The sequence below is a fragment of the Andrographis paniculata genome, unplaced genomic scaffold, assembly GCF_009805555.1.
Source record: "Andrographis paniculata isolate CXL003 unplaced genomic scaffold, ASM980555v1 Contig12END, whole genome shotgun sequence".
Lineage (NCBI taxonomy): Eukaryota > Viridiplantae > Streptophyta > Magnoliopsida > Lamiales > Acanthaceae > Andrographis > Andrographis paniculata.
Window position 1 is genome coordinate 5,748,041 of NW_026137402.1, and position 64,359 is coordinate 5,812,399.

Sequence of the window (64,359 nt, forward strand, 5' to 3'; positions counted from 1 at the left end):
GGATTCTTGCCGAGGATGTAATTCATCTACAATCATTTAACACAAAGTGAGCGCGACAATCGCCAATATGATCGAGCAATAATTTCAGGGAAAACGGTACCTGAGTCTGCGCAAATTCTCTGAGGACATCGTATGAGTAGAAATGAGGCCCGCAGTACCAGCCGGGAGTGTTGGAAGTTTTCATATAATCGCTGAATACGGTGGCCAAGAAAGCTGCGTTGACGACGTACTGAAGAGGTTGCGGGTCTCCGTGGTTTAATTGGATCATTCCTCCTGTTCATGTTCAATAATTGAAAACTAAATAACACATACACTCCGGAAACGCACGTTGTATAACAACAAACAACATACTCCTTCTGTCCCAAATCAAAAGAGCCCTTCGAGGTTTGGGTAATCATATGATTACTTTTTCTAAAATATGAATGAGATAGTTTAAAATGGAATAGACGAAAATGGTAAAAATGATGCTTTGAATTGAGACGGAGAGATGATGATATATATTTATGTTAGCACAATACAAATGCAGCATATGAACCTGAAAATAGAAAGATCAATTATTACCTTTAGTTCGATTGAACGTTGTGTAATACGGCAAAAACGAGCACATAAAAATGCCGGTTTGGTTATGAAATGCGCTCAAAATTTCTTCGTAAGGATAGCCCGGGCTCAGAAACAATCTCATTCGACTCAAAAGCACCTAACAAAATAGAATCAACAATAACTCATTAGCTCGAGCATTTAAGCAATGCGTGAAATACGCGTAATCTAATATCAGACATACTTGCGCTCCAGCTAGTTTATTGTCCCAACTTAGGACGCCGTAATAAGGGCCTCCCCAAAAGGCGCCGGCGTGGCGAGCAAGGCCAGGAGTAGTAGCCAGCTGGAGATACGACGAATTCCCGGTAGCGTAATAAAGCCACGCTGCGCCCCAAATAAACTCGTCCCAATATCCAGTGGAGTTGTAAAAAGTGGCGGCCTCTTTACCGACGCTATACCTACCACGCTGATCCCTCGAAAACTTAAAGAGTGTCCTAGCGCCGTGCACAAGCTTCTGCGAGTACGCTTTATTGTCCTTGAAAACAATCGACGCAGACGCCAACGCCGCAGCCATTTCTGCAGCAAGATCCGAACAGCTGTGGCATTCGTCGACAGGCCTGTCGTAATTAATGTCCTCCGGCCGCATCCAACACGTGTGATCGTTAGGATCGTCGGTTCCTCCTGACGAATCCCCTTTTCCGACCTTCCGACAACAAATTATTTAGACATCATTCGATCAATCACTGAAATCATTACACAATTCAATCGACATTCTACATTTTACAGATTCAATCCATTGCAATTGTACCTGCATGACGACTCGATCGATCTCGTCGGCAGTGTGGTTGAATGTCTTGAGGAAGTAATCCGTTCCCCATTTGATAATGTCCTTAACGTGGGCGAGCTCCCCCGACGCCTCGTACTTGGCACTGTACTCGATCACGCTCCAGCTCAGCATTGTCATGGCGAATGATTGAGGGAAATTGAACTTGATCGCGTCGCCGGCGTCGTAATAGCCGCCGGCGAGATCCTTGAATATCGTCGACGAATCTGACTTCCCGTCGTTCAGGCAAGAATTACCCCTCCACGATACATTGTTGTGCTTTGGCAGCTTCCCAGCTACGAATTTAATCGACAATAATTAATACATCCACAGATCTGATCTGCCTATTAATTATTCAGATCCAAATATATATGGAAAGACTTACAGCGCTGAGCATTGAAGAACATTAGGGCTTTGTTGAGGGCGAGGGTGTAATTATCCGGCGGCGGGGGGCGGTGGTGGTGGCGGGGGACTGTTTTGACAATCAAAGTGATGAATCCGGCCAAAAGTCCGGCGGCCAGAATAGTTCCGACGGTCCAGACGAAGATCTTCCGGCTGACAATGATGCAGCCCAGATCCACATACTTCTTCTTCTTCTGCTCGCCGGGGCCCAGAAGCCAGCTCTGCTGGGTCTCGTCCAGCGGCCGCGACAGCGCCGCCCGGTCGTAGTCCTGCAAGTTCCGGCTCCGGTCGTCGTCCGTGGCGGAGTCCGCCGCAATCTCCAGCGGCCCTCCCCATGGATCCCGCCCGTACATGCTCATCTCTTCCCTAAATTAAATTTTCACCTAAAACTAAAAACCCTAAAAAATTAACAGGTGAAATCCAACAAGCTGCGATTTTTGATCCGAAATTGAAGAGGGAAATCAGTTCTTGGAAGAGTAAAGGTAGAGTGAGAGGAAATGGGTGCTCCTGATTTTTTTAATTTTGGGGGTGTGAAAATAGGACTTTGGTCGACTTTTGTGGGAGAGACGAATCCAGCGATGGATGTATAATATTGAGTTAATAAAAATAAAAATAAAAATAAAAGAAATTATTAGTGTTATTAGCTGGGTTGGGAAGTTGCTGTATCTGTACGTATGCGTGTATGTATATGTGACTTCTTGCAAAGAATCGATTTTTATTTTTTATTAGTAGGGTCTTTGATTAGGTGGGTGATTAGTACTCTCTTATCATATTATCTTGCACTTGCCTGTCAGTCTGTAATAATTGTAAAAACGGGTGGATGAAAATGACGTGTCCACTAACAGACAATGACAGCCTGTCCCATTCTTACTGGTTCTCTACATTTTTTCATTGTCTTTTAAAGCTACGGCTTTGTGTTTGCCCCTTTCTTTTTTTTCTTTCTTTTTTTTTTTAACTAAAAAATTATAAATATTTTTATTTTGAAATATCTAATTATAAAGTAATAATTTTATTAAATATTTTATTTTTTTTATAAATGTATTTACTTTATATCATATTAGTACTTTTATATCAAAAAATAATGACAAAATTGTTATTAAATTATTTTTATTTATTCACTATAATTAAAATATTATTAATTTTTAAATTCTGTGGTAAAAATAAATGTATATTTTTTATTTGGACGGATGAGTACTATTATTTATATAAAATAGAGTAGTATTTTTTTCAATATACTTATAAGTATATATATTTTTTATTATTTTTGTAAAAAATATTTATTTTTATTATATTAAAATAATTATACTAAGATTTATTTATTTTTATTGTAAAATATTATAATTTTTAAATGTATAATAAACTTCTCCAAGTGACTAATTTGAATGAAGATTGAGAGAATAATATTTATATGTTTATATCTCATTCAACAATTAATTTTTTAATATATTTTAAAATTCTAGAACTCTTTCACCATTAGCTTTTCGTACTTTGAAATTTATATTACTTCATTAAAGTTGCTAGTATTGTACTCTCGTAAGTCATAAGATTAATCACTGTGCTTTTAGTAATAATAGTAATAATAATAATAATAATTATTATAATAAAGTAGGAATTCGAAGTGTAGCATCATGGGCTTGCTTAAACTTTTTTCTTTCTTGAGTTAGATTCTCTATTTAGTATTTTTATTTTTATTTTTATTTTTATTTAATATTACTGACAGTATAATATATAGCTTTGCTTAATTGGCACTACAAATGTTCCCACCGCACCAAACGGATAGAATGCTCGTCCTGTTTGCTTTGTATTTATGTATATTTTTATTAAATAAATAATATTTTTTATTAAAAAAAATGTAATAAGTATATAAAGTTAATAATATTGGTTTGTTCACATTTTTTTTTTTAATAAATGTCAATATATAATAGTATAAAAATATAATCAAAACATTTTTGATTTATTTATTATTGTTGTAGCGTCTCAAGTCTCATTCTTAGAAATAAATAAATAAATGAATATATACATATATATATATATATTAATGTGTCATTCGAAGAATTTACGTGTCAACTGAAGAATAGGATACAAAACATTCATGGTGTCTTTTTGCTAAGTGAGATAGAATATTTTCCTATGACTTATTTATGACGTATGATTATTTGTATTTGCTTTCAGTGTACCCAAAAATAAGTAATGAATCCTATAATATAAACTATGTGATTTAAAAATAATAATAATACATTATATATAAATTTAATAGTGTAAAAATTAAATCAAACATGTATTTGTATTTTAAATTCATAACAATGTATGGATCATATATAGTAAATAAATCCATAATGCGTTCATTATATATAGAGATTGTGTGCATACTAATTTATTATGATCATCTAATTTGAATCATACAAAAATAATATCAGAAATTTATTACAAACAAAATTGTAATTCTAAAGATAAAGCAGATCAATCAAATACTATATTTCATGCATAGTTCATCTAATATTAAATAAAACTATACTTTTCATTCGATTAAAACATTTTATTATTAGTATTTCTAATTTAAGATATTTCAAAATTCTACAATTTTATGTATTTGCTTCAATTATTATTATTATTATTTATCATTTTAAATATAATCCATAAATCATTGCAAACAAAAGGTAATCAACCCATTGATTATTAATGAAGAAGATTACTGTTAGGATATGGCTTACTTAAATATTTGCAGAATTTCAATAATATCAAATAAAAAAATGATAAAAAATTTAAGCAATACAATAATATATATATATAATTATTTTTACTATAATAAAAAAAATGATACTTTCAAATATAGACAAAAACAATTAAAAATAATATGTTGAATATATATTTTAATAATATAAAAATTTGCCATCGTTATTTTTCAATTGCATTATGAATAAACATATGGTCGAAGCTAATACCTACAAATTAGCCCCACTGCAAGTCACGCTAACATTTATATATTTTGATTTTATAATTAGATTAAACACCGACAGTGATTGCAGATAGTTACTTTAATAAATAAAGGCACAGAAGTTCCAAAAATATTAATAAAATTTGACTTTAGCTGTCGATCGGCAATAGTGAGGACAGGAAGGTGAGGAGACTAACTCTTTTATTTAGTACCCACCTGTCATATTCTAGCCTTTTATGCATAGGCCCGTCGGGTCGGCCCACTAATATTATTTGAGAATGTTTTTAGGAAACAATTTGATGTATGTTAGAATTTGTGGTGGTGAATTAATGATCATAAAGTGGTGGTTCAAAATCCTTGTTAAAAAAATATTATTTAAGATATTTTGTATTTTTTATTTGTATAAAATTTGCGCAATTTAGGTTTCTATTTAGAATCAAACATCAGTTTTGAACAAGAATGGTGTTTTATACAAACTTTACATTATTAACATAAAGGAGTTTCTCATAATAAATAAGTGTTTTGTACATTTTTAGTAAAAACACAAGGGGATGTTATATAATTTACCAAAAAAACAAACTTATCAATTTATAATAGGAAAGATTATCTTGTTTATCATATAATTTTCCTACTTCACATTCACTCTACATTTAAGAGAATGAATACGGCTATGTTGTCTTATCTCCGAAGAATGATGCTTTTTTCAAGAGGAGGATGTCCGCCCACGACAAAGTTCGATTGTATTTACACCATCATCTGTCGGCCGGACAGCCAAACCGTTGTCCGGAGTTGTTGGTTCCGTGATTGATGCATGGGTCGATCGGGATCTCGTGGCTTTAACCCAATCTAAGATGAGGCCTTGCGAAAACTCGTCGAACAGAGTTTGCTTGAACATGCTTCCCATCTGCATCAAATCATCCGTGCAAAAAGTGATTATAATTATTAATATTATTCTAATGAATTATATAATTATAAAATTTATTAATACAAATATTAATAACTTCTAATATTACTTTATTAATCCATATAATTTATTAATACAATTTTTTTTTTTTAATCTAATCTCTTACTTGTGTTACTAAAGCGTACAATGGTAGGGTACTATAGCTGCAAAGTACTTGCACGATGACCCTGCAATCAATAAGACCGTTATGACATAAACACGGTCGTATTCATCTCGAATCATTCAATAATGGTTGAAGATTTACCCGACTACAAGTCTTGGAATAAGAAAATGCAAGCCCTCCATGATGCATGAGTTGAAGCCATAAGTGCTCTAGACATTGGAAACATGGGAGCTCGTCAAGACTCGACTTGACTAAACCAAACATATTGTAGATTATATGTGTATATAATGATGCATATTTCTACTAGTTTAAACTTTTATTCACCTTGTACGTGAGGTTAATGATGCATATTTCTACTAGATTAAACTTTACTCACCCAAATCCAGAAGAAGAAGGCGATCTCGAACGAGTTTTGGAACAGAATAAAATGGATTAAGTACAAGATGAGAGCCGGTCGACTGAACCAAAATCGTTCATTGGACAAGGTAATCGGTGGCGTTCCTTCAGCGTCATTGTCTCTTTTCTCGGCATCTAGCGCGAGTTCGGTGATTATGTGCTCCAATTTCGTTCCAACAATTAGTAGCAGCTGAAAATAGTCCAACACAAACTAGTTAAAATCGTTCCATGATTCTTTCTTTCGATTCTTTTGACAACTCTATATCGATACATTGGTCCCGACTTACTACTAGAGGCAAAAATGATAGCCAGAAGTACGCGTGCCACCCTGAAACATGTAAGCGCCAATGATTTAGCATTCAATTAATAACGGGCATTTGTAGTTGAAATAGTAAAAGTTAAGAATTGCACCAGCTATGTTTAACAGCAAAAACATCACGACAAACAACCATAAGTACCAGCTGCAGAAAGGCGATCGATGAATTTAGTAAAAATTTTCATTCGAATGCTACAAATTAAAGTGTATCGATTCACCTAATTCCGATTATTTTCTTGAAGTCTTGCTCCAATGTTCTTCGCATGTATTTGTGGAAATCAAAATCCCGATTTCCTGGACAGTGTTCCTGCATTAGGACAAGATCAGTAAAATTTCAAGTTCTTGACCAATGATACAAATCCTCGAAAGGAGAAACATTACTTGAATGAATGCAGCACGAAGCGCCGTGTAGTCTGCTCTAGTCACCGAACCATAAAACTGCTTAAAGAACGCCACCTATATGAAGTTTATCGAATATTTTGATTTATTCATCCGGCTATGAATAAAATGGTTAAACCTCCAAAGTTGTAAGGGTCTTACCGTCCAACTGACAACTGAAAATCTTCTCCAGTAGTTGCCCGTTCGCGACATGAAGTTTAGAAGGTCGATATGAGGAACAAAGGCTGTTTAAAAAGATGAGAAGGATCATTCAATGAAATTATATGTTCGAATAGCATAAATTAAGCTTGTCTACCCCTATGGTGTCTTGATGCTTCATTTCTAATCGAGCGCTCCCAATGAGCCCATCGACCAATCTGTTAATAAATAAAGACTGGGTTAAAGTTGTCCTAATGTTATCCATCATTGCACCGGCTCCATTAGAAGTACCTTGAATCCTCCAAGAACCATAGTCGAGGCGCAAAAGATCACGTACACGACAGCCAGAACAAATATGAATATATGCAACTGATGCAACGCTTCGAGCGATAGAAACTGAGTGTATCCCTGTCAAAAGATACGAAAACAAAGTTCCCTCCGGAAGCCTTGACTTAAAAAGTTGTCATTTTATTTATTTGGTGTATTGCGAAAATGCATACCGAAGCACACTTATTCGAATCTGCTGCCTCAGCTAGAAGCCTTCTTTGATGCTTGGGAGTTGAATGCTCGGGATTTTCCAACTTGCACGGGAGCATGATGTTCACCATATTTTCTGGGATGCAAAAGCTACTTATCAAACCTTGAAAGACCGTCAAGAGAAGGGAGATAAATCCCAAAAGCATCAGCTCTGCGTAAATTCACAAAAAAATATGATTAGTACGTGCAAGAATATTGATCCTTTTGGATGCAAACCTACATTATCTTCGGAGACATCCATCGACGAACCTTCCTTTACTTTCTGTAGCGCCTCGAACAATGCTCGCTCCTTTTTCTTGAACAACTACGCACGTATAATACATATGAAAATGTAAGATTGTTCTTATTAAATAAACATCCTATCTAGAAGTTTAAAGCTTAGAGGAATATGGTCATTTATTGCATATTATGTACTCAACCTACCACTTTCTCATGGAAAAGAATTATTACATACAAATTTTGTACCATAGATGATGATGAATGAAGGGTACTGCAACTCGAATATAGGACATTCCGACTCTCATTACATGTTAAATAATCATCTTCTTTTAGCGAGCTAGCAGAGGACTAGTGGTATTTAGCCCCCAACTAGCTAATTTTAATTTTTTGTTTATAGGTATTTTTTTGTGTTATAAATATAATTTTTAAAATTTGAACAATGAGTTTAAAATTTTAAGTAATGAGTTGTTTTTAATAATTTAATACTCCCTATCTCTGCTAACTTAGTTATTCTTCCTTTATAAATTACAAAGGAAATGTAACTAAGTTTGACGGACGGAGGGAGCAAAAAATATTAATATGAACATTTAGCTTAATTATTAAAATATACTTATTCTTAAATCTATAAAATCGAAATTTGTTATGTTTGTAAATTTTTATAATTTTAATCATATTATGCAATTTTAAAAATTATTATATATTTCTTCCATTCGCGCTAATTATGTCATTTTGTTTGGGTATAAATATTAAAAAAATAATAATATTTTAATATAAAATGAGGTATGTAAAAAGTAAAATTGTGGTATTTTATAAAATTTATTAAAAAGTTGACAAAAAAGTAATGTGATAAGTAGAAAAAAATAACAATAAATTAATTATTATTTGTTAAAATAAAAATAATAAAATTATGAGTGAGTAAACTTACTACTATAAATGAATTATGCATAATTATAATGGATATTTAAGAATAAATATCCCCACCTACTATAATTTTTGATTCTTAATTTATTATATATTATATAGTTAATCAATAATTCTCGTTTAAATCTATTTTGTTCATTTATTATTATTATTATTATTTTATTTTTAATATATATACATATATTTACAATATACTATTTTTTCTTATAAAATATTCCGTAAACATGAACTTTATAACATGATGAGTATTAGTTAGTACCTTTCCGAGGCGGTGAAGTGCACGCTCGGCCAAGACCGAGATGAATACAATGACAAAGCAGACAACAGCCACAACCCATGTCGGCGTGTACTCGAACGAGCGCTCCGACTTACCCCCCGCCATGCTCGATGATGACAAATACGAGGAATGGCTCGGGATTGGGATTGGGAGACACTTATAATGTATGAATTGGGACACATTTGTGGTACGATCGATGGAAGGAATGTAAAGGAAAGAATGTTTATGGAGTGAAGAAACGAATGGTAGTAAATGATCCAAGTAAAGAACATTAACACAAATGCTTTATAGCTTCTACAACAACGACAATAATTAATAAATGTGTTTTATTTATTAATCCCTTCTTACCTTTTCATGACATGTCTTTCCATTAGGGTTTTTGCGGTTTCGAGCCTTGTCTTGCTTTATTTTATGTCCATTTTAAACCATTAACATATATTTTTATTTTATGTTTTTGGTTGATGAGTTTTTTTTAACGTTAAGTACGAAGAATTGTTTCATTAATTAATATAAAAAATAATATTTTATATTGAATTGTTAAATATTTTATAAATGAATAAGATATTATATCATATATATTGTGTTAATGTCCTTTGTATTTTATTTATAGCATTAATGAAGAATTGTGTCATATGACCAAATTTATTAAGTATGAATTTATACTTTTATAATTTTGCATTTTTAGTAAAATATTATATTAATTAGATAATTATTTCAATTCAAAATTAACAAAATCAAACTACACAACTATAAGTTTATTGAATTTGAATTTCTTTTTATTTTATGAATTAGTATGTTTATTTTGTGAAATAATTTATTTTAATTTTTTTTATATGAAGTATAAGAAATTGTGTAGTTAATATAAAATAATAATGTATGTAATGTCTTAATTTTTTTTTGAAAAAAAATGTTAGAGCAAAACAAAAAAAAACACATTAAATAAATTTTAATATTATTGTTTTATAATATAAAATAATACTTTATATTTATTAATAAAAAATTAACATTTAATATAATATAATTTTATTTTTTATTTTCTCGATATAATTTTATAGTTTATGTAATAAAATACATCAGACTAAATATTAAATAAATAATTTACGATATTCTAAAAATATAAAAAATACTATATATGCAAAATAATACTTTCTCCGTCACTTTTGAAATAAATATTTGATGTTTGGTAGTAAATTAAAAAATAATAATATTTTGATATTTTGGCCATTTTATTTTTTTTACAAAGTAATTGTATGTTTGTAATTTAAGTAAAAATTAAGGATATTTTAGTATTAATGTATACTTTTTTTTTAATAAAAAATAAATATTTTGAAATGATACGTACGAAAATGGTAAAAATAGTATTTTGAATTAAAAATAAAAATTAAAAATTAAGAATGTTTTTTTTTTTCGGTGGATTCAAAATCACAATTCTCAAAAATAAATTTCTACAAAACATATTAATATATTATACGTTTTTATTGTTTTTATATTATTTATATAATTTTAGCAATTTTGACTGAAAAAACAAACCTTTATGATTTTATAATAAAAATATTTAAAATTATAAATATTAAATAAACATACAAGATCATAAAATATTTAAAATTATAAATATTAAATAAACATATTTAATTATTTTAAGGGTGTGTTTGTTTGGGAGTTTGGATTTTATGTTGGGATTTGAATAGTAAAAAATTTGAATTTTAATAATTGTATGATGTAATATAAATATGTGTTGATGTGATGTTTTGAATGTAAAATTGATTTTTAGTATAATATAAAAAATAAAAAATAAAAAATAGGTGTTTAATTTAATATTTTTAGGGAAAAAATAAAATGAATAGTATATTTAAAATTCAATCCCAAAACAAACACACCCTAATAATACTTAACATTCTCAGTAACTAATAATAAAATTTCAAAAAATTCTAAACCCTTCTTTTTAATATAAAATTTAAATTTTTAAATAAATTTTATTTTATTGAAAATATATTAAAAAAAATAAATTATTGAGAATTATTTAAGAACTCACACAAACAAAATATACCTTGATGTGTTACTAATAGGGTATGATGAGATAATTGATTGACTATAATTTATAAATTATTTATAGTGTATTATAAAGTACTATATATAATTGTTTACTTATCGAATTTCATTCTCATTCAAATAATCATTGAAGACAAACCATATATAAATAAAATTGTGCCGTAAACAGTTACCTATTTTGTGTTACATAACATATATACTGCAAATGTATTATAGTAATTATGGGGTGTTATTTCTATTATTTAATATTTACAATTTTGTAACACTGATCCAAATATTTGATCAAAATAAATAAGTAAAACCGAAATATAGAAAAATTACCAATAAAAAATACCCTCTGATCCCTTTTAATTTATGAGATTCCTATAATTTGTCTGAAGGGGAAAAAGTAAAGTGGAGAATATTGTCCATTCTAAGAATCTAATTACAATTCAGTGTATATACAGTATTATTATACTTATTTAAAGTATTTAAAGTTGATGTGTGCAATATAATAATTCTATATTGATATTGGTTATAATCTTATAATTGATAACTAGAAATCACATGTATTTTATGTTCATATCATATGCGATATTTGATTGATTTTGATTAGATTCTTCCTAATTTCGGTGCGTATTGTTTATTTCCGACATGCATAAAATAAAAGACAATTTTGGTGAATTTAGAGAAAAATAAAAGAAAAAAAATCAGCATTGGACAAAATCAAGTTAGTCATGAACATGACTAACTATACCCTCATGATATTGGAATTTAATTAAAGGCCCAAAAGCACAATTACAAAATAATTAGGGCAAAAATTAAATAAAAATGGAGGATCACACGTAGTAAATGAGAGAACGGCCAAAGCAGATACGCACATGAGGAGAAGAACGGCCAGAGCATATGCGCACAAGAGGAGGGGAACGACCAGAGCAGATACGACAAGAGCAGAAAACTCACAGACTCATAGATAGCGCATGAGCAAATTGACAGAGAAGATTTCCCCTCCACTATGACTTTATCTTTCTCTTTTGTTCTTTGTTCTTTGATCATGGAGTAGATATTTTTCTGGTTTGAGGGATGATAATGTTTTGGTGTTTTTGTTTTGGAGATTCTTAATTTTCTTTATAAAAGTTCTTTTAAATTATCAATATTTGTCTAATTCTGATAATAACGTTTGTAATTGTTAGATTGGTTGAATATTTTAGTACCGATATTTGAATTAGTCTGATAATCTAAAGTCAATTCAGGTGGGATATCCGTAATTATATTCGCACTTTAATAGGTGACAACCAGGTGGAATAGTTTTTTCTCTGAGATTAGACGATCAAATCTAATTGTTCATCTTAGGTAGTAATTGTTTTGAATTAGATTTTTCTAAATTAGAATGCAATTAGACAATATTTCTTATGGGCACACATAGTTTTATTTGCTTAATTAGGGGTAGTTAACGGTCGTACCTTAATTACTTACAATGTAAGGAAAAATTAGCTGTCAGAGCTTGTTGATAACTATAACTAATTTATTGATACCTTAATAAAAACTAACTTTATTGAATCAATGATAAAACACAATAAGTGTCATAACTGCATCATTCCTTGAACCATACATCCCTTAATAGGTAATTCTCCCTTAATTTAATTGCTTTCTTGTTTTATTTTCATTTGATAATAAAAGAAAATTTCCCCCAATTATTTACTGCATTAGAACACAAAAGAGTGAATCACACAATCTCTGTGGAGACAATCCTCTACCCTTATTACATTAAGTTGTGATCACAGAATATGTGAAATATTTGATTGATTGCACGATAGGTCAATTTTTGGCGTCGTTGCCGGGGATTGTCGCTTTGTTTTACTCTTTTGTGTTATTTTTATTTATTCTCATGTTTATGCCCCGTTCTTTTTGTACAGGTGAACTGATATTTAATCTTGAGATCGAGAAGGTTGAGCGAAAGCTGCGAAAGGAAGCCAAATAACGAAAAGTTGCACAAGTTGCAAAGCTGACAGAATCTTTAATCATTATTGTCGATTTAAATATTAAAATCAAATTTTGTCAATTATTGTTAGGGAAATTATTGCATGTGTATTTAATAGATGCTATTTGTTAAGTTGCTTCATTTTTGTATAATAGTACATAAGTTAAGATATTAACTATTTTTAATAAATGCTACTAATATTTAGAATAAAATATTAGACATAGTAAATGTAATTCTAAAATTAAGTCAAATTCAATGAATATGTTAATTAGTAGTGACTAATATGCTTGTTTTAATCTCTTATATATGTAATTTTTGTTTAGAATAAAATATTAGACATATTAGTAAATGTAATTTTATAATGGAAGAGAATTGGGTGCTGATTCTTAAAAAAAATCAGCACCTATGCTGATAGTGTAAATACTAAATGTGATTACATATAATTACATTAATTATATAATTTAATAAAATAAATTTGTATAATTAATTTTTACACTATCAACATGGGTGCTGATTTTTTAGAATCAACACCCAATTCCTTCCTTAATTAGGTCAAATTCAATGAATATGTTAATTAGTAGTGACTAATATGTTTGTTTTAATCTCTTATATGTAATTTTTAGTTTAGATCAAGTCTAATGAATGAATTGAATATTGTTATGCCAATAAAAATTAGAGTTTGTTATTTATTATTTTTTTTTATCAAATTGTTATTTATTTTAAATATTATATTAAAGAAATATTTTATTTAAAAAATAAATATATAAAAAGGCAGGAATTAAAGGTTTTGTTTCTAGAATAGTAATATACAATTTTAATATATAGTATAATATTCAAAATGATATAATTTTTTTAAAAAAATATTGAGAATAAATATTATTTCTTTGGATGTTTGAGAAACTGTAGATATGAAAATTTATGATAAATATAATTAATAATTAATTAATAATATATTAAAAAAATAATTAACATTAAAATAACTAATTAATTTAATTAAAATAAAAAAATTAAATTTAAAAATTTAAAATAAAATTAAAATATATAATTATATAAAAAAAAAAATGAGACGACGAGAATACAAAATTACAAAAAAGTTAAAAAAAAAGCATACATCATCGTTATAATAACTCAATTTTAATTAATCGTTTTGTTATTTTTAAATAAATAATAAATAAAAAAGGTAGGACAGCAGAGCAGGAGGGAAATGATTAGGCGAGAAGAAGCTGCCATTATTAGTTTTGATCTTCCTCTTCGTTTCTTCATCGCCGCGCACGCTTTCGCCTCTGCGGTTGCGGCGTCCGACAGATCTACTCGTTCCTTGTTTGCACTTGATCAATAATTTCTTGTTGTCTTCCCTGATTAACTGCCGAAGCCCTCACTCGATTTCATCGGTAAGGCGGAACCCTTTTTTTATTTTTTTCATTTTTCGTGTCCATTTCGGGTTTTGTGGATTCAAACGGCGATATTGCGTGGATACGCGTCCAGTTAGTTTCTCGATTTTTTTTTTTTTGTTTTGGTTTCGGGATTAGGGATTTTGCGCTAGCTTTAACTTCATTTTTTTTTTCTCGTTTTGCTGAACAGATTGCGATCCGTGATTATTAGGTGTGCTGTCTTTGGGTTATTGCCGAGGAGAATTTTGTTTTTGCGTAGGGGGTTAGGATTTTACGAGTTTCTGATGCATTTGGGGAAGGAGGTTTGGTAAATGCCTGGTGGCTGAGTTTAATGTAATCTAGCCGAGGGCGAATAAGTTTATCTTGGTATTTTAGGTTTGTGTATTGTTTATTTGGAGTTTTTGAAGGATTTGGTTATTCCTTGGATGGTTTTTTCTTCCTTAGGATGGTTATTTCTAATTTGGTGTTATGTGTTTCTTGTCAATTTCTGTAGGTATTACTGGGTTCTTAGGGTTAGGGCAAGACAAGACTCTTCTTGTGGTTTGCAGCCTGGACTCTTGGCCACATGGGGCCATTGTTTTACATATTGATAGCATTGCCTTGCACGGCCGGGGCAATGACTTTGGCTATTTCACACATTCACAAGCATTTATTGAATTATACTGAGCCAACATATCAGAGATACATTGTCAGGATTATCTTTATGGTTCCCGTGAGTAGTTCATATCTTAGTCTTATTAATTTGTGCAATAATGTTTTTTGAAATTGAAGGATGTGCTGCTCGCTATTAAAACTCTTCCGTGATTCTACAACTCACTAAATTGATTATTGGCAGAATATGACCTAGATCAAATGCATGTGAAATTTCTTTGTTTTAAACTTTATCCATTATTGAACTCCAGATATGTCAGTCTCTGTTTATCATATAACCAGCAGGAATATATGTTATGTGCTCTTTAATTGAAGAAGTTTGTATAGATGTCTGCTTTTTGGGGTATTCCATTAGAATGGGGGTGCATGTTTTGCTTATCATTTTTTCTGCCTTAACCACTTCTCTGGTGGTATGTTCTAAGTCCTATTGTTACAAATATTCGTTGATTTTTGGTGTCCTAATTTATTTTAAATCCTTTTGTTAAAAAAATATAGGGATTAGAATTCTGGCTTCATTTGGCGACTGGTTTGAAACTAGAGTAAGGAACACGATCAAGTGGCTAGCAATATCATTGAATATGAATTGGGAGTAGAGGTTTGAATTTGATGCTGGCTACTGTTCTTGGTGCTTTCAACCTCTCTGACTTGTTAGAGTATAGTTAAAAAGGCAGAGAGAAGCTATAGGTCCTTACACCATTGGGAATTATATTCCTAGGAGTGAATTTGAGACAGTTCATCTGAACAGGATGATTGACTTATGTTTGTAGAACAACAGGACAGGACACAGAATGTTGCTTGATCAAGGATAAGCTAGAGAACATCTTTTTGAAGAAATTCATAAAACTCTGTTGGCTAATAGGATAAAAATAGAAGGTACAAAAAAAAAGTAAAAATCTGCATCTTTATATAGCGAGATCTACAACATAGAAAGAATATTGTGGACGTCTTTAAGGATGCAGATGTAAACTTGTTAATTGGCTTGTTAGCATTTACACTTTTGAGGTTTATTTGAGATTTTGTGTTATAATGATCTACTGAAGAACTCATTCTGATTATCTTGAAATTGTTTTCCCAACAGGTTTATGCATTGATGTCATTCCTAGCCCTTGTCCTAAATAAAAAAGCTATTTACTTCAATTCAGTAAGAGAAGTGTAAGTAATGCTATGCTTTCATTCTTTTGTTTTGTGATTTTAGAACTCATTGCTGCTTATTTGTCTTTTTATAATGTTATTATCATATCTTCCGTTTAATTTTGCGATCGATTTAATATTTATACCTAGATGGCCATGTTTCACATTTATGACCCAAAATAGTACATTTGTTTTGTTGGCAGAAATCTGACTGAGTTATGATGCTATGTTATTTGTTGTGCAATCGTGAGCTAGGGCTAATTAATGTACAATTGTAGCATTATATTAGTTTGGGTGGTTAAAAAGGTTCACACCAAGCATGGCCTTTATCAGCATCAGCAATGAACTGTAATTTGATGAAAAACGAGAATTGCTTTCTTTAATGCCGTCCATAAATGATACTAAGTGCACTATGCTTTCTATCCTCAAATACCTGGTGAATTGTTCCTCACTCATGAGTGGCATTCTACGAGTTCAGGAAACAAATACCCTTCATACAAGGCTATAGTTAGCAATCGATTCTTCTTTAACTACAGAGCATGCAATCTAAAATTCCATCTAAGTTTGTGGATTAATTTTTTATTTATACATGTTTTTGTTAATTATTTTATTTTATCATCTATTTTAAAAGCTTCTGGTCGTTGCTGTTCTTGTTCTTGGTGTTCATATTTTACCGGTAAATGTATAATGGAAACCAGGATGTATCGTGGTTGGTGTAAATCCTTCAATAATTTGTTTCTTTGTGGTGATGCTTCCGAATTTCTCTCCTTGCTTTGAGGTAGATATATGTGACTATGTGTTACATGTATGGATGTGATGTGATGTTATTGTCTTAGCTGTCAATGCTCTACTTGTCCTGAAAATCCTAAGCAATTGTGGTCCATCTCAGTTGCTTCATGAATTTCCTAACTTCAAATTTTGTCTTTGCAGGTATGAAGCTTGGGTCATTTATAATTTCCTCTCCCTGTGCTTAGCATGGGTAGGTGGACCAGGCGCTGTTGTGTTGAGTCTTACTGGAAAAGTTCTGAAGCCAAATTGGTGTTTGATGACATGCTGTTTTCCCCCTATTCCCTTGGATGGGTAACTCACATTAATTGGACTAATTGCATATGCTTACGATTTTCTCTTATACTGAAAGATTTAGTTTAATATGTATTTTGTACAATGGTTACCCTTTGATGTTTTTATAAGCATACCAAACTAAATAAATAATAAATAAAGATTCATTGTTGGATATGAGATTTCCTATTTAACTATTATTAAGAAATGTCTTTACATGAGTTGGTGCATCAATTCTCTCTCACTCTTACCTACTCAAATGAGTAAGTATGGATTAAATAATTGCCCAAGCCCCAAGGATGACTGCAATTGTAGGCATGGTCTAAAAGCGTTTAGAATGTGTTGGATAATAGACTTGAATGTGACTCCTACTAAAGTGGACTTCTTGTTGTTCTCTCATACAGGCGCTTCATACGAAGGTGCAAGCAAGGGTGTTTGCAGTTTGTCATCCTCAAACCCATTTTAGTTGCTGTGACTTTTATACTATATGCAAAGGGGAAATATCATGATGGGAATTTCAGCCCAAGTCAATCCTATCTCTACCTTACCATTATCTATACAGTCTCATACTCAGTGGCACTTTATGCTTTGGCATTATTTTACATGGCTTGCAGAGATTTGCTTCAGCCATTCAATCCAGTGCCCAAGTTCATCATAATCAAATCTGTGGTATTTCTTACTTACTGGCAGGTACGATCTTGGGTGGCATGAATGACATAAGTATTTCTTTTGATATGAAATTAAATTGTCATTGCTAAAATGTTCAAGCCAATTTCTGCTGCTAACAATTGAACATAATCTCCTTATCTGCCTTATGAGCTTACCAGACCTTACAGCCTTTATTAAGTTGAATAGATTTAGTGTAGACTGTAGTAGGTTCTTGAGGTTTATTTTTGATTGAGAAAGATTTTGTTTGCTGATGATATAGTGCTATGTCTGGCATGCGCTTCTCTATGTCATCTGGTATCATGGCACAAGTCTTTAGGGAAATTATATTGGAGATTATATTGCAAAACCATTCAGAATCTAGCTTCTGAACTGACTGCTGGTTCAGTTTGAGTCTTCGTATTTTATCATCCCAACTTATTGAAAGTTTGTCCCCTCCTGAACCTATTGAACTGTACTACAACATTAGAGGCATTTTTAGAAGAAAATGATCTTCTGAATTGTATATGCTGTTGCCTCATATCAGGATTCAGCATTTTATTGTTCATTATTAACACCACCACTTTCCTCTCGAGCTTTCACCTTGACTTTGTAGCTAGCATCAGTTAGGATATTTATTTTCTCATCAGCGTTAAGTTTGATATCTGGATTGGGCTTGATGGCTAAACTTACATGAGAGATTTTATGACTTAAGTTTCAAGAACATCACTTGCAGGGAGTACTGGTTTTCCTTGCTGCAAAGTCTGGACTAATAAAAGATACAGAAGAAGCTGCTGAATTTCAGAATTTTATAGTTTGTGTTGAGATGCTTGTTGCTGCTGTCGGTCATCTTTATGCGTTTCCATACAAAGAGTATGCGGGCGCAAACATTGGTCCAAATCGTGGTCTTGCTGCAAGTCTTGCACATGCATTAAAATTAAATGACTTCTATCATGATACTGTACACCAGGTAAAGATTGTTATTTGAGGAACTGAAGTATTCTAGGGTGCCATTTTCTTCTATTCTGAATGAAGTCTTTGCTGATGTCTACATTATTCCCTTACTGATGCAAGTATGTATTTCATGATCTTTATGTTTATATTTGCACAGTTTGCACCTACCTATCATGATTATGTACTCTACAACCATGACGGTGATGAAGGAGCTAGAAAGTACAGGGCTCGTACTTTTGTTCCAACTGGACCAGAAATGGATACAGTCAGAAGAAACAAGCCCATATTTGGGAGCAAGTCATCGGATGACATAGCACTGTCTGCAGCTAGCAGTGCTCGAAATAGTAGTGGGACATCAAGCAATGTGAAATCTGAGACACAAGATTCTTCATTGCTCAGGGGTGTGTCTAACCCTGTCTCAGTGCCGTATGATTTTAACCTCATTGATATAGATATTTCCGATCACCCGAAAGTGCCACCTGCAACTGGGATAAGATGACATGTTTGTATGAAGTTGTAGAGAATCTGGTACTGTTTGTAGTCATCTTGATATTAGAGTTGTAAGATTTTTGTGAGGCTAGAAGTTGTATAGATAAGCTTGTCTTTGGCATCCATGAAAATTCACTTCCCACAGGAACTGTATTCACTTAATGTCTTTACGTGCTAGTTGTATTACTGGCACAGACTTTATTCTTGACTTGCCACTATATTGAAAATCGACAGTGTTATTGTACATGAAATCAGTTTCAGAGATTTGATTCTCAACACTAATCAGGTCTGACTTGTTCTCTATAGCAAATGCCTTAAATCTTCTCTGCCATTTTGTAATTGCTTTCTTCAGGTTTTAACCCATCTTGCTCTGGGTCAGAGATTTTCTGCGAACTCGAAGATCAATTTGTATGAGGGGAGGATATGGATTCAACTGTTTGCGGAAATATACTGCACACACTGTCAGGTATTTTCAATCCTATATGCATATGAACATTCCAAATTGCCAATCTTCAACTGTGAAGCAAAATGTGAAAAATGTGATGAGTGTTGAGAATATTATTTTAGATTACTGGTCTTAGTTTGGTGGTATTTTGAAGCTTGCTTGTAGACTAAACTGATGATAGAAATTGAAAGAAAGCTTCCATTGAGGTGTTCCCAATGTTGGTTGTATCTATGTGTTGTTCTTGATTCAGATTCTTGGGTGTAGAATCTGTCTTGGAAATCATTGGCAGACTTATTTTTGAAGTTTTTATTATTGTGTGTTTTCCAAGGAGGATTGGGATGCTTGTGCTTGAAGGTGTAGTTTTATTATTATTATTATGCATTGATGAAAAGTGGTTGAATCTTGTACACTTTATATTGGTGTTGGTGTGGGTGGTAAGAAAGTACAACGTTGACTGCCCTATGTATAATCAATCACAAGTGCAAGAAATGAATTTGAGCCAGACTTTTTGTTAAATTTTACCCTCTTTCAAAGCCCCTTCACTTCCCTCCAGTCAATTCTGATGGCTTTAGGATCACGTCTCTATTGATCTACCATAATCCCTTTTTTTTAGTTTTGATTATTTGATTTTGAGCTAGCTGGCAGTAATGACCATATCAATCGATAGATTGATTAATCCATCATTATATCCATTTGAATTAAATTTATATCATTTTCGATTTTTTTTTAAAATCATAATTACGATGTCACTGAGACTATTTTCAGAATATATATATAAAATGAATATAGATTTCTTCAGTATTCTGTTTCCGAACTCCAAACTTGAATTCCACTCAAAAAGTATAAATACGTCACCTAAGAGCCACGTGTGCGGCGGCTAATATGAGCCGCCGATCAGCCTGAGCTTGAGCCGGCTCTTTTCTATATATATATATATATATATGTCTCTGCTACCTTCACTTCAAAATCAAATCCTTTCATTCTCTCCGCTGTATCTTCTCTCCGAAAGGTAGGGGGATGGGGGTTGGGGTGAGGATGGAGCCTATATACATGTTCAGAGGCGAAATCGAGATGGAGAAGGAGAGGAGGCAGGTGTTCCTGAGGAGTTACCAGTTCTCGAGGAAGGTGAGCGTCTCCGATCGAATCAGGAGATCGTTGTTTCGAGCGAAGAGAGTGATGTGGGGAAGGCTGAGGAAGACCGTCGTATGGTTCAACTTCATCAGGCTCAGAAGGAGGAAGCTCGCCTTCTTCCATAACTGCGGCGGTTACTATTATTCTAAAGGACTGCTTTCTACTTCTCAATCTTCTTCTAATTGCTTCTGTTAGAATTATAACCCTCGCTTCTTCTTCTTCTTCTTCTTCTTCTTCTTCTTCAATAATTGATTGATGTTTGTAGGATTTGGATTTCCATTGTGGATGTGGTTTCCTTTACTTTGCGAGTTGAATTAACGATCACTACCACTTCCGTACAGAGAAGGAATGATGCTTAACCTATCACTAGCTAATTATTTTGACTGCTGTATATCTTAATGAGTCTGATGATAGTATGTTCTATATGAAAATATACGGTATTCGCACACCTATTGATTAATTTTCACTTGCAGCCTCCATATTTGTATGTTCTGTGTTCATTTTGTAATCGCTGTTCAATGAACAATTAATTTATTTTTAAATTATATTATATAAAATATTTACGTTTATTTAAAATATCATATGTAATAACTATTTTGTTTTATTTTTTAATTCAGATCATCAAAATTTTCTGAACGATATATATATATTTTCAAATTTTCATTTCAAGTACTAAATTCAAAGTATAATTTCATTACAGAGTTTCAATAGATCGAGAACACCTAAATAAGAAATTATAAATTATTTATTTATTTAATATTTATAATTTTCTGTGAAAATCTAAAACAATAAAATTACCAACAAAAATCCTCAAGTGTCTTTGCACACAATAGTTCTCACTAAAATACTAGTTTATCTCAAAATGTTGTGTCAAATAATTATTTAACACAAAAATCAAATCATACAAACACTAATGTGAATTATGAAGAGTTTATATATATATTACTATGATTACTTATATCAATAAAATCTCATAATACTTTCATTAATAACAATTTGAAATTAAGCATAGTTATTTATTTTTAAATAATTTTAAGATGGACGAGTAGTTTTCCAAAGTACGTGTGACTAAAAATAAAATAGAGGATAAATTATAAGCATCATTACACATTAATTGTGACTAACAACCAACATTATAATTTAAATGTATATATGAATGATGAATCAGAATGAAACTAATATAGATATATATATATATATATATAGATGTGAATATTGTTAGATATCAAACACTTGTCATTCATAGGAAATAACTTCCAAGTAAAAGCAAAGGCATTTATATCAATTTTGAAGTTATGATTGAAACTGGTATACTAGTTCTTGTAATTTGTATTGACCTATTATTTGTATCAGTACCAACACATACATAAATTTATATATTTTTTCATGTTTGATTTCAAAATAAAATATATAGATATATATTTTTATATAAAATATTACATCACATATCAAAGTACTATTTAAATAAAATTTTAAATAAACATTTCATTTCAAATTAATTTCAAAATTAAATCGCTTCTCAATGTTTAACCCTCCCCAATTCTTACTTTCTTCCATTTTCCGTCTACTCTTAGACCTAATCTTTCTCTAGCAAGGTCGCGGCTTTGATGGAACATTTTGGCCGGTGAGCTAGAACCGTCGATTCTCCTAATGAAATTCCCCTTTTTACCCCTTCTCTTTATTGATTCGGCCTATATCCGTTTTCAAGCAACTCTGTCATGGTGATTTTTGCAGAGTACTCGACTCTCTATTTTCAAGCAATGAAGACATTTTGTTTGAGCTCCGGGCTGTCGATGACGAGGTTCAAAAAATATTTGGCTCTTGTTATAGATTAGTGTGTTTAGAAATAATTTTTTTCTTTGGGAATATATATCTACAATGGATCTCCTCACATAGGTCTTTGTCTGAATCTATATTTTATTTTATGGTGTTAGCGTGTTTACATAATATGCAATAAATTCTTTTCTCATTAAGTATATACTTCGGAGGAAAAATTGCAATAAATGTCTTATACTTATGGTCTGTTATCATTTTTTACTTTTAATATATATTCCTCATGTGTTACTTTTTTGCAATTTTCATCCTCTGATCGCGCGTCAAGTAATACCTGCATCACGTGACAGTGTTCTTCTTGTATCCGTACGAGTGAAGTTGTACTACAAATGATGAAAGCACAGAAAAGTAATACAATTAAAAGATAGCAGTGACAATTGACCACGATAATTTATTATAAATTTTCCGTATACGATATATTTGTTTTTATATTATGTAATTTCTATTTTGGTAAAGCAAAATTTTAGAGGGCTTTCTTTTTTTAATTTTTAATTCTTTATTTTTTAGCCTCAAACACAAATTAGGAATCTCTTTATGTATTATATGTCTATGCAACTATATGTTAGTTAATTTTGCAAACCTTACAGGTCCAAGAAATCTACTTTGATTGTATAAGCAAGCAATTCACAATTTTAATTTATTATTATTATTTTGTTGGATCTTCAACCCTTCGTATGGATTAATAAATTTTTATTTGTGATTTGAAATTCCTTGTATCACTATTGTGCCAACACAGATCTCAATAAAATATATATATATATATATATATATTATAGCATTGAAGCAACACATACCTAAATACAAACATAACTTGGCACATAGTGTGTTGATTGAAGTAATAATTTAATTGAGGCATTATGTTATTTTATTCATTAAATATATTATTCACAAGTTAGTTAAAGGTGTTGATTGAAAAATACCTTATCATTGAAAACGAATTTAATTAATTAATTAATTAATTTGATTCTCTGATTAATATATAGTACTAGTGTAGCTTCTTCTTATCGATCGAATGAAGGCAAAAAGTCACTAAATTTTATATAATATCCAAATTCCTACCATAGATGCTTTAATTAATTTGTACTCTACTTATATGACAAACGAAATTATATTTATATATATAGTACAATATTTCATAATTGCTATAAACTAATTAAACAAAATTTATTATTGAAGCATGTCCTTATATCATGACTTGTTTAAATTTCATTCTTTTACTTAAAAAATAGATTTATTTATATATGATAATGCAATTTTTGGGCATGGAAAACATGAAAACATTTATGTAAAAATTAATTAGATCAAACATGAAAACATTCAACAAAATTTTTGAATAGCAATTTTCGAGCGTATAAATTGATCATTCATTGTATATGTATATATGATTGGAATTAACCAACACCATACTAATAACGTATGAAACATAGACGAGCAACGCATGAATTATAATATGCGAATTGACAATATATAACACTAATCCATGCAATACGTACTACTAGTAATTTTAGTACAAAATATATATTAATTATTACAATCTACGCAACACTTGCTATAATTGAAGGGTCCCTTTCTTTGGATCAATTTTTTTAAATTTTACTATTTGTATTATATGTTTTCTGAAAAAAAATATATATTTATTTTTTTTCACAAAACACCCCATCAAATATTATTTTAATATCAAATGCAAACCAATTTTTTCCAAACTCAATAAAAAAAAAAAACACACCCGAAGTCATGTGCTTGTCGTCTATATTTTCAAGTGTTGATTCAAATCCTAATCAACACCGGAACCATTTCTTATATATATATATATATGCATTCGATCCATCGAGTAGAACTTAATTTTACACAATACTTTTTTTCATTTTTTAATTCAATTTCTTCTCTATAGAAATATTAAATTTCCTATAAAAATATATGATTCTTAATAAAATATTACATCTACTTATACAAAATCAAACACCACTCATATTTACATCTACTTTGAAGAAATTTGGTTAAAAAAACAAAGCAAAACCAATATTTAAATTAAATTTAAAATTCAAACATTGAGGAATCAAATCATAGATAAATGTAACATAAAGACAAATTTGACTAATTATCTGTCAAATTTGGGTATCAAATCAGTCATTCCACATGTAATGGTTGGACTCACACAACTCCTAATTTGCCCAAACTAAACCTAACAATACAAATCACCATAAACCAATTATATATGTTATTAACAAAATCTAAAAATGTCATAATTTTATTTTATTTTTTTTAATCTAAAAATAATTTGAATCTATAATTTTAGAGTTACGACTCGATCCACATAAAAGTCTTGGGAATTGATAGAGTGGTTAGTACACTGCTAATCAGTACATTATCATACAATTTCTGGGATTCTTTTGTATGAACTTTTCATAAAAATTATTCTTTCTTGTTATCCTAACATGGTTTTTGTTTATATTTATTTTTGAGACACAGTTCAACAAAGAGTGAAGTGCAATGTATTTGGAGGTTAATTAGTTATATGTGATGGTATTGGTAGGCATGTGTAGAAGGAATCTCCACCTGCCAAATCATCTGTCTATCTATCTATATATCTACATAAAATATATTCCGACACCTTTCCCTTAACCGCAAATTAACACGCCACGCCGTCAAACTCCTCCTCATCCTCATCAGCCATGTGCTTGCTTATATATAAATAAATATATATTAGGGTTGGATCATAATTGTGACTTCATAAGTTCAAACTCTGACTCTTCTAGCCAGTTTTTGTCTGTCACATATGATTTATCCAATTAAAATGACTTGTTTTGTTGAATTTAATTGATAGACTATTAGAAAGTTTACCTAAAACGTACTCGAAGAATAATGATTATGTATATATAATGGTAGTGGACTTGTGACTATATATATATATATATCATGCTTTATGTTTCTTTCTTCCTTTTATATGTACATTGAGTTGGGTATCATATTACAAGCAATATATATATATATATATAGATATAGATATATATTCTCGATCTGAAGTAAAGTAATTAACATCATACATGCAGGCGTTGGAGATGGAATCATTTGCAGAGTCAGCAATACAATTACAGTTATTCTGTGGTTTCACTACTGCAACATCATACACGAGGCTCGACAATAAGCAGGTGGCCGGCAGACGACGCCGCCGACGATGCCTGTGGCCGCCGAGGAGATCATCGCGTGGCCGTGGCGTGAAGCTGTGGCGGCGGAGGTTCTGCAACTGGAAGCCATTCTGGATGGTGTCGAGAAAGCTGAAAAGACTTGTGAAGAAGATGAAGATGAAGATGATGATAACGGAGGGTTGCGCAGTAGTTTCTTGCACCCAATGGGGTCTTCCTCTCGTCGTCCTCCCGCCATGATTTCTTTACAGAGAACAAACAGACGTTCTAATTGAATATGTATGGCATGGCATCATCAATCTGTACACACATATTAATACTTGTTTCTTTTTCTCTTTTTCCACAAAACCTTCCCAACCCTCACTACCTCTACCTATAAGAGTGATGTTGATGATAGGTAGAGGTATAGCTAGGATATGTTTTAGATGAATTACACTGCCATTATTTATTATAGGATATGTTTGGTATGAAAATTAAAAATAAAAATAAAAAAAATTCTTTTTTCGTTGTTCATTTGAACCAGAAAATTGAAATTTGAAAATTAATCATTTTTTATTCGATATTTTATTTATTTATTTATTTTTTTTCATTCGATATTTTTAGTATTCTTAATGTGTAGAAAAATAAAGATAAGTAAAAGTTGAGAACTTATATGTTTATTTATTTTAACTTTTTTACTATTTAATTGTTATAATTTTATTTAATAATGATAAAAAAAATTATTATGTGCTAAAACAATGATAATAAAATTATAAATAGTTTTTATTATTATTAATAATAAACTATGATACAACAACAAAAAAAAATATTAACATAATACATATATTTTTTTTATTGACAAAGGGGGTTTGTTTAATTGAGTTTTGAAATTGATTTAAAATGGTATATTAATTTCAATTTTATTAAATAATATTTTATAAAAAAATAATATGTTTTCATTAAAATAGTATAAAGTAAGCAATATTGATTTGTGTTTTAAATTGTAATCAAACAAACTAAAAAAAAATATTCTCACAATTCTAATTAAAAGTTTTTTTTTTTTTACTATTTTTGTCTCCATCAAAAGTGTTTATTTTTATAAAAAATAATCATATTTAAGTACCAAAATACTATTTTAATTTTTACTTAAATTACACATATACAATTATTTTATACATAAAAAATATCAAAATTTCTTACGTATTTTTATTACCCAATAAAATATTACTACCTCCGTCCACACAGAAAATAAACACATGCTTTTCGGCCATTGTACTTACCGAATAATATTCTTATATGCATATAATTTATTTCACAAATATTATTGTAGTTATATTATAAGAGACTAATAGATCTATTTTTGTCCTATTTTTTTTATTTATATTATATTTTGATATAATAATTAATATTAAAAATCAACACAAAATAACCACTGTAGGTAGTATTACGTTTTAATTTACCATAAACCAAAAGATCTTTCCAATTGACATTGAGGGAGTATATTACTCTATATAATTTTTAAATTATAAATAATACAATATTCTATTATTTTTATATATTTGTTTTACAATAATAATCTATATTAATATTTTAAACATTAGATATATACTTATTACTTTCCCATAGTTAAAAAGATAACTTCATTTTTTCATATATCATAAAAATTAAATTCCTTTTTTGTAAAAAACTATATTATGTTTTATTTTTTGCTATAAAAGTATTATCTTAATCTAAAGTAAATATATCATTTTTACTATTTTATTATTCTATTTCAAAATATATTCTTTCTAATAAAAAATAATATATTAAACATCAATATATTTTAAATTTAATCATATATTTTTTTTTACATATCAAAATCATCCGTCATGCAAAATTACATTTCACTTTAAAGTTTATGATAAAATTAAATGAGCCTCATGTTTAAAAAAAAAAAAAAAAAAAAAAAAAGTATGTAATAAAAATAATTATTATTCTCTTGAAAAAGAAATGAATATATATAGATGTTGGAGAGAGAATATAATAAGAAATGCTTTTTATTACTGAATAGGTATTGGAAAATAACGAGTAAAGTGAAAAGAAAAGTAAAAACTATCTACACACGCATTGGGGAAGTTTACCGAAAGCTGAAGCGGAAGGGCAGCTCAACCTCCACCAGTCGGCCATGGAATTGATGTATCCGGCTGATTCTCCGCCGCTCCCAGCCATCGCCGCCGCAAAGATCGCCGGCGTTTCTCTCCTCACCAACTCATCACAGCCTTCTGGCTCTCCGCCCACTCTTGCCCTCGCGAGCGGGTGATTTCTCGTATTATTCTTGATTTCTAGTGGAGTTATATATTTTTATTTACTTTGGCACCAGTTCCTTTCATTAGGATTGTTTTTATTTCATTATTGGTCTTTTTGAATCTGGTGCGCAAATTATTAAGTTGTTTGATATGGCAGTTCACCCTCAACTAAGCAAAATAGGTTTGATTTTGAGCGTTTTCGTGAATTTATCTGGAAAAATTATTGTAGCGGCGAGCTAGTTTCGTAATCGGCATTAACAGGGCATTTACCTGTTTTAGATTATAACTAGAACTGTTAGCTTGCTTTGGACATTGGATCAATATATAGGCTGTCTTGGGGATATTGCAAAGGTTACACATCCTTGCAGATACTTTGTGGATGAAATGGAGCACTGCTCTTCTTCAGTTTCTGTTACAATTTTGGTTTTATGTGATATTCTAATTGCAGTAGAAAGTTAATGAATGTATATGTGTTTATGCTATTTTAGGGAGAAGCTGCAGGGATCCTATGTGATTCTGAGATATATTGGTAGGGTTTCAAACCTGCCTGGTTTCTACGGACAGGATGCATATCAGTCAAGCCAGGTGACTTTTTTATGATGTTTTGTTTGTGAACTTTGTTATAACTGAGGCCTATGTATGAATAATACATTCTTCTTTTTTTGTAAGCTCACCTAGTCTATGTTGACATTGTTCTTGATATCCTTTCGGATTTTTTTCTTTTCTCTCCCCTAGATTGATGAATGGCTTGAATATGCACCTGTATTTGGGTCTGGGTCTGAATTTGAGGGAGCATGCAGTTTTGTTGATGGATATTTACTGCAACGTACCTTTCTAGTTGGCAATGCCCTGTCTATTGCTGATGTAGCAATCTGGACCGCACTTGCTGGTAAAGTTTCTGAAAACATACATCTTTGAGATTATAATATATTATGGATTTAATATGAGGTACATTTCTATGGGGCTGTAATTTGGTATTTTGTTTCTCATTTAATCTAAATGTTTTATTTCTCAAATTGTTTGTCTATTTGATCATTCTGTTATGTTGCTGTTATGTGGTTTCTGATGAACACTGTTCCCCTCGTGTACCTTCTGTTTTCCCTCTAGGAGCTGGTTTGAGATGGGAAAGTTTAAGAAAATCCAAAAAGTACCAAAATTTAGTTCGATGGTTCAACTCTGTATCTGTTGAACATGATCCTGTGTTGAGTGATTTTTCTGCTACATTTCTTGGAAAAAGAGGCTCTACAAAAGCTGTCGTATCTAAGTCAAAAGAACCTCAATCTTCAAGTTCGTGGTCAGCTTCATTGGAGAATGATGCTCATGCATCTGACGCAGCTGGAAGCCGAGGAATTCAGGTGGATCTCCCCAATGCTGAGGTTGGAAAAGTGAAGTTGCGATTTGCACCCGAACCTAGCGGCTTCCTTCATATTGGGCATTCAAAAGCTGCGCTGCTGAACCAGTACTTTGCAGACCGGTATAAAGGGGAGCTGATTGTACGATTTGACGACACAAATCCAGACAAGGAAAGTAATGAGTTTGTGGACAACCTTCTAAAAGACATCGAAACCCTGGGGATCAAATATAGTACTGTAACATATACATCAGACTACTTTCCTCAGACCATGGAAATGGCAGAGAAGTTGATTAAGGAGGGCAAGGCCTATGTCGATGATACTCCACGTGAGAAAATGCAACAGGAAAGGATGGAAGGTATAGATTCACGGTGCAGGAATAACAGCGTAGAAGAAAATCTAAAATTGTGGAAGGAAATGATTGCCGGTTCCGAGAGGGGTTTGATGTGCTGTCTCCGTGGAAAATTGGATATGAAGGACCCAAACAAATCACTAAGGGATCCAGTGTATTACCGTTGCAATTTAACTCCTCACCATAGAATAGGAGCTAAATACAAGTTGTACCCAACGTATGATTTTTGTTGCCCGTTTGTCGATTCTTTGGAAGGTATTACACATGCACTGAGATCCAGTGAGTACCATGATCGCAATGACCAATATTACAGAATTCAGAGTGATATGGGGTTGAGAAAGGTCTATATATATGAGTTTAGTCGGCTGAACATGGTCTATACACTTCTGAGTAAGCGGAAACTGCTTTGGTTTGTTCAAAATGGGAAGGTTGATGGTTGGGATGATCCTCGCTTTCCAACTGTTCAAGGAATCGTGCGCCGTGGTTTAAAGATTGAAGCGCTTATACAGTTTATTTTGGAACAAGTAAGTTCATTCATTCAGTACGGTGTTTTGACCTTTATCGTCTAGTATTTTACATTTACATTTTTTGCATATTATTTAGGTTTAATTTAGCTATTTTTCATGCAATGGACTTAATGATTTAAATAGGGTGCTTCGAAGAACCTCAACCTCATGGAGTGGGACAAACTCTGGGCTATCAATAAGAAAATCATTGATCCTGTGTGCCCGAGGCACATGGCTGTCATTGAAGAGCGTCGTGTGCAGCTAATTCTCACTGATGGTCCCAAAGACCCCTTCGTGCGCATCTTACCTAAACACAAGAAATACCCCGGTGCTGGGGAGAAGCCAGTAACGTATTCAAACAGATTATGGATAGATTTTGCTGATGCCCAAGTGATCTCAATCGACGAGGAAGTAACTCTGAAGGATTGGGGCAATGCAATTGTGAAGGAAATCAAGAAGGATGGCAATGGAGTTGTTTCTCAACTGGTTGGGGTTTTGAATCTCGATGGGAATGTTAAGACGACTAAGTTGAAGCTCACCTGGCTGGCGGATACCAACGAGCTTATCAATCTGACCCTGGTGGACTTCGATTATCTTATCACAAAGAAGAAGGTCCCATTTTTGCTTGATCTCTTTATAACACTATAATAATCTTCTGTCATTAGTTCGCGATCTTATCCTAATTGTTTCAATTGGACAGCTCGAGGAAGATGAAGATTTCATCGATGTAGTGAATCCTCGAACCAAAATAGAGACATCAGCGCTTGGGGAATCTGATATGCGCAACGTGAAGCGTGGCGACGTAATCCAGCTGGAGAGGAAAGGGTATTACAGGTGCGATGTTCCTTTTGTTCGACCGTCGAAGCCGTTAGTTCTTTTTGCAATTCCAGATGGAAAGCAGCAAACGGTAGCCAAGTAAGAACACACCTATCCTACCCTTACTCAAAAATGTTTCTGGTGATTTAAATGCAAAGATAGTTTTTTTAATTTAAATGACAACACGGTTTTCTGCCCGTTTTCATAACACAAACCTTTCAATGAAATTCAAATTCAAATTCAATTTTTTGGCGCGAATCTGGACTTGATGTCCATCACCTGTCCGGGGCTGATGTGGAACGCCGCCGCCAGCACATCGTCGGGAAGCGGCGGTGCCGCCCCGAACAGCGCGGTGGGTATTGACTGAGTCCCCGGCAGCTGGCTGTTGAAGGCGGAGATCACCGCTGCCGGCGAGTCCCCGCGGTTGATCTGAAAATGGATGAGGGCTTTGGGGAAGACGAACACCTCGCCCTGCTTGATGCTCCTCAGCACGGCGGCATTGGCTGTCGTGATAAACCCCACGTCAAGCGCCCCCTCCAGGACGAAGATCACCTCGGTGGCGCGTGGGTGTGTGTGCGGCGGGTTGACGCCTCCGGGGGCGAAGTCGATACGGGCCAGAGAGACGCCGAGGGTGTTGAGGCCCGGAAACTTCTGGACATTGGCGCCGGTGACAAGCGACCCGACGGAGTTGTTGGTCGGGCCGGCCGTCGATATTCCGGCGAAGAAGAAGTCGTCGGCCGTTACGTTTGACTTGCAGGGATACCCGTTGACCGTTATCGCTGTTTCATTGTTAATTAGTAATTAGCAAATAATCCCTACACAGTATATATATAAATAAATATATATATATATATATATTCCTTCAATATAGTTTTTTTGAACACGCATTTTTTATAGATATTATTCCTTTTGTAGTCGAAAAATAGACTCACATTTTTAGCATAAATTGTAATATGATACATATTTTTTTATCTTCGGAAACGACTTATTCTATATCTTTGTAAAAACATCAAACTAGAAAAAAAAATTACTTTTTATTTAAAATAGCCCATTTTGTAAGAAAAGAATAAAATTCACTAGGTTAAGGTGTGTTAGTTTGTTTTCAACTCTGATTTTACATTATTTAAATATATATTTTCTAATTTATAACTATTTTTTTTACATAATCATAAATTATTATTTATATATGGTTAAATAAACCATACATACCAGAAGAGAAATCAGCAACACAGATATCTTGCAGCGGATCAGGATCGTTGGCAGAGACGTGAATAATTATTACAGCTATCATCGTCATCGTCATCATTATCTTTATCGAAGAAGCAGCTGGAGCAGCCATGGTTAAGTTAAGGTACGCGGTGATGGTGAAGAAGAGGAAGAAGATATATAATAGTGGAAAACTGTATATCTAAATGGATACACATAAAATTAACAAAATTGTGACTTATATTTATATTCATGACTAGCTGCTTGTTGGGACAATATATTATTAATTAATCAAAAGTTGCATCACGAAACATGCCACTCCTAAATGAAGAACAATAGTATTATTCATTACAAGAGTTGCTTTCGTTAATTAATTAATTAATTAATATGCCCATGCCCGAAGAATGCAGACTTGAATTTAAATACTAAATACTAAATACTAATGCTTTAAATTAAAAAGTAGTTAATATAATATTTTAGAAAGTACAATTTATTTTTAATTATAATATAAAAATAAAATATAAATATTTAATTTAATATTACAAATAAAATAAAATAAAATAACAAATATTAAACTATAAAGTGGAAAACCAACTAGGCATTATACATGCCTTAATTGCAAATTTCATTGTAGTTATATGACTTATAGTTATATAAGATTTATACACTATAATATGTATATCGATGAATTATTAAATACAAATATTTAAATTTGTGAATAAACATACGTGTGCAATATTTTTAATCCAATCTAGTTTGATGAAAAGCTATCAAAATATGGCCGTAGGACTACTACAATACTAATAGCTAAAAATTTATATCCACTGAAGAACTAAACAATTTATTATAAATTTTCAAATAATTAATTTAACTTATCTATATCTTAATTCATATTTAAAACTATAATTGAGTAATTATAGCAAGCAACCCAATATCAAAATTAAAATCGAATAACTTATATATTTTTTTGTGTTTCTATCTTCTATTTCATTTGTTAGTTTGATTGTATATACATATATATATATAGGTTTATATATATATATATATATTATAGTTCATAATGGAAGGTTAAATACTACAGATATTCATACAACTTATCCCCAAAATTTGCAGACATGCCATGGCAGGAAGACAATCCTGAATTTAGATTACAAACCCATCCTTAATTACTACAAATATATTCACAGAAACAAAATCGAATCTTCATCAGCTACTGAAAATTTTCTGACCTTCTTACCCCATCGTCTTCTTCAACCTCCACTCCTCTGATCAGATACAGATCATGCTTTCCGACTAACTGTTAAAATCGAAGCTTATGAAACATTACACAACAGTAAGTAATAAAATTTACATCGATTATTAGGAAATACCTAAATTAGCTTCTAATTAGGTCATAAAACGGCGTCGTCTTCCTCAAATCTGATGCTCAGATCATCAATCTTGCTAAATTCGCCCACCAAAAATCCATTCTTGTCGATAACCTGGACTCCATTCAAGAACCCAAAGTTGGAATCTTGCTCGGCTTCCGGGGCCAATTTCTTTCCCCCGTCGGCTTCGGAGGGGGGAAATGGTAATTTCAGACTTCCGTCGTCGTCATCGATGCCGGAAATCGAAGAACTTCCGGCGGAGAAACTTTTTCCGCTGGATTTCCTCATCTTCTTCAATCTCTCGTCGATTTCACTCTGCTTCGAGAGATAGACCATGGAAGCTTCCTCGGCGGTATCGAAAGTCCCTAGCCAAATTCGTTTCTTCTTAAATGGATCCCTAGTTTCGGCGGTGAATTTTCCCGATTTCCGGCGACGGACTCCGGGAAGCTTCTTCATTCTGATGGGTGGTTGACGGTGGCGACGATCAGTTTGGAGAGCAACTTCGTGGACTGTCTTTGTCTTCTTTTTCTTCATCGTCTTGTTGTTGTGGGGGTGTGGATGATCGGCGTTTTCGTCGTCGTCGGCGGAGGAGCCGTCGGTAGCGTCGGGGTCGTAGTAAGAGATTCTGACCAGTTTGGCCGCCGTCGAGACTTTTCCAACTTTGCCCATGTTTGTTTCTTTTAAGTGCCCTGTTTTGTGCGTTATTTAATGCGTTTTGTTTAGGGTTTGGTTTTTTTAGGCAAAGCCAAAAGGGTTGGGATTATCGGTTTAAATTTATCCGGTTTAATCGATTCACCCAATTAAAATTAAACGCATATGCATTTATTTGTTTACATTTTTTTATTTTGTTAAAAATCAAAATCTAATTAATTTATCAAATATTTGCACAATAGTCCCTATAATTTTCCTTTCAATTCTTCCGTTTATTTTTGTGTTCTACAAATTGATTGTACTCTTAAACCCCAATCCTTCTCTATTCTGCGTTCTCTAAATCGACTTCACCTTCCGACCTAGTTCTTCCGCCGCCAAGAGAACTACAATAGGTGTTTTTTTATTTTATTTTTTATATTTTGTTTTTCTTTTTCACTTTTCTCATTTTTTTCCCACTCTTCCCACTCTAGGGGTTTTTTTTATTTTTTATTATAGTGTATCTATACACCTTAACACAACACAATTATTTAATTTAATTTGCATACAATCTCTTCAGATGAGAGAGAAAAATAATCATAATAATTTTTAAAAATTGTGAAATATTTTATAAGTGTTCGATGAATATGCGCATAGGATTTGAAAAACACGGCTTGGGATCATCGGTTCAAATTTACCCAGTTTTCTTGGCGGCGGAAGGATTGGGTCGGAAGGTGAAGTCGATTTGGAGAACGCATAATAGAGAAGGATTGGAGTTTGGGGGTAAAATCGATTTGCAGAATACACAAAAATGAATGAAAGAATTAAGAGAGAAATAATAGAGACTATTGTGCAAATATTTGGTAAATTAATTAGATTTTGATTTTTAACAAAATAAAAAAATATAAACAAATAAATGCACACCCTTTTAATTTTGATTGGATGAACCAATTAAACTGAATAAATTTAGACCGATGATCTCAACCCAAGCCAAAAGAGTATCCATCACTCATAAATTATTATTTATATATATATCATATTTCGTCTAAATTTATATATATATATTTTTAGGTTTGAAAAAAATTTATCTTGTTTTTTTTATAATAAAATAATTATAATATTTTATTATTAGTATTATTATTGTTGTTGTTGTACTTTCTATATCTTCAAATGTTTATCGACGATGTAATATAAATAAAATTTTTATGTGATAGTTTTAATATAAAATTGAATTTAGTATAATAAAGAATATATAAAATAGATATTTGATTTAATATGTTTTAGGTAAAAAAATTGATAAATAGTACTCCCTTGGTTCCTCATAGATGATTTTTTTTTTTTATTTTTTGTCATTTTTCACAAAAATGACTTTTTTTAAAAAAATAAATTTATCAATTTTAAATACATTTAAAAAATATAAATTAATTTAATTTAATTTCTAATTTTTTTTAATCTCTCATCAGTTAACAAATATTTTTATTTATCTTTAAATCTTTCAATTTTTTTAAAAACTAATTTATAATAACGATAAATAAATAAATATATTCTTTATATTTAATTATATTATATAAAATTTAATTATCTATAAAATGATATTTATATTTTATATATTTTATTGATATATAATGTTAAAAATATTATATATATTTTAATCTTTTAACCATTGAATAACTATGTAAATAATTAATTTATAGTACCAAACAAAATGCATTATTTGCATGGACGGAGAGAGTATAAATTTTGTAAAATTTGACAAACAAACACAATGTCTATATTAATATTTGTTGTCTTCGTGCTTTATATTAGGGGATGCTATTTCCTCTAATCAACTTACAGTAATTATAAGATTTAATAAAAATAATTCACCTTTTGGTAGCGACCTGTCGGTGGTATAGATTTGTGATCGTAAAATTATGGATTTAAATTTTCGACACTTAAGATTACTTGCCACATGAAATTATATATTATTTATGTGGACCTAAGTTGTCATATTTATTGTAAATTAATAATAAAAATAATATATATAATATTTTTAAAAAATTTATATGAAAATAAATCAAAATAAATAAAATATAAACAATTTATATACAACACAAAGTAATATCCAACATTTGTAAGTGGATGATAGTTCCGAGGAGTTTTGCAGCTAAGGTTACTTCCACTTAAGGTGATTTTGATATATAATATATTTTAAAAAATATTTTATTTTATTTTATTAATAATAATATTATTAGTGTACGTGATTTCAAATGTATCTCACCATCTTTCTTTTGGATTTTTTATTTTTTTTAAATATGCATCCCAAATATATTAGCTTTGTTTAGAAGGAAGGTTTCCGAGGATTTTGAAATTTTAAATGTTAGTAAAAAGAAAATAAATAAATAAATATACAAGAGACCATGCGAGTGTAGTAGTGGATGGCTAACAGGGGACTTGAGCTCTGACACAAGATTTTGATGATAGAATTCCAGTGTAGAGTAATCGGAGTTCTAATTTGGTGGAAGAGAATTTGGCAGACAAATGCAGAATCGGAGAGAAACGTAAGAGTTCAATAGGCTGTTGGTGAGGGAGGGAACGGCGAAATAGCCATTGGTGATGATCTGTGCGTGGATTCTGTACAGGGAGACGACGTCGTTGCAGCGTTGCCTGAGCATCAAGGAAAGTGTGCGAGCGGAGTAAGGCATGGCGGACACAAGTTCGACAATGAGGCTCCTAAGGTTGAGACGAATTGAAAAGATAGGCCGGCCATGGAAGCCTCCTCGGCAATATTAGAATTGAAAGTCCCCGGAACCCTAATTTCTGCAACGAACGCCGGCCAGCGTCTTACTTTCACAGCGGAGATGGCTTCGAAGAGGCTATTGAATTAAAAAAGTAAAATAATATTATTGATATAATATTTTAAGTAAAAAATATATTTTAATTATAAATTTGTCCCATCCCTTCCCTCTCCCTGAGTCAGAGTTGTTAATTTGCCCCATTTCAGCAAACAGCAGTTAGATGGAGGTCCGGGACCTCCGGGAGTGCCACTCCTGCAAATCGCTCCACTCCATTATCCTTCACAACGTCCCTCACCGAGGCTCTTTCGTCTTCCTCTGCACCGCCTGCGTCCTCCGCCACCACACCGGCAGTTTCTGCCCTCTTTGCTTCGACTTTTACGACGACACTTCCGACCTCTCCAATGAGTCCCGCGTCATGTGCCTCCGCTGCCCTGCCATAGTCCACCTCACTTGCCTCCCTTCTGCCCGCTCCTCCTCCACCTTCCGCTTCATCTGCCCCCAGTGCTCCGATCCTTCTTTCAAGTTCTTCGATTTTAGGCCTGATTCTCCCAGCTCTAAAGACACCGCCGGCAATTCATTCGCTAGGGATTTGCCGAGGCAATTGCTCTGCGCCGCCAAGATCTCCTCTGCGTGCACGCGCCGGATGGCGTCCGTTGCTAGAACCAATTCGGAGAGAAGAGTTCGAGAAGCTGTGGTGGCGAGGAAACGTGCCAAGGAAGCGGTTGAAAGGGTGACTTATTTGATGGTCAATCGACATAGAGAGGATGCCTAGGAAAAAGTGGATAAGGAATCATCTGGCAAGCCACCAATTCTTGCTTACGGATGAGGTAACAGTTTTGTGAAATTCACCTGTTCATGCTTTGCTCTAAGTTCAATCCTTCGCATTAATATTCGATTTGCTCTAATTTATGATCTTCAGTTTGTTATCGTGCCCGAAATCTATGCATTGCAGCTGTTAATATGTATTCTAAAGCTATGCTGATTGCTGCAAGATTAATTAGGTTGAGGTTGCTATTGGTTGAATTGGTGTTTCTATGATTAGCTGTTATGCTAAGAATTTAGGGGATGATTTAGATAAACTCAATCTGAAAATCTTCCTGGAGCCAAAATTCAATCCAATAAAGGTAAAGAATAGCACAATAGCAAAATTCAATCCAATAAAGGTAAAGAATAGCACAATAGAAATGCAAGTATGTTTTCTTATATCCAAATCTGCAGCGGGTATTGAAGGGCTTGTTCTTCAAGATAGGCTGCCTTTGGATGATTCTTGGACGCTCTTTGCCTTTGCCTTGTAAACTGCCTCCAGATGATTCTTAAGCATTTGCTTTGACTTTCCGAATCAGAATTAGCTAGTATATGTGTGTGTCTAATTTTATTTCACGGTCTCTTATTATTGATAAACTCTCCAAGAGATTTGCTACCTTCTTATTGCTTGTACTTAGGTATTTCGCTAATTTGAGGTTCAAATAGATGGAAGAGGACCTTTACCTTCTCATGATTTCTCATGGCTTCCTTTACTTTCTAGATTATTACTTCTTTTACAACATCAAGCTCTCTGCTTTCTCACTAATGCTAGCAGTGTTGTCATCTTGCTAAGAAGAGCAGCAAGTCTTCTTTCTTAGAAGAGCTTTCTCACTGAAAATCACTCTTCACATGGTGACCTTTTTGCCACTCTAACATTTTAAAAATTCAATGCAGAATGTGAAGAGTTGTAGATCTAATGGCAGGCTGTGGGCACAACTTTTGTCCACAATCTTTGCTTTTCCCAGACTTGCATTTCATGACATACACCTAGATCTCTCCAAGAGTCTTGCATAGATATATATGGCAGCATTTTATGCTTTGTCATCTAATTTGTGGTTGCCATACTTCAACTCGTGCTTGGTCTTAAGCCTCTTAACCTTTCTGTCCGTTTGGTTATCTTCAAGTGTTTTTCACTGCTTAAAAAGGTCGACCTTTGCTTTTATAGCTCCAAAACTACAACCTTTCTAATACCGTCAACCAGAGTGATCATGTAGCGTTTTCTTATGCATGTGTCAACCATGAAGAGTGCATCTGCTTTTTCCTGCCATATACACAATGTTTGCAAAATTTGAGTTTGCCAACTCCTTGCTTTATCAGCAGGCTTTGTTTATGCACAAACCTACATAACTAAGGGATGCTTATGTAGCTCTGCATTTTACATGGCGTGGTGGAGTCTTTCAAAATGTATAAATTCTCTCCTTGATTTGCTTTTAGCAGTGCCCTTAGAACTCTACCGTGTAGCATAATATTTATATCGTATTGATTCTAAAGCCCGTAAAGAAATCATGCTTTCGTTCATAGTATACCACATATCTAACAATAGTATACATGATCATATTTCAATTATGTATTCTTTCTAACTAAATCAATCCCTTCCACAAAGTGTTGGGCATCAATTCCTCACCATTAGGGAATCACTCACAATTTAAGCATATATGAAATAAGTAATCAGAATTTATAATCCACTTCCTCCGCGAACATGCCTCTGTTATCTTGACCAAAAAAGTGTTCCCTGAATCTAAGCGAACTGTTGCTTCTCACTCTTTCTTAATTTTCAACTTATAGGAATCAACAACCATGTGTTCCAGCTTATAATAGTGACCTTTTATTACATTTTGTCTTTACATATTTGTACTTAAAGGAGATGGATTTCCATAGGACATAAGAAATGTTTGTATAAAGGAGAGAGTGAAAATACAACAAAAGTAGCTTGATCATCATCCTCAAAGGCAATGTCCTGAATTTCCTGATCCGAATTAATTGGGTTAAACTCATTCAAATGATCCTGGATTTGAGAGCCTCACTCATGCAGATTGTGTACTGATGTTTCTTCAATCTCAAAATTTTAATCATATATTTAGCAACATACTGCTTTTCCAAATTCGCCTACAGTGCTGTCGAATGTTAAAAATGAGAAAAAAAAGTGTAAAAATGAGAAAAAATAAAGTGTAAGGACTGATTTATACTCTATCTATAGGTTGTATCAAAGCAGTTGTAGAACGGACCAACTGATGCAGTGTTAGGTGGTGCAGAAGATTACGAAATTCTTGAGATAGCCCGGAGAAAACTCTTCAGCTTCCTTTCAATAATTCCTTAAAGTAAAACCATGATAGCTGTTCCCATTTATAAAGAAGATTGTTTAAAAGGGCGAATTATTATTGTGATCCAGATCTCTCTCACGATGATGATTCTATGTATTTCTTTTTCTCAGATGGCATGAAGTTGTGTTCTCTGTCTCTTAAATTGTATCGGATATCATGTGCTATACTTGAATCTATATAGTGACAGTTCATTTGTTGATGCACTCCTATTTTCTTCCCTATAATTTTATATGTCGCTTAGATGTTATCATTCTGTGCATTTCATTCTACAATACATGATGCAAAATGGTAAGACAAACACAAACCGATTTCTACAGTATTCGCTCTCTTGCAGAGGAAAAAAAAAAATGCTTCTTTGGTTGCGAAAGTTCATTGATTCACTCTCCATATGTCTCTCCTCCTAGTTAGGAACTACGGCTTTTCTATGAGCCGCAATAGAATATTAGAACCTAATTAGTAGTTTCTACAGAAGTTCCTAATTTGTCAAAGTGGTTCTTGTTTTGTGCTTAATAGTTTAGACAACATATGATAAATTGGAAGACCAACCCCGATAACTCAAACTAGATGATGTGCCGGGGCTATCCCAAGAGCATCCTCGGCTAAAACATTTCTAGAACCTCAATAATGTCTTGAATTGGTTGTGTATGAGTTCTTTTTAGCTAGACAGTCTACTTATCGATTGTTTTTCTCTTACATAAAAGCTCAAAACTGTATACACTGTCTTGATTATTTCATTTTCAGGTCTTTTAGTAATTGAAGTGCGAAGAGGTGATCTCAACTCCGTTCAGCTACACCATTCTCGAATCTGCGGCCGCGGTGTTGTCCATAGAAAGGTTGCTGAGACCTGTCTCAGAATTTACTGTCCCAAATTTGTTCTGCAAGGATTCCAACCATGTCTGTAAAATCTGAATGGCTTTGTTTCACTTTTCTTTTCGAATATTCAGAGACAAATGGGAAAAAAATGTGTTTGTTTGTGCTATCGGGTATATGTTATCGACTATAAACTAATTTTCTTCTTAAAAGAACATATATTTTTTCTTCTAAAACGTTACAAATATTTCATGTACGTATATTTGTGATGTTTTAAATAAAAAATATATTAATAGATGCTTTTTTGTGAACCCCTACACAGTTTCAAATTTTGGGACAATGTTTTTTTATAGCAATGTTTTAAATAAAAAATATATTAATAGATGCTTTGTTGCGAAAGCCTACAGAGTTTCAAATTTTGGGACAATGTTATAAAAAATGATAAAAAGGTTTAGTTCATGCATTTGGCTATAAATCAAGAGACATTTCTCATAATGCATTTAATTTTTTATTTTTTATTTTTTTAATATTATACTAATAATAATTATAAATACTTTATCCCAATAGGCCAATGATTTTATTGCACCTTGCTAGTAGCCAAAGACTATTATAATCATAATCATAATAATTGTATAATAAAATTAGTAGTGATGATATCCTTTTATACTACTCCTGTAACTTATACATTAATACATACCAAAGGAATCAAGAAACTGTTGTGAGTATTTGGTGGCAATGATTTTATTTAATTTATTTATTTTTATTGGGTTGAATTCAAAATTATATGTATGTAATGGATTGTGTGTGTCTGTGTCCCCTGCAAAGTCAAATCTGATGTTGGGAAAGTCTTTGGGTGTGGGATCTCTTTCCATACATAACCTCACAGACATAAAGTTGAAAATCAGACAAAAAGATAATGAGAATCTTTATGATTATTAAGATAGTGAATTGATGTTGCCACAATTATTAATTATTTAATTGTTTTTTATTAATTAATTAATATTACGAAATAAAATCATTAAATTTCTCTTTGTTTTCTCTCTTCACATATCTTCAGCGATAGCTAGAGATAACTCCCTCTGCATTTATCCCTCCAAATAAACAGTAGTACCTCTCTCTGGTTTCAAGAGTCAATTTATTTTTTGGCCGTATTGATATTTAATATTAATTATAAAAAAATTATAAAAATACTTGCATCAGTGTCTTATAATACTAATAAAAGAATATTTGTATAAATAATTATATAAATATAAAAATATTTTTAATGTAAAATATAATGATACAAAAGATAAATAAGATCTTATAGATAGACAGGAATGAGTAATTTTATTATATATAAAAAATTGTTAAACAAGATTTTTTTTTATTTTTTATTTTTTATTTAAAGAACCTATTGGATGTTAAAGTTGTTGTAAGAGCCATCGAGAATAACTGAATTTATATTTAATGCAATAATTAAAAATTTATCTAACAGTGTAGTATGCTATTAATCGTGCCATTACATGTGTAGTTAAGAGAATAATTGATTTGTTATATAAACGTAAATTTTATTTTTATTTTTTAATATCCCAATCATTATATCCTTTGAATACATCCAATAATAAATATTAAATAACACCCCCACACACATATATTTTATTTGCTCGTGATTAATAATTTAATTTCCATACCATGCACCATTATAGCACGTCAATTATTTAATTACCAAGCCCTTGACCAATTTAAATTAGAATTGATTTTTGGATTTGTTCAGCAATGGCCTGCTTCCTTCAGCTTCTAACAGCCAGACTAATTAAATTCATTTATAAATATATACTATTATATATATATATATATATTTAAATAATGCCCATTTGCTACAAATTTAATTACTTAAAAAATCAATATAATTAATCCCTCGACCATCACCATAATCATTGACCTCATATATCACCATAATTAATTATTAAATAAAATGTCATGTTTTAATTTAATTCCTGTAGCTTATATATATATATATATATAGAATACCTGTAGTTTTTCTTATATAATTTATAAAATCATTTCAAATGAACTATAAATGCATAATAGTAAAAAAAATAAAGTCAATATATTACCTAGAATAGGTTGCCAAATGTAAAATAACAAATAAAATGATGAAACAGATGTATAATATGGTCATAATTGAATGAAAAATGAATTCGAAGATCATATAATAAATATATATAAATACTGTAGATTAGCAAACATGTACCACCACAAACATTATATATATATAAAAAAAAAAGACGTATAACTTGTGACAATTCGATTCCATGCCTAATTATTTTTATTTAAAAATCTTTGTTCTGTTGTGGATATATATATATATATATATATATATATAGAAGAAGAAGACTTAAGTGGGTCCTGTATATATAAAGACCTCAATAATTTGGTTCACATGCATCCATTGCAACTATCCAATATAAATATATATACGTACGCATTGGGTATCTTTATATATATATATATATATATATATGAGAATTGTTAGGGTGTTTATTTGAAAAATTCAGTACGCAACACCTGTAATATATATAAACAACACTCAGTCTTATTATATACAACACATGGTGTATATAGTAAAAACATGTGTAGTTAGTTTATAATTATAAGTGTGTTATATAACAGTATGTGTGGTGTACTGAAATTAACTATTATTTGTATGATACTATGTGTTGTGCTGAAATCAACTATTGTTTGTGTTGTGCTGAAATCAACTATTGTTTGTGTTGTATAAGACTATAACATGTAATGTTAGTTCATGTGGTGTATTTGTATTGTATATAAATATATATGGTATGATGTCTGTAGTAGCACCGTGTGTTGTTTAATTAATAGATCACAGTGTGTTGTGGTATGTTAGTACGGCGCTGTAGCTGCCACCTATATATATATACATACATATGAACATACAATATACACAGTATCCGGTGTATTACAAAATTTATATTAATATAATACAAATATAAAAAATAAATAATTAACAATACAAGACAACATTTCATATAACATATATTATTGTTAATTTTAATTGTACTATTTAAACATATGTGTTGTCTTTCTATTTTCTTTGTGCACCCTAACCTATCCGATATTAAAAACAAGAAGACCATATAATAAAATTATTAGTAATGATAATAATATGTAAGAAAAGAAAATTATATATATATATATATATTAATTAAATTGAATTGAATTGAGTGTACATTTTTTCCTTGGATGCACGTGGGCGCACAAAAGAGACTCCTGGATTTATACCCCACAAATATATACGCTTCATGTGGTTTGGTTCATATACATACATATATATATATATATATATATATTTTGGATTTTAGATGACGTGGGAACCGGCAGCCGCTACCCGAAAGTGTGCACTGGGTAAACCTCCCGGCCTAACCTAATACCTGCAAACCAAGTCCGACGGGAAAATCACACTGGGTGAACTATGTGTGGCAGGTGACCTGAGGCATCGGGGATTTAAACATGACCTCACGGTCACAAGTCAAACTCCTACACCACCGGGTCATCCTGACGATATATATATATATATATATTGAATTTATGGATAATTGAAATCGAGTGGCCCTATTCATCATCTATTTCTTACATTTGATTCCCCAAATCCTTATAATAGAATCTTTTTTTTTTCTTCTATGAATTATTGCAACTCTATATTGTAAGTATTTGTCCTTTTGTATAGTTGCTTGAGGGAAAGGTGCATTGGCATCATTCCAAGTTCTAATACTGTTTAAAAGAGGAGTCGAGTCGAGTCGAGTGGAGCTCATTCTTTACTCGGCGCAATGTAGCAAAGTCAAACATGTTTGTCACAGTTGTGACGATGAAAATGAATGTTCGAAGAATACTAATAATACTTTCGACCCTAAATTAATAATCTCTTAAAAAGATACTACTCGACTCCTATATCTTAGTTTATTATACAATTGTACAAAAGAATATAACATGATTGAATTTTTCTTGCCACATCTTTAATTTAAAACTTGACTCAAATAAATTATATTCATTCAATTCCCAATTGATCAACTTTAAGCAAAGAAAAACCGATGATAGAATCAAAATAATAATGTGACCTAATTCCTTATCCTAAAAACTAGTCTACACGATTTTAAATTCGATAGAGTTCCCACAAAAACACAGATGGACTTGTCACCAGCACAACCTTTCTCCATCGCCATTATCGATCATCATCATCATCATCGAAGCATCAACATCAAGACATGTCCTCTTTCATGGCCCCTCATTTTCATGTCCCCTCTATAGATCCTACAAAATAAATAAATCTCGATTGAATTCCATAGAGAATTATATATATTGTGAAGTCTAAGTTGAAGTCAGGAAAATTACTAGACATAGTCCAAGCCAAAAACCAACAATCAATTTTAATTTTTTTATGTATATATATATATATATAGGTGTCAAGATCAAAACCTCGGAGACTTGAGGTCTGAAAAAATGTACGGACGGGTACAAAATATTTTTCGAGGTACTTTTATCATCGAACCTCCAAAAGGGCACCATCCCATTTTAATTAAACCACCGGCAACTTTACCGTCGTGGTCGAATAGTGTTCGAGGGCTTGGATATACAATATTTTTCTAGGTTTCAACTAATCAAAAAATTCAATTACTTATTATTTTTATTATTATTATTTGGGTAAGGATAATGTAACCCTAGCTACGTAGGTTGTTGGAACAAATTAAAGGATCGATCAGCACACGTGGGTTGGGTGTGAAAAGTGAAAATAAGACATGCATATAATACGATACAATAAAATACATTCGAGGGGACTGGTTATTGGTTCTTTGAATCTTGCAGTGGATCGAATTAAGTTCTGCTCTCCAGAATGTTACTACTTTTTTGTTCATTTTCTCAGTACCCCTTTTTAATTACTTTGGATATATTTGATGTATAGATAGATATATAGTACTGAAAAGGATTGATTAATTGGGTCGTGGTGGGGAAGGGTTCTTGAACAGTACATAAAATAAAATAAAATTATATGTTCATGGGGACAGACAGTCCCAGTCATTGTCCTGAAAGGTGGGTTTTCGATTCATGGATAAATGTATGTTTCACGACGTACGGTAAAAGTCAAGAAAGTGAAATCTTTAATTAATTAAATAATGAGTATATATAATTATTGCCTCGAATTCTTACAACCTGTAAATTGCGTGAGCAAATAAAAATAAATTGAAGGTGAAAAGAGGTAATGAAACAGGAGCAATAATATTCCTGGTTACCTAAAAATGTCGGTATCAAATAAAAACTGAGAAAATTAATTAATTTTAGTATAGTCGGTCCCCCGATATTTACAGATTAAGAATAAAGAGTACTAATCAATCTGTATAGGCACACGTACAGTTTGCTTGCTGAAACAAGAATTCAAGGTTGAAGATGGAGTCGTTCATCGGACCTGCGAATTAATTCAGAATTCCAATTTTTTTATGAGCATCGGAGAAATTAATTTATAAGAATTTAATTTATAGTACTATGAAAATTGTCCGAAAGTGGCTGCCGGATTGCTTGTCTGCCAATTGGATATGGCTAATGATCCGTGATCTACCGCCGTTGTAAACTGCGCCGCCGGAGGTTTACTCTCGCCGCCGTAAATATGATCGCCGGCGCCGCCGATTGGATTGTGGATGGAAATGGAAGAGCTTGCGAGCAGAAATGGGGACTGCAGGTAGTCGTTCCACTTGATTATGTCTTCTTCTTTCTGATCGGACTTTCCGCAGTCCGCCGCCGCCGGCCATGGAAACGCGGCGGCGGCGCTTTCGAAGGGGTAGCTGCTGCTTTGAATCTCACTGCTTACATTATTTAACCGGCCACCGCCGCCGCCGCCGCCGCCGGTATCCCAATTCTCGAATTTTACAGAGAAAGGATTGATTGGGTGGTTGTCGGCAGCCACCGCCGCCTGCGGCGGCGGTTTCATTTGTGCCAGAATTGGAGCCGCCGACAGGCTGGCAATGGAAGTGGCGGCAGTGAAGTGGTGTCCGAAGTCGCCGCTGTTGCTGATGTCAGAATTCTTGGGGAAGTAAAGACCGGCGGCGTTGGAATTCATACCCAGTCCGATGTTTGGTTGCTGGAAGGAAAGAAATCCCGACAGATCACACGGCGGCTTGCCGGCGGCGGCGGCGACAAATCTACTGAGGAGGAGTTCTTGGGTGGAATTGGGGCTGCCGGAGTTTTCCAGGTGAGAGTGATTTTGGTAATTTTCCGGCAGGGCGAATGAACTCCGATGATCGGAGTTGTCGAGGGCGGCGGCGCTGAGGTCGCTGGAAGCAGGTTCCGATGGCTTTTCATTGTTCTTACAGTTGGGGGAATTTTGTTGGTCGTTAATGGAATTATTTTGGAGGGGTTTGTGGGTGTTGGGGTCGATCCCTTTCTGCCTGAGCTTCTTCTTGATGGATGAGTTCCAGAGATTCTTGATTTCATTGTCGGTTCTGCCAGGGAGCTGGGCAGCAATTTGAGACCACCTGGAAAATTTGACAACGTTGTCAAATTAATTAATCAATCAATTAATTCAAGGTTAAGCCCAATATTACATTACATTACTACACCTGTTTCCAAGAACTGAATGCAATTCGATGATCAAATCCTCTTCCTCAGTGGAAAATGTCCCTCTTTTCAAATCAGGCCTGAGGTAATTGATCCATCTCAATCTGCAGCTCTTCCCGCATCTCTGAAGCCCTTTTCGATTAATTCAAAGTGATCAGTTCAGAAGAGATCGATAAACCCTAATCTGGGAATTTCAAATTAATTGTAAAATGTTAGTTAGCAGTTAATAGTTACCAGCTAGTTTGGGGACAGAGCTCCAGCAGCCATGGCCGTATTTGTTGATGTGCTTTATGAGCTTCTCATCTTCCTCTGGCGACCAAAGCCCTTTTCTCAATTTCTGCTTGTAACAGCAAGAATGCCTGCCCATGCTGCAAGACAATCCTTTTTTTTCTGTTTTTCTCGAAAAAATCACTTTTGATTAATAATTCAGTGTCAGCATGACACACACAGCTAGAGAGAGAGAGAGAGGAGAGAGAAATGCAGTGTGTGTGTTAAGACAGACAATGAGAGGAAGAAGGAATGAAGTCAATAGGGAGGGAGGAAGAAGATGTGCTTTAAAAAGGGAAGGGTCACAGTCAGTGAGATTACTAATTTATTACCTTTCAGATTATTCCCCTAATTCCATTCTCAATTATACATTCAATTTAATTTAATTTACTTTCTTCTCTTTCATGACTATTAGGCTCTCTGTTCTTTTAATCATTTTTATTTTATTTATTTATAATTAATATATTTTTCAATAAAAAATATGAAACATACCCTTAATGGGAGAAGGTTGTCAAAATAAAAATGCATTTTCATTAAGGATTTTTAACAATATAATTAATAATCTCATCAATAGACACCCTTTGTGGGTCACCACACAAATAAATTAATGTATATCATACTAATTAATTTAAAAGAATTAAAATTTACAAAGCCTTGGAACTGTACATACATGCATATACATACAAATATGTGTATATAAGTAATTACAAGATATTAATTATTAATAAACATTATAATAATTAATCCCAACTGTTTTTTTTTTTATTTACTTAAATATTATGATTATGTATTCTTTTTAAAATTATATTGTATTATACAGTTTTGAAAACTTAAATAAAAAGTTACTTGTTTATATAAAAAATAATAAAAATTAAATTTTATAAGAGCACACAACACTCAATGAACCACTCCACAAATTATTTTTGATTCACTCAAAAAAAAAAAAAAATGTTGAAAAAATCAATTTATTCCAAGATTATTATTATTATGAAAATGTATTGATAATGGAACAAGTGTTTGATTTGATTTGATTTTTTTTTTTTTTTTTTTTATTGATAATGGAGCAAGTTAATTTACCACACATAACACAAAATTAGTGGCAAGAATTGGGAATGGGAATAAGTTTATAAAATGAAGAAATTTGCCATGATTAGTTATTTATTCCAATGAGAGTAATCTGCAATTAATTCTGTGATAAAATATCCTATCAAAATTGGACATTCTCTTGTCTTTCTTCATGGACATTCAATACTTTATTTTAATATACACAATAGTTTGTACCCTCTTTCTTTAGTAATAAACCTATTTGCCAGGTGGCTTAATAAATAAATAAATTAATTGATTTGGTGTTACTATCATTTATTTATTTTAATAAATTAGAGAACCCATATATTAATTAATTAAGACCCTACACTACATAACCCCATATGGGATGATGTTTCTTCATTTTTTGCTCTAATTTCACTTTCATTGTGAAACCCTTTTCGATTAAATCTTCTATTTGTCATTTCAAATTAAGATAAGCTTTGGTCTTTATTGTTTTCCTTTTTATTTAGTTATGATATGGTTAGGATTTAATAGGTTGTTTTTCTAACGTGTTGGAATAAAATGATCATTCTATTCAATAAAATTTAAAAAATGGGACAAGAAAATATTATTGTTGTAACATCACAATTGTATTTGGTAACAAATTTGCATAATTTGACAACGAAGTGAATATTCTGTGATCATATTATTTAATTTATGCGCTTATGTGACAAATATAAAATTAAATTATATAATCAACTCTATATGTAATATTTTTACCAATTTAAATTGTAGTATATAAACATTTATACTCCAATTTGATTGAAAATGATTAAATTCCACCAACTACTCAAATTATTTGATGACTTGGAAGGAATCAAATTAATATATATATATATATATTTAATAATGAATGTAGGAAACTTCTCATAAATATTTTTTTTTTATATATATTTAAATATATAAATTATCCATGATTGGTTTAAAGTTGAACTGTACTTCTTTTCTCTTTGCAATTTTTAATTGTGAGAAGAAATTATTAAAAGGATATTAAACTAACCTCAGAATTAATTAATTAAAGGTAGTAATATAATTTAAAATGAATATGTATGTATTTGTAAAAGCCCAGCCGACAATGACAATAATGAAGTAGTCTTGTCCTCTCTGTATTCTACAATTTGAGTACAGACAAATTTGAAAATAATAATTTTATTTAGAAAAATATGTAGCACGTAAATGACTTTTTTCAGACCATATTTAAATGCATTTTTCTTTGAATTTTTCCTCATAAACGACTGTTCTTACTTATTTTGATATTTTACGTTTATTTTATATATATATATATATATATTATTAAGTGAAATTTATTCTATATCATTATTATGTTAGCAAAAAAATGAACAAAAAATATATTATTTATTTATAATTTAAAATTGATTTAAAATAATTAATTTGACTTTTTATTTTAAATAATATTTTGTGAAAAAAATAATTTATTTTTATTAAAAAATCATCTAAAAGTATACAATAGTAATTTTAATTTAAAATAAAAAAAAAAACAAAATTTAAAGGTTTTCTTTTTTCTTTTTTTTTAAGATGTGTTTACTTTATAATTATTTCTAAATTTTTTACAATTCAATGTTCACAGTCTCTACAAAAATACACTATGGTGTGTTTGTTTGGGGTTAGGATTTTTTTGTTAGGATTTGAATAGTAAAAATTTTCAATTAAAATAGTTAGTATGATGTGATATAAATAGGTAATGATTTGATATTTTGAATTTAAAATAGACTTTTAATTTAATATAGACAAATAAAATGAGGTGTTTGATTTGATATTTTTAAAAATCTTTTTTAATAAATAGTGCTTAGTGTTTTAATTTGAAAAAAATTATTATGTAAGATATAAGAAATCCTATCGGTAATATAAAATAGTATAATATTTTATGTTGAATGTTGAAGATAAAATATATTTTTAATTTTTTTTTATTCATACCCAATTTTTATTATTATTTACATATTTTTTATTATTTACTAATATATTTATAATATAAATAATTAATTTTTATTGTTAAAGAAAATAATTTTACAAATTAAATACAAAAACAAACAAATATTATATTTAGCACAAAAAATTAAAAAATGCTAAATTAAAACAAATATTACATTAAATACAAAAATTATACCATGTTAACTTAAAATAAATATTACATTAATATTTGAAACATAAGTTAAATTATAATAAATTTAAATCACTAAGTAAATAATAAAAATTACAAATATATATAATTAAAATATAAAAAATTGTAGATTAGTCACTGTATAATGAAACAAAGATCAATATGTAATTTTTAAAAATTAAAAAAATGACGAACAACATAGACTTGCTACACTGCAACACTTTGGACGGGCAAAACTCCATTTATGCAGAATGCAGCCGCACTGAAGATGCTCTTAGATTTCCTCTCGCTATTTGCTATATTTTGTAAAATTGAGCAAAATAAAAACATGCCGAAAAATATACAAAGATAAAAAAAATACAAATTTAAGTGGTTTAAGATAAATTTTTATGTCCACTCTAAATCTCAATTGAGATACATTACATATATATATATATGGTGACTCTAATATAATTTATTTGTTTTTTCTCTCATATATATATATATATATAATTTAGAGTATAGCCATGAATTTATTTTGAACTTAAATAATGACTTTAATTTTAAGCTACAAAATAATACTATATATTAATGTAATTACAATTAGCCTAGAGATTTGAACGGTTAAGGTTCCATTTAAATATATTTTATAAATATCTCATATGATATTTTGTATAATGTATTTATTATGTGATATAATATATTTAAAAACGTTGTTGTAAATAAATAGTACAAAATAATTCAAAAATATATATAAATAGAGTGTATATATATATCGATAAGAATGACTTGAATGAATTCCATTACTATTATTTATTTATTTATTTCGAATTCTAATCCTCTATATATAATGTATAATATAAAAGTTTCATCGTTTAATTATTATTATTATTATTATTATTATTATTATTATTATTTATTGTTTTTCAGTTTTTTTGTTTTGTTTTTATTATTGAAATAATGTTAAAAAATTTTCTTTTTGGCAATGAATATGACACCATAATAAATTTCAAATATAAATAAAAGTTGTCCAAATAAAGTATAGAAAATTATGTATCCAATGATAGATTAGAGTGTGTGATGAGATAAATTAAATCATGGTGGGGCATAAATATTCTGGAAAATTTAATTATTTGAGTCTCTTGTATTAATTAGTTTAGAAAAAATATTGAAATAATTAATTTATGTTGTGGAGTTTAGGGATTTAAGGAGCAAAAAATAATGTGATGTTGTGTAATGTGGTAACACATATCACCCACCATATATGTTTTTTGATATGTATATCCTTTTCACATTCACATTTAATTTCATCTCGTATCTTCTTCGCAACGTGTCCTCTGCTCTTTAATTCTACTAGGTTATATTTACATAGATATTTTTCTAGTTTTAATATTTTAATTTTTTTTAAATAATAAAAATTGTATCTTTAATTGATGTTTTTATTATATCTATATATTATTGATGAAATATAGTCTTATAAAATTATTAATAATACCAAAATTTTTAAAAACAGAGCTATCGGAGTTTGTTTGTCGATGTGTGCGAGTTTGATATATTTTAAGTGAGTTTTTGGATATGATATGATATGTTTACTTTCAATTTTTATCACTTCATAACTTTCAAATAAAAATAGACTATATTTACTTATAAAATAGGGTTCACTCTGATTTTTTTTAGTTGAGTAATTGAATTATTTGTCATTTTAATCCCGTAATTGGAGTCGTCGCAAGCTAGTTCTGTAAGTGATTTTTTTTTGCAATTTTAGTCATTCGGCGCCGGAGATATCTACGTGACACTCATATGGTTTGTCGGAGGATACGTGTGCCCGGCAAGAGACAAGTAGATTTTATATTCTTTTAATTTTCTTTGAAAAATTTTAATTTCTAAAAAAAGATAAAAATAAATAAATAATTTTTTAAAAAAAAAAAAAAAAAATCCACGTTTCCGTCAGGTGTCGTTGACCTAGCAGACCCGTGTCCTCCGGCGAACCATGTGAGTGTCATATAAGCATCTCCCGCGTCGGCAGACTAAAAGTGTTCGTTTTTCGCTTACGAGATTAGTTTACTACATGCTCTAATTACAAAACTAAAATAATAAATGGTCAGTTTATTGAATTTTTCTAATTTAAAATATTTTTATATTCAATAACCAAAATATGTTGGTAAAAAATAATATCCCCTCCGTCAAAGTAAGAAGTATACATTTAGTTTTGGCGCGACGTTTAAGAAATAATAATATTATTATAGTGGTACGTAAAAATAGTGTAAAAACATTTTTACCCTTACTTTTTTTTTTTTTTTTGAATAAAAGTAATGATGTGATGTAAATTAAGGGTATTTATGAAAAAAAATTAAAGTATTTAATAAAATAGTTACTTTGTAATAGATGTTCCATAATAAAAATATATATACTTTTTAAATGGACGGTGAGAGTATCTTGTGATATTAAATTAAGATTATGAATGAAGTGTTGAATATAATTATTCAACACTTGCGTTGAAGGCTTAAAAGTTAATTATTTTAATTTATATAATTATTTTTTCATTAATATAGTTATATTAATTAATTTCAATGGCTTTCAGTACTAATGTTAAACATCTTATCGGCCACCTTATCTTCCCCTAAGAATTATTGATTTCTATAAGTAGATAGAATTAGGATTGACAAAAATAAACACGATTTAAAATTTTGATTTGAATACAGACCGAAAAAGTGAATACGAGCTTAAAGTTTAAGTCTAAATTAATTTCGGGTCAGGCAGCGTGACCTGATTTAAAAATCATGTTGGACATGCCTAATTAAAATCAGACTGTATTGGTCTGGTCCAACATGATATATTTAAAAATATATATACTTTTTTGTATTTAAGATAAAGTTGAAATAAATTAAATCTCGAGTGAACCTATAGTTGAATTGGTAGAACATTCGTTTTTATACCAAATGTGTGTTTATTTGATTAAATATTAAATAAAGTTATACTCCCTCAGTCTTATAAGTAAGTATATGTTTGTTTTTTGCACGAAGTTTAAGGTATATTAATATTATATTGATATATACTAGGAATAAAGTAGAAATAACTAAAATAACCTTATTAGTATTGTGTGATATAAAAGTAATGACATTTGTGTAATCTATTGTAAGTTGTAAAGGTATTTATAGTGTTAGGTAGATAGTACAATTACTAAAAAAAAATGAAATGAATATTTTATTATGGGACGAACCAAAATAGAAAAATGAATAATTTGTTATGAGACGGAGGAAGTACTTTGCTTACTTTATTGGATTATATAATATGCTTATTATTTTAAATTATTTAAAATATTTTCCATAATCTTATTATAAATTTTTAAAATTTTTTTATATGATTTTCATTATTTAGTTTACTTATTTCTTGGTGTACAGATAAACAAATTATTGTTTCTCAGTGCAATGCTGAATCCGAATATCGAGCTTTCGCTGATAATACTGCCGAATTTCTGTGGCTTTCTTGGCTGATTTAGGTGTGTTTCAACCCTCTACCATAGTTGTTAATTGCGACAGTTAGAGTACTATAAAAATTTTGACCAACAATATCAGTGTACAAAGGAAATCAATTTGATTTTCATCTTGTTCATCGTCATATTGCTCATAACAACATCTTGATGTCTCCCACTACCTCCGACAATCAAATTGCAAATGATTTCATCAAGCCCACCTTCGGGAAAGTTTTTAGTCATTTTTGAAAAAACTCAAATTGATTTTCATAATCCCATGTCGAATTTGAGGGGATGTTAATATATATATGTTTTATGTTTAAAGTTTGACCCAAGGTCGTTCATATATACTTATATATACTGGTATAGATATATTACTTAATTAAAACAATCAATTTATTTTAACTATTCTAACAATTTTTCTTTATTAATAAAAATGCTTTATTTTTTTTTTACATAGTTTGATATAAATCTCTATGTCCTCAGGCAAAGACGATAATAATTCTACTAGTCAAGAAGAGATTCTAAATACAATATATGATTTAGCAAGCAATAGAAAACCAAACAAATGTACCATCAATCCAATTATCTTGAATATGTGACAAGCAACATGTTAAATGACATAGAAATACTTACCAATAATTAGAGAAACCGCAACAAGAACAAATAAATTCGACAACAACCAAGTAGTCTTTAATTTGACTTACATCCATCGAACAATAATCAATCAAATAAATTTGGATAACAACAAACTAACCACATTTTTCTTCTATGCATCGTTCACCTCTTATATATTTTCTCTCTATTTATTTAGCTAATTACGAATCAACCTAATTAACTAAATTCATGTTAATTTTGATTAATTGGATAGATCATATGAAATTTTAATTTCAGATCATATTACAACAATCATAAAATTGTAAATCAACATGCATATGGTTTTGTGTGACGATGGTGATGTATTATTATTTACCATAATTATTTGAATAAAGTTAACTTTCCTACCAAATCACTTCATTTTGGACTACAACCATGAGCAAGAAATAAGAAAACGACATTAAAAAATTCTATGTTGACTTTGTTTAAACTTTTTGGCCAAAAATAAATAAATAAATAATGAGAGATTACGAAGGCTCTTGTCGGTTTGTATTTTCCCATAATTTCATGCACTTCTTAAAGATACATTAAATTATACAATATACATATATGTTATATATATATATATATATGCATGTGTGTGTGAAAATATAGATTATTTTTCTATTTCTTAAAATTTGAATTTGCTCGTGTATTATTCATTTAATTATTCATTTTTATTATAGCAAATAATTATTTATATAACACCAAATATAATTTTAATTCGAAATTCTACCATTTCGGAACTTCAAATTTGTATCCCTTTTTAGATACAAATCTATACGGTCTTAGGCTCATATTCAACTCTTGTTGATCGTTCTTAATTTCAATTTATGTTATCCAATTTATGTTAATTACTAACAATTTATATATATTAATATATATATATATATTACAAATACATGAGGGATGATGTAAGATCATGTAAAATGAAATTCCAATAATGTGAAAAGACTTATATACATCTAAACATGCAAGGGTTAATAAGGATATATATACATATACATGTGTGTGCACGAACAATTAAGCATATGCGAAATTAATATATATATTGAGGATAGTGTTGACAATGTATGTTAAAATAATACTAATACAATTAACAATAGACATATTATTATTGATCTTATCACATATTACATGCTAGCACAGCACTAGACAAACAATACATACTAATGATACATACAATACATATTATTACAATGGCAACCGTATACATATATATATATATATATATATATGTTAAATTAATTAAGCTGTAATAATTAATGAATCGTACATGCATAAGGAGGTTGATGAGCTGTATCAATAATTGCACAAGCAGATTAATGATATTTGGAGAGGATTAGTGGGGTCCAGTCCAAATTCATGAGTATCCACAGAAAACTTAAAGGGGGCCATGGACCCCTCCCCCCCCCTAGGGTGGGGGTGGGGTGTAGTAGACCAACAATAAGGTTTCTTATCTACTGTGTGTCGGTCCAACATATCTCTTAGGTTTAGTAATTTGTGATTTAATTGAATTTCAATTAAATTATATTATATTACATATATTGTAGCCCTCTCCCTCTCCCTCTCCCAATCCCAAATTATTTTATTTTTATAGTTTTCAAAATGAGAATAATGAATGGCTGTGTTTGTACGTAGCCCATGTGTTGTTCGTATCTTCTTTCGTTTTGGGTCTGCAGGCTGATTCTTGTTGGAAATTGCAATTATGAATTTTGATTTGAAAAGGAATATATATATATATATAAACATATTTTTTTTTCTTTTTTCTATGTGATGTGGGACCCGCAGTCGCTTTCCGAAAGTGCGCACTGAGTAAATCTCCGGCCGAACCTAATGTCCTGCAAATATATATACACATATTTGATCCAAGGAAAAATGAATGTATATATAGTTCTAGCCGACGCCATATATATATATATAAGTATGTATATATGTCATCGACTATTGAAGATATGATGGGCATAGACATATAAATTTTTCCGCCTTTTGAGAACTTTGAGCCTCAAATAATTGGTTATCGAAATCTTGTGTAAATGCGATTGATTACGAGTGTTCAAAATTTTGATGAAAATTTGGTTATAGAAGTTGGAAACTAAGCACCCTAATTATGTTGAATTTTGTTCGAAATTATGTCTTATTGTTAAAACAACAGTAAAGTAAAATTCAGCTGTAAATTGAATTTTTAATACGTTATAAATAGATATTGTTCTGGCCGAACTTACAAACTAGATCTGACAAGGTAAGTCACACTAGACGAACTAGTCTGGCAAACAAGACCTAAAGACATCGAGATTTGAAGCCATGCCCCACGATCACGAGTCCATCCACTCAACACCAGGCCATCCTTTACGGGACATTATTATTAGAGTAAACTGCTTTTTTAGGTCCTGTATAGATAAACATATTTTTATTTTTTTATTATATTTTTGTGGCAAATTATGTAACTGTTTTGATATATAATTATTTTATAACTATATCAACGTTTCCCTGTAGTGAACTTCAAGTGAATTATGTTTGAAAATAATTTCGTAAGTAAAATTTTTTCTCTAAAATAATCATTCGGTGTTGGATTCGCCTCGTTGGCCTACCGTTGCTGCCGTGGCGCTGACATGTCATTGCCACGCAGTTGCCATGTCAGCAACACTTAGAAGTTTTTTTTTTTTTTAACAAATGTGTTGGTAAACTGTCTTTTTTTAATTCTGTATATGACTTCCTTTATTATTTCAAGGATATTTAAATAGAGTCTGTTTCAAAATGGTTTTGCAAGTAAAATTTTTTCGCTAAAATGATGATCTGACGTGGCGATGACATGTCATTCGCATAAGTACTACGCCATCAACTGCTGTCAGCATGGCGAATCCGACACGGAAAGACCATCTAAACGAAAATTTTTTACTTAAGTGAATTATTTTCATACAGGATTCACTTAAAATTACAAAGAGGGTTAGATACATTACTAAAATAATAATTATTATTTTTTAGATGATGTGGGAACCCGCAGCTGCTATCCGAAAGTGTGCACTGGGTAAAATCCCGGCCGAACCTAATAACTTGCAAACCAGGCCCTACGAAAAAGTCACACTAGGCGAACCATATATGGCAGGTGACCTGAGGCGTCGGGGTTTGAACCCATGAGTTATAAGTCAAATTTCTACACCACCAAGCCATCCCTTACGTGACAAAAATAATTTATTATTAGTATTATTGACGGTGGCAGTGGTGGTGTAGGCGGATGTTAAGCTTTATATGGAGATGTAATGGACTGGATGCGCTGTCATTGACCGTACGAGTGAGGATCTGTGCCATCGGATAAGATATGCGCTGCTCTGCTGCACTATACACTATATAATAATTTATTATTATTACGATCGATATACTATAATTTATGAATGAAAGAAATAACACATATTTATTATTATTATTATTGGCATGAATGAATTGAATAATGTGTGTGTCTTTATCAGGATGTTCGTGACTGCACTCTGCACTAATTATTGCACACACACACAACACAGGTACCTGCCCAATTATAATTCCAATCATCACCTCTATTTTCTTAATTTCCATCTCCTATATATATATATACACCTCCATACATATACATATCTTTTCAGTTTCAATGACAATTAAAATTTCTATACGTAATTTTTTTTTTTAATTTTATGATTTATAAATATTGTTAGCCTACCTATAATTTCATTTAAAAAAAAAAAAAAAAACACACTCAAAATTGTAGAAACCAGTGAATCTTCTTGTCGTTGTGAATCAAATATATATATATATATATAATTGTGTGTGTGTGTGATAATTGGAAGATAATGAATGTATGTACCAAATATACATATCTTTATCCACACGGAGGAGGATTCGGACATTAATTGGCCACTTGTACGTACGTACTGTTGGCAATTTGGTTATAGCATGAAATGAACTTGGCCATGATTTCTATTTATTTGCTGGGTTTTTATTTATTTATTTATATATCGTGGTAGGGTTTCCACTTTCCTGGCAAGAACTGGTTGACGTTGAAATGCAATATTTCGTGCAGTACGTAGGAATCTTATTATGCTTACACCAAAGGAATATCATGAGAATCAATTCCATTTTAATGAAACAATTAATCACAGAAAACCAAGAAAAAAAAAGATAGTTCGATTTCAACTATATTTGAATTAAGAAGCTATTGTCAAGCCAAGAATACATATTATGTACATAAAATTACTATGGAGATACATATATATGTAAACGACATGAATAATTTTGTATCATAATTCAACTTCTTATTAATTAGCTAGGTTTCATATAACAGTTGTTATATATATTAAGATAGAAATAATTGGTGAATCTTTTTTTAAGGAATATTTAAATTTGGGAGGAATTTGAAATATTATTGAGCTTGGTTATCACACTAGCTATATTGGTTTGTGCCTTTTTTTTTTTTGCTTAGAAGATGTTAGAAGCTAATGAAAGAAGATACATGAAAGAACCTTTGACTCATAAAAAGGCAAACAAGTGTCCAAAAACTTGTTCCAATAAAATGTGCCCTAGAAAAAGAGGTCTCATTATCAAGACAAGGCGTGTGTGCGTGTGTGTGTTTGAATTATTATTATTAGGTAAACAGTTTTTTTTAGTCTCGTAACTGAATCCTTATCATTTTAGTCCCGTTAGTGGAGCCTGTCACAAACTAATCCCATAAGTGAAAATTTTTCGCTGTTTTAGTCCTCCGGCGCCGGAGATGCCTGCGTGGCTCGCCGGAGGTGACGTGTCCGCCAGGTCAGCGACACCGGGCAGACACGTGGATTTTTTATTTTTTTTTTTCATTTTTAAAATTTTTTTAAAACTTATTTTTAATTTTATTTGTATTCTTTTATTTTTTTATTTGGTCCAATTAAAAAAAATTTAAAAAAAAAAAATCCACGTGTCCGCCAGGAGTCGCTGCGCAGGCGGGACACCTGGCGGACACGTCACCTCCGGCGAGCCACGCGGGCGTCTCCGGCGCCGGAAGACTAAAACAACGAAAAATTTTCACTCATGGAACTAATTTGCGACATGCTCCACTTACAGGACTAAAATGATAAGGGGGTAGTTACGGGATTAAAAAACAGTTTACCCTTATTATTATTATTCTTATTATTGTTGTTGTTGTTGAGGTGGTCGGAGAGAAACTAGTGAGATGAAATATGGATAAATAAATAAATAATACACATCCTTATCAGTTTAAATTTTTAGATGAGACGATCATTTACTTCATCTAATATGGTATTAGAGCTTTAGGTCTCGAGTTCGAGTCTCACCGTCCTCGCTGCAAACTGAAGAAGATGTTTGTGTCATTATATATATATTATATCCTGACTAGCTATCATATGTCTCACTAACACCCATATATTTTCAGAGTTTTTAATGAATATTATAAAGTAGAAAATATCATTTATTCTTAATCCCATCAATATTTAAATTTTGAAATTGGACATGTATAATGAGTGTTTTTATTTGTGTTTTGATTTCATTTTCATATTTTGGATGGTTTTGAGTATTTGTGGTATTTCTACTTTGATTATCTTTCTAATATAGTGAAATTGTCATGAATTGGAACCAGCCATGGAGTTAGAAAAAAGTTTTTACTACAATATATAATTAAATTTATTATATTATATTATATTTTAATAATAATAAAAAAACAATAATATTAATATTAATGAGAATATATAAAAATAATAATAAAATACTGTTTTTTTTTATTTTTATATTTTTAAAATATAAATTAATCAATTTAATTTGATTGAATTTTAATTATTTTAGGTATTTGTGACATTTTAAATTTTAAATAATCTATTTAATCTTTTGAAATTCGATGCATTTCAAATTTTGAGTGAGACACTACAATTTTTTAATATTAACACAATTATTAAATTATAAAAAATATTTTGGTGAAATAAAATCATTGGTAGTACGTCCGGTCCTCTGTTAACAAATCTGTCCCTCATTGGAACTTCAAATGTAAGCTTTGTAGGGAGACGAATTGGACAGATAAATTTAATTGTCAATTTGTTTTTATAAGTTTTGCATTTTTTATTATGCAATTTACAAATTATTTGAACATGCATCCCACCATGTTGGTTCATATCTAAGTATGTATGAACTTGTATAAATCTTTATAAATATAAGTTTAAGGGTATTTATAACGGTGTTTGGACATACCAAAATGAAAAGTGTAAAGAATATTTTTAAATAAATTTGGATATATAGATTTAACTACAATAACATTATTCAAACAATTAAGATAAAATGAAATGTGGATTAATTAATAATATATATAATTGATAATCGATTGGTTATATAGATTGAAATGAAAAAAGAAAACAAGAAAAAAAAGGGGGACATAATCTATGTGTCTTTTGAACAAATCCCCACCTTTTTTTATAGTCCCAAAAATTCATTTAACCAAAGGGTTTCTTATTACATCCATCGAATAGTTTATTAGCTAGTTCAATGGACATTGCAAACAATTGGTTGACAAGAGGGAAAATCAATCATTAATTAATGACATAATAAATCCACTCTCTTTTGCATAATAAGGTTATTTAATTAAATAATTTAACTAAATAGAACACAGATGATCCATAATTAAATCGAAATAGTAACATAAACATGCATATAAATAATGTAATCCAAGATTTGGAAATGTAAAGTAAATATGTACATCTAATATAATTTGTAATTTATGAAGTTATGATAAAAAATTTGTAGCATAGTTACTATGCCTATAAAATTATTTCATTATTATTGAGACCAGATGATTTAATGATGCAATTATCTCAGTATTTTTATCCGATTTAATTTTCGGGATAATTAGCAAATTTGAGTGTGTGTTTGCATAAAACAGGCTATTTATATCATTAAGAATTGTTTCTAAAAAAAAAAAAAAAAAAAACTATGTACTTAATATTATTCAAAGAGTATTTAAGTAAAATTTAATGAAAATATACTTTTAATAAACATATGTCATGATAAATTTTTTTATCTGAACAATTACAAATAATTAAATAAGATCGATTATTATAAGAAAAAAAACTTTTTTTTTTTAATTAATTCCTTGAAAATAACAGATTGAAAATTACTTTGAGGTTTGTTGGGATGCAAACCCAAGTCCCACGTCGGAAGTTGTGGCGGTACAAGGTGGCAGGAAATGCCCATTCGTTGGTTCTTGGTTTGAGGGGAGGATTATTGGGGTGCAAACCCAAGTCCCACGTCGGAAGTTGCGAAAAAAATTGCACACCTTATAAGTCCCAAGTAAACTCCACTAGTATGAGACATTTTGGAGAATATCTAAAAATAAATCCGTGCGGGCTCAGCTCAAAGCGGACAATATCATACTTAGGGTTGAATGCAAGTAAAGAAGGTATAATTAGTGAGTGGTCCAATTGAGAAGACCTTAAACTTAATAGATTCATTGATTATTAGGGGACATAACCACATGCGATATAATATCGCATAAGTGTTTCTTAAGTCATAACTATCACTACTTAATTAAAAACTTTTTGTCTTGTCAACCCTTGTAATACATGAAATGATCATGGCGACGACAACGACAACGACAATTTAAAGACAAAGAGCTTTTTATTTATTTTATGTTATTTTATTTACCACCTCTTAATTGGGCCATTTCACTAATTATCGAAACATAAAACTGAAACACCATTAATCAATAATTTGTTGATTTGATTTGATCAACATATGTCATAAAGATAAATAACATATATTTCTGGATAATATAATATAATATATGTTATGTTATAAAATATTATATATTGTATTATAACATAATATACATTGTAATATGTATAATATATTTTGTTTATCTAGGATCAGTACTTATTATTATTATTTCAGTGTCGTTGAAATAAGCATTATGTCTCTATATCTTTTATTGTGGACATTAACTCGACCAATTTTCTCAAAGGTTCGATCTAATTCATTTTTATCTGAATATGGACATTAGTGGTAGTGATCATGGAGGGCTTTTTTGAATATTGTTATAAAAAGGATGATTGCAACACAGAAAGTTATATTTTTAAAATTAAATTATTCAACCTTATAATAAAAATGATCTATGCAAGATTCTAAAATTTGAATTGTGTCAATCAAAGAATATCATAATAAGGTATTTGTCTATTCAATGTTCATTGGAGGATATTTGCCCTCATTAATTAAAGTTGTAATAATAAAAAGGAAGAACATGGCTACAACCATTTTGGTGCATAATCCATTTTCCTCTCAAATCAACTTCAATGAAATGGATTAATTAGACTTACACTAATATATATATATATATATATTCTTTGTTTTTGTCCAGTAACAATTAATACCTTTCTATTTTTATTTTTATGTAAATTTATCAATATTAACTATATTTAATAAATATAAATTAATTTAATTAAATTCCTAGTATTTTACACATAAGACCTATTTAATATTTCTTTATTTTTATTTTTCTCCTTAATAAACAAATACTTTTACTTATATTTAAAATTCTCTATGTTTTATAGAATTATTTAATATTAATCATAAATAAACAAAAATATGTTTTATTTAATTATATTACTTAAAAAATTTCTCTACAATATGATATTTATATTGTATATATATTATTGAGAAAATAATATTTAAAATATTTAAATACATACTCTATTTTTTTGAATCACATTAATTTTTATTTTAAAAATACCAACATCACCACTCAAAAAAAATAAAATAAAATAAAACAATATCATAATTAACTATTATTAATTTATTAAACTATATTTTTCTAAGATACAATGTCACTAATTAAACACGTCAACTATTATGGGACATAGGTAGTATATTATACTTATCTCTATTTATTTTTTTTGGTTATTTTACATTTGATGCGATATTTTAAAGTATTATAATTTTAAAAAAACTATTATCTTATTTTTTTATTTTGATTTGAAATAATTTTTTTAATTGAATTTAAAATAATAAATGAAGAAAATTGTGTGTAAACGTTTTTTTTTATTTTTTGTTATAAGAGCATTTAACCATTATTTTACACCTACTATTAATTAAATGTCAATATTTCTTAAATTGTATACTCCTATTAGAAAAGTATGCACCAATTATTAT

The 64,359-nt window shown here is 30.8% G+C and overlaps 9 protein-coding genes across 15 annotated transcripts in view; 4 read left to right on the forward strand and 5 right to left on the reverse strand.

Annotated features, from left to right (window-relative positions):
* LOC127254318 (endoglucanase 25-like) overlaps nucleotides 1-2,338 on the reverse strand; it is a 2,947-nt gene extending 609 nt beyond the window's left edge. The window contains exons 1-6 of the mRNA XM_051279377.1: nucleotides 1,746-2,338; nucleotides 1,346-1,656; nucleotides 782-1,240; nucleotides 562-697; nucleotides 101-273; nucleotides 1-26 (exon numbers count right to left, since the gene is read on the reverse strand). The exon at nucleotides 1-26 is cut by the window's left edge and continues 609 nt beyond it. Of these exons, the coding sequence (XP_051135334.1) occupies nucleotides 1-26; nucleotides 101-273; nucleotides 562-697; nucleotides 782-1,240; nucleotides 1,346-1,656; nucleotides 1,746-2,121 (1,481 nt within the window). The 5' untranslated portion in view covers nucleotides 2,122-2,338. The remainder of the gene's footprint in view (nucleotides 27-100; nucleotides 274-561; nucleotides 698-781; nucleotides 1,241-1,345; nucleotides 1,657-1,745) is intronic.
* Nucleotides 2,339-5,269: 2,931 nt separating this feature from the next.
* Nucleotides 5,270-9,075, reverse strand: LOC127254897 (MLO-like protein 13). The gene is made up of 14 exons (XM_051280243.1): nucleotides 8,950-9,075; nucleotides 7,800-7,854; nucleotides 7,514-7,701; nucleotides 7,305-7,421; nucleotides 7,171-7,231; nucleotides 7,017-7,099; nucleotides 6,858-6,932; nucleotides 6,695-6,783; nucleotides 6,572-6,621; nucleotides 6,448-6,488; nucleotides 6,141-6,350; nucleotides 5,906-5,973; nucleotides 5,768-5,828; nucleotides 5,270-5,601 (listed from the first exon to the last, which is right to left on the reverse strand). The coding sequence occupies exons 1-14, from the start codon at nucleotides 9,070-9,072 to the stop codon at nucleotides 5,401-5,403; spliced, it is 1,422 nt and encodes a 473-aa protein (XP_051136200.1). The 5' UTR covers nucleotides 9,073-9,075; the 3' UTR covers nucleotides 5,270-5,400.
* Nucleotides 9,076-14,160: 5,085 nt separating this feature from the next.
* On the forward strand, nucleotides 14,161-19,578 carry LOC127255244 (uncharacterized). 4 transcript variants are annotated; one of them, XM_051280715.1, is made up of 8 exons: nucleotides 14,161-14,367; nucleotides 14,558-14,733; nucleotides 14,861-15,079; nucleotides 16,097-16,170; nucleotides 17,080-17,229; nucleotides 17,613-17,898; nucleotides 18,590-18,823; nucleotides 18,965-19,578. In XM_051280715.1, exons 3-8 carry the CDS (start codon nucleotides 14,933-14,935, stop codon nucleotides 19,304-19,306), a joined length of 1,233 nt encoding a protein of 410 aa, XP_051136672.1. In that variant the 5' UTR covers nucleotides 14,161-14,367; nucleotides 14,558-14,733; nucleotides 14,861-14,932; the 3' UTR covers nucleotides 19,307-19,578. The 4 variants fall into 4 exon arrangements, with proteins under 4 accessions (XP_051136672.1, XP_051136680.1, XP_051136687.1 ...); XM_051280706.1 differs by having other exon boundaries at nucleotides 14,162-14,367; nucleotides 14,558-14,742; XM_051280723.1 differs by lacking the exon at nucleotides 14,558-14,733.
* Nucleotides 19,579-20,682: 1,104 nt separating this feature from the next.
* LOC127254885 (uncharacterized) lies at nucleotides 20,683-21,263 on the forward strand. The gene has a single exon (XM_051280219.1). The coding sequence runs from the start codon at nucleotides 20,759-20,761 to the stop codon at nucleotides 21,065-21,067; it is 309 nt and encodes a 102-aa protein (XP_051136176.1). The 5' UTR covers nucleotides 20,683-20,758; the 3' UTR covers nucleotides 21,068-21,263.
* A 6,620-nt stretch (nucleotides 21,264-27,883) lies between these two features.
* Nucleotides 27,884-31,435, forward strand: LOC127253582 (glutamate--tRNA ligase, cytoplasmic-like). The gene is made up of 6 exons (XM_051278239.1): nucleotides 27,884-28,122; nucleotides 28,601-28,697; nucleotides 28,848-29,001; nucleotides 29,220-30,340; nucleotides 30,467-30,934; nucleotides 31,023-31,435. Exons 1-6 carry the CDS (start codon nucleotides 27,992-27,994, stop codon nucleotides 31,239-31,241), a joined length of 2,190 nt encoding a protein of 729 aa, XP_051134196.1. The 5' UTR covers nucleotides 27,884-27,991; the 3' UTR covers nucleotides 31,242-31,435.
* Nucleotides 31,379-32,553, reverse strand: LOC127253593 (germin-like protein subfamily 2 member 1). Its single transcript, XM_051278249.1, has 2 exons — nucleotides 32,348-32,553; nucleotides 31,379-31,917 (listed from the first exon to the last, which is right to left on the reverse strand). Exons 1-2 carry the CDS (start codon nucleotides 32,475-32,477, stop codon nucleotides 31,379-31,381), a joined length of 669 nt encoding a protein of 222 aa, XP_051134206.1. The 5' UTR covers nucleotides 32,478-32,553.
* An 833-nt stretch (nucleotides 32,554-33,386) lies between these two features.
* On the reverse strand, nucleotides 33,387-34,424 carry LOC127253598 (ethylene-responsive transcription factor ERF118-like). The gene is made up of 2 exons (XM_051278258.1): nucleotides 33,715-34,424; nucleotides 33,387-33,641 (listed from the first exon to the last, which is right to left on the reverse strand). Exon 1 carries the CDS (start codon nucleotides 34,378-34,380, stop codon nucleotides 33,736-33,738), a length of 645 nt encoding a protein of 214 aa, XP_051134215.1. The 5' UTR covers nucleotides 34,381-34,424; the 3' UTR covers nucleotides 33,387-33,641; nucleotides 33,715-33,735.
* A 2,355-nt stretch (nucleotides 34,425-36,779) lies between these two features.
* Nucleotides 36,780-41,275, forward strand: LOC127255138 (uncharacterized). 4 transcript variants are annotated; one of them, XM_051280551.1, is made up of 3 exons: nucleotides 36,780-37,209; nucleotides 37,322-37,942; nucleotides 40,991-41,275. In XM_051280551.1, exon 2 carries the CDS (start codon nucleotides 37,336-37,338, stop codon nucleotides 37,885-37,887), a length of 552 nt encoding a protein of 183 aa, XP_051136508.1. In that variant the 5' UTR covers nucleotides 36,780-37,209; nucleotides 37,322-37,335; the 3' UTR covers nucleotides 37,888-37,942; nucleotides 40,991-41,275. The 4 variants fall into 4 exon arrangements, with proteins under 4 accessions (XP_051136508.1, XP_051136505.1, XP_051136491.1 ...); XM_051280548.1 differs by lacking the exon at nucleotides 40,991-41,275 and adding an exon at nucleotides 40,117-40,949; XM_051280534.1 differs by having other exon boundaries at nucleotides 36,786-37,209; nucleotides 40,982-41,268.
* Nucleotides 41,276-46,225: 4,950 nt separating this feature from the next.
* LOC127255128 (transcription factor MYB61-like) lies at nucleotides 46,226-48,161 on the reverse strand. Its single transcript, XM_051280523.1, has 4 exons — nucleotides 47,888-48,161; nucleotides 47,656-47,785; nucleotides 46,585-47,571; nucleotides 46,226-46,508 (listed from the first exon to the last, which is right to left on the reverse strand). Coding segments are annotated over exons 1-4 (1,251 nt in total). The 5' UTR covers nucleotides 48,021-48,161; the 3' UTR covers nucleotides 46,226-46,507.
* Nucleotides 48,162-64,359: the final 16,198 nt, after the last annotated feature.

What these genes read in the sequence shown, in the direction of transcription:
- LOC127254897 (XM_051280243.1), bottom strand. Translation starts at nt 9,072, where the DNA reads ATGGCGGGGGGTAAGTCGGAGCGCTCGTTCGAGTACACGCCGACATGG. An exon ending in GCTACAGAAAGTAAAGGAAG is followed by an intron (nt 7,702 to 7,799) that starts GTTCGTCGATGG and finishes GAATTTACGCAG; the next exon opens with AGCTGATGCTTTTGGGATTT. An exon ending in TATCATTTTTGCCTCTAGTA is followed by an intron (nt 6,351 to 6,447) that starts GTAAGTCGGGAC and finishes GACTATTTTCAG; the next exon opens with CTGCTACTAATTGTTGGAAC.
- LOC127255244 (XM_051280715.1), top strand. Translation starts at nt 14,933, where the DNA reads ATGGGGCCATTGTTTTACATATTGATAGCATTGCCTTGCACGGCCGGG. An exon ending in GGATTATCTTTATGGTTCCC is followed by an intron (nt 15,080 to 16,096) that starts GTGAGTAGTTCA and finishes TTTTCCCAACAG; the next exon opens with GTTTATGCATTGATGTCATT. An exon ending in TATTTCTTACTTACTGGCAG is followed by an intron (nt 17,899 to 18,589) that starts GTACGATCTTGG and finishes CATCACTTGCAG; the next exon opens with GGAGTACTGGTTTTCCTTGC.
- LOC127254885 (XM_051280219.1), top strand. Translation starts at nt 20,759, where the DNA reads ATGGGGGTTGGGGTGAGGATGGAGCCTATATACATGTTCAGAGGCGAA.
- LOC127253582 (XM_051278239.1), top strand. Translation starts at nt 27,992, where the DNA reads ATGGAATTGATGTATCCGGCTGATTCTCCGCCGCTCCCAGCCATCGCC. An exon ending in ACTCTTGCCCTCGCGAGCGG is followed by an intron (nt 28,123 to 28,600) that starts GTGATTTCTCGT and finishes ATGCTATTTTAG; the next exon opens with GGAGAAGCTGCAGGGATCCT. An exon ending in ATGCATATCAGTCAAGCCAG is followed by an intron (nt 28,698 to 28,847) that starts GTGACTTTTTTA and finishes TCTCTCCCCTAG; the next exon opens with ATTGATGAATGGCTTGAATA.
- LOC127253593 (XM_051278249.1), bottom strand. Translation starts at nt 32,477, where the DNA reads ATGGCTGCTCCAGCTGCTTCTTCGATAAAGATAATGATGACGATGACG. An exon ending in TGTTGCTGATTTCTCTTCTG is followed by an intron (nt 31,918 to 32,347) that starts GTATGTATGGTT and finishes ACAATGAAACAG; the next exon opens with CGATAACGGTCAACGGGTAT.
- LOC127253598 (XM_051278258.1), bottom strand. Translation starts at nt 34,380, where the DNA reads ATGGGCAAAGTTGGAAAAGTCTCGACGGCGGCCAAACTGGTCAGAATC.
- LOC127255138 (XM_051280551.1), top strand. Translation starts at nt 37,336, where the DNA reads ATGGAGGTCCGGGACCTCCGGGAGTGCCACTCCTGCAAATCGCTCCAC.
- LOC127255128 (XM_051280523.1), bottom strand. Translation starts at nt 48,020, where the DNA reads ATGGGCAGGCATTCTTGCTGTTACAAGCAGAAATTGAGAAAAGGGCTT. An exon ending in CTCTGTCCCCAAACTAGCTG is followed by an intron (nt 47,786 to 47,887) that starts GTAACTATTAAC and finishes TTAATCGAAAAG; the next exon opens with GGCTTCAGAGATGCGGGAAG. An exon ending in CATTCAGTTCTTGGAAACAG is followed by an intron (nt 47,572 to 47,655) that starts GTGTAGTAATGT and finishes CAAATTTTCCAG; the next exon opens with GTGGTCTCAAATTGCTGCCC.